The following is a 72,089-nucleotide window of genomic DNA, read 5'->3' as shown; positions in this document are numbered from 1 at the left end:
ATTCTCCCCTACCATGGGGAGAATTCACAATTGCACTCCTATTCCATTCCAGCTCCAGCACCATCTTGCTAAATCTTTTTTAGAGTGAGACATTTGCTCTTATGACTTAGCTATTGAAATTTTAATCATAAGACCGATTTGCTTCTTAACCACTTTAGACTTCTATCTCTTAAATATTGCTCTTCCCATTTCACCCAGATCTCCCAGGATTTGACTTTCTTACTTTTTTCCAGTGAACTCTTAAGATCTAGTGACCTTATTCTCTGAATTGATAATTCCCACTGTAGCTTAGTTGTAGGTATAGGTAGTACCCATTTAATGCAGATCTCTCTCCTTGCCAACAATATTAATATAAACAGCAGAGATTTTTGATTTCTGTATAGTTTAATCCCCCAATATTCTACCCCAAAAATTTCCGTCTGGAGGCTTAACTTGATGTCTTGACTTATATCCTCTTTAACCATCTTACCCACTTCCAGCCAGGAGGGTTTTATCAGAGGGCACAGCCAGAACATATGGACATCATCCGCCCTTTCTTCTCCACATTTCGGGCACCTCTTCGGTTCTTGTTTACATAGTTTGGAAGCTTCTGTGGTGTCCAATACGCCCTGTGCACTGTAAAGAGATGGTCTTTCTTGAGGGGTTCAGATTTCACAGTAGACCAAATTGTAGTCATCGATACTTGTCTTATGTCTTTTAGTTTTGAGCTAAGGAGGTCTCCTTTCCAGATCTCTTCCAGCTTTGAGTATGGTTCTTCTCTTGCCTCAATTATTACCCAATACCATTTTGCAACCTAATTTTTTTGAGGGAATATTAGTTGGCGTTCCTTTTCAAAGTCCCCATTATAATCTCCTGTTTTCTTCAGACTGTTCGCCCAGCTCAGCAGTTGATATTACTAGTATCTTGCAGGGGACTAATCCATTTTCTTCCAAAAGTTGACTCCATTTGTTTATTCCAGCTTGTCTTATCTAAATTGTCATTTTGTCTGCAAAGCATGCAGGATTCCCCGGGGAGTCCCATATTGGGGCAGAAGCACAATAATAGGGAATCACCAGTAAATTTCTGATTTAGTACCATAGACTACTCGCGTCCGTCAACACCTTTAGTCTCACTTTTTTATAGTATTTAGGATGGCCACATTTTTATAGAAAAAAGTTTGCAATTTCTCCCTCCTCCGTTGTTAATACTTTTAGATATGGGGTATAGTGTGCATTTTCCAAAGATCTGAAGGTTTAAAATTGAAAGGCACGACAGTAAGCTATCAGGTCAGGACTAGCAATCCCCCAATACATTTTTCTCCTACGTATCTTTTTCCATGCTATCCTGACCCCTTTATTTGCCCAAATAAAACTACTCAGTGTCTCTTGTAGTATTTTATCAGCATCCAAATCAAACCCCATCGGAATTGTGTCAAAAATAAATGTGAACTTTGGTAGAATGAACATTTTCAATATATTGGATACCCCTAGAAAAGATAGTGGGAGACAATTCCAAATCTTCAAAAGATTTACTGATTCTTTTTTGACCTTTATGAAATTCGTGTGGGCCAGGTCGTTAAGGTTATGAACCATGTCTATCCCCAAATACCTGATTTCTTTTTCCACCTGGGGGCTATAACAATTAGCAACAATTTACGTTCCACTCCATTCTTTCCGTTTTTTGCTGATTAACTAAATATCCTGAAACTTTACCAAAATCTTCTCAAGTTTAATAATCTCGGGGTACGATGTCTCCATTTCACTGGTAAAAATCATCATTAATCTGCCTAAAGACCCACCTTTTTTCCCAATATTTATATTTGAAAGGAGTAATATTGGAGTTTGCTCAAATTTTCTCTGTCAAGGGATCGATGTATATATTAAAAAGTAAGGGGCAGAGCGGGCATCCCTGACGGGTCTCTCTTTTAACTTGTATCTGGTCTGTGAGATTCTCATCTACTAAGATTCTTGCTGTGGGATTTTTACATATCATTAATACTGGTCTTAAAAAGTTCTCCCCTATGGTGTGATTCCTTATTAGCCACTGTAAAAAAGGCCAGCTGACCTGATCGAAAGCTTTGGCAGCATCAAAAGTTAGGATCGTCAGGGTCATATTGTTAGTTCTTACTAGGTCTATTGTGCCAATCAGCTCTTGGGTTAAATAATGCAGTTGTCGCCCCCTTATAAAAACCCTTTGGTCCAAGTGTATTAATTGATCAATCACCCTCTCAAAATGTTTTGTCAAGATCTGGGTATATATTTTGTAGTCTTAGTTTAAAAGAGAAAAGGTCTAAATGACTCACATAATTTGGGATTTTTATTTGGTTTTAAAATCATTGCCTCTTTCCATGAGAGTGGCAATTCCTCTCCTTCTAGAAAGACACCATTTATAAGTTCTGTGAGCCATGGGGCCAGATCCTCTTCAAGAACTTCAAATAGCTCATTTGGGAGGCCAACTTGGCCTGCGGCTTTCCCTTTTTTCGTTCCTCCCATTACTAATCTCACTTTTTCTAGGTTAATCTTTGCATAACGGTTCTGAGATGTGGAGTTCAGACGGGTAAAATGTATCCCCTATAAATAGCTTTTATCCGCTCTCCTGATACCACAGTATCTTCATTGTTTAAATAACAAAGCAAAAAACCCCTTATTTCCTTATCTTCTTTGTAAGACCGGCCTATTCTAGCATCAAAGATTTCAGAGATATTATTCCTATTTACTTCTGCTACGCCCCCAACCCTCCCCATATTCGTAATGAGAGATCTTACTTGCTTCCCATTTCTTTTCAATTTCTTCTAAGAAACTAGATAATCTATACTTTGCTTCCTGTAGATGTTCTTGATTTTGTTTCTGAGTTTGTATATTCAGAGGATTATCTATTTTCTTAAATAACTTGGTCATATTAACTTCCAATTCCTTAATTTTAGCCTTCCGCTCTCTGTTTTAATTAATGGAAAGGCTAGTTAGTCTTCCCCTCATAAAAACTTTGTATGTGTCCCATACTATGTGCATCAGGGCTGTGTGCCTATTGATTTGAGAATTCATTTGTATCTTTCTTTAAGATTTCAACCAAATTGATATTCATTAAGAATTCCCGATTTAAAGTCCATCTTTTTTGTGTCAATGGTTGATTTAATATAAGTACTAGGCTGACCTCTGAGTGGTCCGATAAGTGGTCTCCACTAACGACTTTGTTGCCAATCCTATTATTTACTGAAATAAATCAATCCTTGAAGAGTGTCTGTACTTTTTATTTTTATATGTGTATCTAATATTCTTACATGCTTTTTACTTCCAAATATCTATTAGCCCTAAATCTTCCACCATATATTTCAGGAAAGTTCTCATTTTTGGGGTACTAATTGTGTTCCTGGGGGATGATTCATCTAGAATTGGATCAATCAAAACGTTTAAATCACTCCCCATTATAATGGGGACATTTATAGCTAGAAGGGTGTTATATAGGTCCTGGAGTGGTCCCATATCAATAGTGTTAGGGCCATAATATCCGACAATTGCGTCCCAGTTGTCGTACAGTTTAACCGTGGCTATGATCCATCTCCCCTTTAAATCTACCGTACATTTCCCCATGCATGCGCTGATGGATTTTTTAAGAAGAATTGTCACCCATTTTATGCAGCACTCCTGCTCTGTACATACATGGTGTTCTATCCATCTTTGATTTATTAATATTTTACGTCATTCTTCTCTTAACAGGTGTGTTTCTTATATTATAAGTATTTCACTCTTTGACAACTTCCAGTACTCCTGAATTTTTCTTTGTCTGCTAGCAACCCTAAGCCCATGGATATGGCAACTTATGATGCCCACAGTCCTCTTTTTGGATTCTTCAGCCATTACCTAAACTAAAAAAGGCTCTGTCTCTTTAGATTCAAGCATATTTTTGTTAAATGAGGACTTTTTTCCCCCCACATGCTCCCCCACCCTCTGCAAGATATATATAAATGTACCTGTGAAACTGTGCCCACCCCCCATTCCCTCCCTGGGCAACCCTCCCATTTATCTTCTTGTGACCTTGAATCGGGCACCATGTATTATTTGAGCTCTCTCACCATTTTCACGGTTCATAAAAGAAACCAAGAAAAGTTATTTTTTGGGTGTGCTTTTATCTTTTCGATTAATTCTTCAGCCTCCCTTGAGTCTTTAATGTTGTGCATCCTATTGCCCCACATTACCCTTAGAGTGGCTGGGAAGCGTATTTGAACAGTGGCACCTAAAAATCTCAACTCTTGCATGTAGTTTCCCTTTGCATATCCTGGGTTGTCCTAGAAATGTCTGATCTAATTCTGAAACACCAATCTCCTTTAGCATATGTGCCTACTTTAATGGCTGCTAATAGTATTTTTCCTTCAACATGCATGTTTTAAAATTTACTAGGAATTAGCCAGGGGTTTTCCTGGCTGTCGGTTTACGGAAAGGGTCTTGATGAATGCGTTGTATATCCTTTTCCAAAGTACTACTGTCAAGATTTGGTATAAATTCCTTTAGTATGGATATCACTTCTGGAACATTTAAAATCCTTATGTTATTTTGCCACATGTTATTTTCAAGCGTATCGATCTTATCTCTCAAATCTTTTCCCCTGCCCAAAAGGAAAAGATTTCTTTTTGGTTTGTTTCCACCTCCTTGTTTAGTTTCTCTACGGTTGTTTCCATGTTTTCCAGTCTTTCTAGAATTCACCTTACATTCTAGATTTTCGCATATTTCATGCATCTTTCCTTGATTTCTTTCGGATGAGTCGAATCTCTTTTATTTCACTTAAAAGTGATGTTATCATCCTTTCCATCTCTAGGTGTGTCTCCTTCCCAGCTCGCATTTCGCAAGTAGCCTGTACTACACGCTCAGAGCATGGAATTGAACTAATTTCTTGCAATGACTCCTCTGTTCCTTTATCTGCCCAAGCTTGATATCTGATTGAAATCTCTAACCTATCGGCAAGGCCAATGCAGTACTAATAGCTTTGTTTTTTTATCAGACTCTGCCATTCCAGGGCATAGTTGATCTTTACTAGGTTTACTAGGTATGTGTGTTAAGGGAGGGTGCTTTAACTGCCCCTTTCCCTGGGCTTGGATTTTAAAATGAGAACGCAGGGAGGGAGTTATTTTACCTTCCATAAAAGATTTTGGCTCTTTTCTCCCTACTTCTTTCACTGCTGTATGATCTTCAAGTGTGCTTTCCTGATCCTCTTGGGACGGAGGAGAGGTATTAGACCTTTGTACTCTCTACCATTCCTATGTGACCCTTAGAGTATATCCATTTGTATCCCTTCCTTATGTATATAGAGATAACTCTAATCACAAGTATATGCAGTAGACCTGTATACTCTCTACCATTCCTATGTGACTCTTAGAGTATATCCATTTGCATCCCTTCCTTGTGTATATAGAGATAACTCTAATCAATAGTATATGCAGTAGACCTGTATACTCTCTACCATTCCTATGTGACTCTTAGAGTATATCCATTTGTATCCCATCCTTAGGTATTTAGAGATAACTTTAATCACTAGTATATGCAGTAGACCTTTGTACTCTACCATTCCTATGTGACTCTTAGAGTATATCCATTTGTTTCTCTTCCTTGAGTGACTTTACTACTTGTACATTTGCAATGTTGCTTTCTGTTTGTATCTCTTCCTTGTGTGACTTTACATCTTGTACATTTGCAATTTTTTTCTGCTTGTATCTTTTATGTAATGCATGTAATCCTAAGTCCTTATGTTTCGCAACTGGTTCTTATGTAAAGCGCTCTGACACCTTCGGGTAAAGTTCGCGCAATAGAAAATCGCATTAAATAAAAATAAAAATAATTAGTGACCGCTGGTATCTGTCTGTTAGGGGCTAGATCTGGTGTTTTTGTGATTACCAAAATGTGTTTGTTCCTTAGGGCATATCTATTAACCTGCCCTTTTATAACCCTTCCAACCTCCCTACTTCAGTATCAGGATTAGTGCCTAAAATGTTCGTTTTCTTCCCTGGTGTTGAAGAGGAATTTGGGGTTCCTGCTATTCTTCTCCCAATGTTCTTTTTTGCTGGTGACATACCAGTTATTTCATCGCTCTGGAAAGTGTAGTGGCTCCCCAATTGCTCTTCTTTTTGGGCTCATTCCAGCTTCGCCTCAATCAAGACAGTACTGCGTGGGCCTCCTTTGTATGAAATTCTGCCCAAAGCTCTTCAATCCACTGAGAGCCCTGCTGCAGCCTCCGTCTACACTCCGGCTCTGTGTTGCGCGAGATTGCCAGTGGCTGTTCCGACCTCCCCGATTGCCTCCTGCTGCGGTGTTCCCACTCGCTGCATACAGCCGTGCCGGAGAGCAAGAGGTCCGCCATACACACTCTAGCGCCAGGTAAGAGTCCCCGTGATGTGCCGCACACCAGCATACACACTGATCTTCCCCCATGGTGAGAGAGCTGCACAAACGCCTAACTGCCAGCCGCCATTTTTCCATTTGATTCATCATAAATGGAAGAAAAAAAATTATCGACTTTTGAGGTTCACCCTGACAGGGAATTCAGCTGTTGCTTAACCAGGGTTCACCTCCCATTCAACTAACAACCCAGTTTCTCACACACACCATCTGTTCTCCAAAGCCCTTGGACAAATTGGCATTAGCATCAACATCTCCTGACCTTCCTGGCACCCAATCAGCATAGGATTCTGGTCTAACCAGTCCTTCTTTAGTGCATAGCTAGCCTTAAGGTTTTTCTTTGCTGGACTCAAGTAATACACAATCCATTTCCTCAGTCCAATCACATAGTCCACCACATCCTTCGGTAGAGACTCTGAGGCTCTTTTCCACTCTTCTCTAACTAAGGTGAGTGGTGAGTGGACCCTGCACTGGGTGTCCATACAGACGTTCAAAGGGACTGCACCCTTTAGCGCTGGGATGCCTCCGGGTAGCCATGCGCTCTAGAAATGTCTTTTCATTCATTCATTCACCCTACTCCTTTCTGCAGACTCTCTCAGCGTGGCAGCATATGATCCTTATTTTTCCTGAAGGTCTCTTGCAGAATTCCCATCATGCTAATATTAAACCACTCCACCAAACCATTGGTTTGTGGGTGGTATGCTGTGGAGAAGTTGTATGCCACATAAGGTTGCACCCATATCTCTCGCCTATAAGAAGAGATGAAGATAGTTTACCGGTCAGAATTTATCACCCTTGGAAATCTGACACTAGAAAAGCTCCTTAGGGGAGCTCTTGTTACCAACTTTACAGTCATGCTCCTCAGTGATACAGTTCAGGGTACCTGTTGGAATGATCCACCACAACCAATATATACTTGTTACCTCACTGTGACAGGGGTCAAATGTCATTACTGGCAAGCGATACTCCATGCCACTTCTGCTGACTACCACTCCTGAATTCTTGGTTCCAGGGACTATCTCCTCAGGCTTAAGATACCTAGTCTCAACCATAATACAGAAGGCTCCAGTATTACTAAGGGCAGGTACTTTCCTCTCATTGATATTAACTTACTGAACGAATTCCATCGATTTAGGATAAATGTGCTTCAGAGAATCTGGATTGCTCTACCAAATGTCTATAGGTACTAGGTCAAGCACGACCTCTTCATCGTCTCTTTCAAAGTGTCCCACCTTGTGGCACTTAAAGCAAGTTACCACCTTGGATTTGGAATGGCTTCCTTGCCTTCCCTTCTCATGGTGCTCCTTCCTGGATACACCATTGCCATTCCCATGTTTCCTTGGCCCTACTCAAATCCCATGAGAATTATACTACCCCTTATCCTCCAGTTTGAAACCAGTCTGTGGAGAGTTTTTTTCCCTTTTTGGCTTATGATTGTGCTGCTCAAGACCGTTGTCAATCCTTTTGGCCAACCACTTAAAAGCTAACACTGCACGTTTTGTTGGATCTGTTATGTTTCGTAAACAAGGCCTAGGTAGCAAAGTGACCTTTAACCTATATTTGTCCCACCATGCTCTGCATAACGGTTCTAGCACTAACCTTTTACCCCGTTATGTGCTGAATAATTTTCGATTGATTTCCTTGAAACTAGCCTCATTTATCATACATGAGGATTCTTAGTAAAATCCCCTTCATATGACGTACATAACAAGATTTAAATACTCTGTACAAGAGTCATCACTATCTTTCATCCTAGGGTGACCAGGCTACTTTGCATAATCACAATTATTGATTTAGGCTCATCTACATAATCATACTCACAGCATATCGATTGTGTTAGAACCCCTGAGGCTACCTTTTTGGTATGAAAGAACCACACTTTCACTAGTGAAGGAGAGGAGGCGCTCCCACGCTGACACAGACACTGAGGTCCCAACCTGCTGAAGCTTCAACACGCAGCAGTCTGACATCCCTTACAAGGTGTCGAACTTGTGACCAAGACGGGGTCCTTTATTCCTTCCCATCAGGTAATGGAGATGGCTCTTTCCTAGGGGATTCTTGGCCTTACACCCACATACATGCTAGGTACAATTAGGTACACTTATATAGGGTTCACAAGATATGATATTTATATGCTTGCATATATTCGCTGTTTTAGCACCATGATATAATTTTACCTTCTATTTACTCTGTTGGTGCTTGCAATCTCTTACGTTAGCTTCTGTCTATTTATTGTCGCAGCAAACATGTTTTATACTAGAATGATGCTGGTCCAATAAATGCTTATTGAAAACGTCCCCAACGTTTATTCTGTGTAACTTTCTGAGACTAAGTGAGCACAATTGACCGAGCAAAAAGTACTGTACTGTTTCCACAATCCCTGAAGGATCAAGGGTTGTCATGTTTGATGGTTGCCAGAAACTATTCGCTCCTTGGTACGGTTAGGGAGCTAGTGGTGGCACTGTGAGCTAACTGGTCTATAGGCCGACATATCCTGTAAGGGTATCTTGAGTCAGTCTAGACATCAATCCCGTAGTTCATGTTGTCCAACAAATGCACAGATCCTATGTATTTTTGGGAATTAATTACAGATCACTCTCTTTCAAATCAGATGGGCATTGCCTACGTGGGCTAGGGTACTCATCCCAGAGTCACTCTGTCACCATCAACTGATTAAGGGAATGTAAATCCTTGGCCTCCATTCCTCTTACCCACTCATTTTAATAATGCACTACTCCACAAATCCAACTCTCAAACTGAACACCATCCGATCTCTTGCTCTCAAGGAATCACTGCAGGTGTTGAGCTGGCTTCTGCCTAAACCGCCTAATGAGAGCTTAATTAGACTCTAATAGACTATCGGTCTATCACAGGCATTCTCCCAATGACAGCTGTCCAAGGCAGTGTCAAGTACCCCATTATGGCAGCTGCCTTAGACAACTCATTTTAAGGCTTGCACCTTACAAGCAACCTCAAAGCTTACAAACCATTCCACAAATATTCTGACCATCACCATACCTGTGCACAAGATCTTTTGGAACCTTGGTCACAACCTGGCCTGAACTGAATTTAGAGTCACTTATCCCAGATGGAGTTGCCATTGCTGCCATCCTAAGGTAGTCTCTCTCAAGGGCAATTTTACCCTTTCCAGCTTTTTTCGGTTTCCTTCTGCTTCTCCTCTCAGTGCCTGTTTCTCCTTCCTTTCTCTGTTTTCGGGCTCCTAAAAGATAGACACCCCACCGCGTGCCTCCCATTGTCAGAACACCGTTCAGCAGGCCACATGGCATGGACGGGTTACTTGCCCGAACTGTGGGGGTTGAGGCATTTTTGTCCTGAAGTCCCGGGGCCCCATCGTACTATGGATCCTGAGCAACTGGGCCAAGTACTGCTTATGTACTTGACTCTGACTGGTAGCTATGGTCGTGAAGTCCAAAGCATTCTTGGGAGGAAGTGTTAATACAGATCAGTGAACACGACTCATAACTCAAATGTCTTTCCGAATCTCTCTCTCTATCTATCTGTCTGTCTTTCTTAGCAAATCTATCAGTGTGTTTTGCCAACTTCTCGGTTTGTCTGTAATATAGATTTGTAAAAACATTACAAAAAGAGTTTGAGAGGCAAGAGTCTGGCAACCAACACCAGGCCAGTTGGATTTTTCAGATGTGGTGCTAGCCAAGACCTTATGCGTTTACTGAAATTATGTGTTTAACATAGTTATAGGGTTTTTCAACCAGACTTCCTCCATTACTCTGTTGTTGTGCCATTCATATTTTTCTTCTACCCACTCCAGCATGCATCATGGGCCAGTGGATCAGCCCACTTCAGCCATTTACTACTTTCAATAGGCGGTATCTAATGCTACCTTGTAATAAGAAACAAGAAGCAGATCCACACAAAAAATAGTTCCCTTCAGTGCCTTGGACTTCTATGGCAATGTGTGCTTTTTTGAGGTCAAACAAATGTTTTTGCCTTTACCCAATGATTTATTTTTAGATTGATGACGGCCTGGCAATGCCCCTAACAATAAAGTTTTGCAAAAACCAAGATAAAACAAAGTAAGAATTGTCAAAAAGCCTGCAGTCACACCAGGCCTATTGGTTTTGCCAAATGCATATTTTAAGTTTTGGTGATATTATTTTTGCAGAAAAGCTTTCTTCACAATTGTTGGACTTAATTTCTGTAGAAAACCATAAGTGCTTGAGTTAGAGTTGGGTTACCTCGTTGAGAATTAGGACAATGTCTCTTTAAAAGGGGTGCCTCTAACCACACAGAGCAAAACAATCGGAAGTCAGAGAAGTCTCAAACCTTCAAGCCGCATAGATCTCATACTCTCATGAGATATTTAGCTCTGCGGTGCAGCTGCAGAATGATGCGGATGATGCACAGCTGTAAGTGCTGAGTGGGTCTTTCCTGTTTGTGGGCAACAGAGGTATCCCAGACACCTGTGTTAGTGGGTTGGGTGCTGACTGGAACCTTCGTGAGTTGCCTTGTTTACCTTGTAGAGCCACGGGTGTCGCACTACGCAGCAAACAAAACGTAACCATATGCGAGGACCGCATAAACTATACTTGACTCTTGCAGGTTCAATCTACAGGAAATATTATTTTACGTCCTAGTTCTCTCACACGAGAGAGACACCACACACATGCATTTATTTATTTAGATTTAATTTGTGACAAATCAATGTAAACTCCACTTTTGGCAGTTACAACAAAGTTAGCATCAATTTATCTGAAGACAGAGACGCAGCTATAACACAGAGGGGCATATGTACAAGTCCCTATTACCACCACATCACCTATATTGATGTTGTGGTGGCGATAGGGGCTGCACCTTATGTAGACGGCAGCGTTAAGCAACTTAACGTGGCTTAGGGCTGCCTTGTACATTAGGCCCCCTTTCATGCTATGCTTAGCGTGAAAGTGGTGGGCAGTGGGTGTTGCAGTCGGTGTTCCACCGCAACACCCATTCATTTTGACACTGCCCCCTATGTACAAGGGTGTCGTACATAGGAGGCAGAGCCAAAATTAGGACCAGGTCAAAACTGGTCTTAAGATGGTGAAACGAGGAGAAATGCATTATTTCTCCTCTTTTTTTTGTTTTGCCTGGTGTGCTGGCTTGTGCAGCACATATGGAAAAATCAACATTCCATTGTTTGGTTATGTGTGGGAAGGTGTCCCTTCCTGCACATAAACAAACTTTTTAGAAATTGCATTTTTGTCACTTTCATGTGTGCTGCCTGAAGCAGCATACATGAAAGTGACAGGATGTAATTTCTAGGATTGTTTATGTGCAGGAAGGGACACCTTCCTACACATAAAAAATCCTCCCCTGCACGCAGACACCCTTGCACTCTAGTGCAAGGGTGCCAGCATTAGTGCTAAGTTGCTAAACTTAGCGCCATCGCAGGGGGAAACGCAAGGCTGCACCACATTCTTGTAAATGTGGTGCAGCCTTGTGTTTTAGAAGTGTAGGAGAGAGGCGGTAAGCCAGGAAGGCTAACGCCTCTCTTCTTCACTTCCTTGTACATATCTCCCTGAGTGTTCTTCAAGGAGTAGTGTTCAGGTGTAATCTCATTCGAAGTTTCATTTGCATCACATTTTTTTCTTAATGAGTGTTTTAGCATAATACATTAGAATGCAAAGGCAACATTTGAACCAATGTCATTTTTGTTTGTATAGTGTGTTATTTGACTGTACTGTGCTTTTATCAAGTGTAATGCAAGTCAGTGACATGCTGTAGTTACCATTTTGCTACATGAATTCTAGTTTGCCTTTTCACTTTCGGAGTCGAAATAACTGATCTATTTGGTATATTGTGCTCAGTATATATTTACAGTATGACTGAACAGTACTTGGGTATCCTTTTTTGCATTTATCGTAAAATTCTAATTACATTGTAATCTGAAAACTTCTGGTTCATTCTTTATTCTGAATTGAACACTGTGATAACGTGTGAGATACTCCTTGCTACAATGCAGTGATTGACAATACATATGTGTTAATTGCGCCCGGCTGTAAAATTGAGAGAATATCTTTACAAGGGATGAACCTGAATTAGTCAGTGCAGCATAATGGAAAGGCTTCTCAATTTACTTTTTCAACCTTTATGTTACCGTCTTAAGAATTTTCCAAAATCCACCGAGAACGTGCTGCTAAACCAACTACTTGATCTCTGCATGGTGCAACATGCTTCTATGCTTCTTTTGGTAGGGCATCACTGAACTGACCTTGCTGCTGTTTTATGTCAACTATTCAGAATTTTGTCTGCTGATTGTGGTTTATCCTAATGGGGGACTTTTGCAACCGTCCACCAAACCCATGCAGTGTGATCAGTAGATGATAGTATGGTTTGTCTATGTGATGGTGCCAAAGCACTCTGGCTCTATGTAAAACATTGTTTTTGTTCTGTGTTACTGTCTATGTCTCTGGATTTGTGTATTCCACGTGTCTGAGACATTTGCCTTCTTTAACTGAGTGTCAGTTTAAATTAGTGTGAGGTGTTTTCTTTCTACCTTAGTTGTCAGTGTAGTCCATCTCCCAGTTTTTGCATGTTCTCAGTGTGTAAAGTGTGTGTCACTTCAATCGCTGTGGGCTTGATTCAAAATTGCAAACTTACACTTTCTAAGATGTTTACTACTTTTTAGTATTCACAAAGACATTTACAAGTAGTAGCTTTACAATTGCAGAGTCTCCATACTCGGGTTTGAGATACATTAATCAGCAACATCCATTCTATATGTAAATAGTTTTCTTTTTAGCATTTGTGACTATGAAAGCCACTACATGCTAGTTTTTACCTTTTCGTTTTCTCTATCACACTACAAGTCCCAGAATTCTTTATAAAGTAAAAACCAAAATGTCCTTGTTCATCATGTGCAAACTTTGTCAACGTTTCATTTGTCACTTGATATACCAATGATAAATGGTTCATGGATATGCTCTTGTTTTTGTTTCCATCATTACTGCATTGTGTTGTGTAAAACAAAGATATGTTAATTTTCGAAATAGACGTATTTTGTTGTCACTGTTTTTAATAATCCATTTTAATTGTCCACATACAGCCTGAGGGAATGTTTCTGCTGGGACAGAAGTCCATGCACCTGCATAACTTTGACAGCAAGTGCCAGTTCAACAACGTCCACCGGCAAGAACATGTAAGAGCATATTTTAACAAGAAGTGTTTTTCATGTTGTAGTGAAATTTCAATCATTTATTAGAAATGTTTTGACATGTTCAATGCTTGTTTCTAAACACTACAGTTGCTGATATATGTGTGTTCGACATGTTAAATGTATTTAATTAGAAATGCACTCATATCCCTATAGGGTCTGCAATGTTCTACCTTCCCCTATCTCAGGCAAGAGTGACTGTTGCTTCTCAAAATGGCATTGCAACTAGTCAGTCAAAAGTCGATCAAAAGTACTTTTATTTGATTTCATTAAAATCATAAAAGGGTGGGAATACCACCATGACACATAAGACATTGGCTCAACATTTTAAAATCTGGTATTTAAAAAAAGGAGAAAGAAAAAAGAAAAACGCAACAAAATCATGTCCTCGGGCGATAAGCAGCTAAGGAATTTAAAAAGTATAATCAAATACAATTAAGAGGTCTATAAACAAGTTATTTTGGAACAACTCGGATTGATTAATTATTTTTTGACTAGTTCTTTTGCCGCATTTTTTCAAGAGTTTAAGCATGTAGTGCCAGGAGAGATTGTTTTAGGACTGTAGTAATAGAATTATTTAGCCTGGCTTTATTTTCGATCTCCACCCAGCAGTGGTGGGCTAAGGTGTTATCTTCGGCTGCCCTCATCCTCCAGTACTATTTGACTAGTGCTGGTTTCTGATTTTTTAGTCCATATTTTAGTCCATATTCCAATTGGATTTGAGCTTGTGAAATGTGTTGGGGAATTACAAACAAGCACTTGAAGAGGATGGATTGTGCTGTGTTTAGAACTGTTGCATCTTTGGTAGTCAGTATTTCTGAGCCCTATTATATGAAGGGTAGGAATTTAGCTGCAATTACTTTGAGCAAATGACCTGTTGAGCAACCTAAAAGCTTTTTCTGTAAGCTTTTAAATGCGAAAAGCAGTTGTTTGGTTTTCGTTGCTTAAAGTTAAGATGGCAATCCATTTGAAAGCCTTTGTATGAAGCCACCCGGGTCAACGGTTTATCATCTAATTTTCAGATGAATTTGCATTTTTTCGTTATTGAATGATGTTTGGAGAAGCACATCACCTTCGTTTTTTGATGGTTGATTGTTAATTGAACAAAGGTGATGTAAGTTCTTAGTTTAGAAATGAGTCGCTGCAGAACTACTGGTGTTTGTGCTAATAAGATGATATCATCCGCTTATTGGAGTTTTGGTATTGGGGTTTTGCCCAGTTTTGGGGGTCAGCTTGGGTAAGCCGGAGATGCTTATCAAGGTCTGCGGTGTAAATTTTGAATAGGCGACACACCCCTATTTAACCAGTTGAGTGTTGGAATCTTGTTGGTTATACTACGCCTGTCTCCTTTCCTTATTTGGACCCACGTGTGTGAGTACATGTTTATAATAGCCACCAAAAGTTTGGTTGTATTGTGTTTTTATCTAGGAACCTAAATCGATATTTCTATTTTATGCCCTTGTACGGTTATAATAAATAATATCCCGATAAAGACATAAGAATCATATCCATATTTAGTCGTAGCCCATGCAGTCACATTAAGCAAGGCTACTTCCCCGGACTCCTAGAAAGCACAACGAGTTCTCTAAACAAACCAAACCTCCAGCAACCTGGGAAATTCCCATTGCTTTTGTTTTGATTTCGTCCTAGAACTCCTGTGAAGCACTGTAAGAACGGCCAGTTCTTAGTGACATCTTTATTGACGTCTTATGTCCAACCTTACGTCAAACCCGGCACCTTTCAGGTATAAATATACCAACGTTGCCTTAAGCAAACACACGGTGGTGGTTTTGGAGCAGAGCAGCTATCTACTTGCCTGAGAGCCCAGCTGATGCGAGAGCCCACGGACGCTGCCCCTCCCCTTTGACGCACTGAGAGAGACGCTGTCTTTTCTCCTGCCGAGAAATCCAGCTCCGGTGTTTCCAGATACCTTCGCGGGTTACTGGGATATCGAGTCCTGAGAGAGAGATACAAGACCTCCTGCTTTCTATTACCCAGGTACGGAGCTGACTAAACCCTTGAAGAGAATTCTTGAGTCAGATTCTTGGCAAAACCAACTTAAACTGCTACTTACTTACTCCTTCCCACGTATTAGGCTTAGGTCAGGTACACCGGGGTAGGCGTATTTAGAAGCACCAGTTGAGTACGTTAGTCAATGTATATATGTATGTATATATTTTATCTATTTTAAAGTATCATATGGCTAAGAAACCATATCAATGCTTTTACAGTATTATTTTATAATCCTCCTTTTACTGTACACACTTTACTTTACTATGAGTATTGCAATTGTGGCAATTCATTTCTCTTGCATGAGAAAGAAGACTGCTCAATAAATAACACCTTTTATTGAAAACGCCCATCTCTCTTTTCTCTGCACTCTGGTGAAACTAAGTATCCACACTTGACTGAGTGAAAGAGCTGTCTATTGTTTTCACACGACTCTAGAGATACACTCTTATTCTGAGGGAGCAAAGTTGTCATGTTTTATGGTTGTCGGAAGCTAATCCCTTCTTGTCTATCCAGGGAGGTTAAACTCCTCCTCGTTTATTAGAGAAAGTTTCTAGTGACCTCTGAGCTAGCTGGCAAACCTTAAGTCTAATATAGTCAGTAGAGACCTAGTTGACCTCAGTCCTACGTCTACACTACTGAATATATTATTCCAATGCGCAGAGCCTATTGGGAATATAGGAACTACACTACATGGCGCCCAACGTTTGGTAAGGCAATAAATCTAACGCAAGACGTTAGAGTAACTCAGTCGTGCTTTTTCACACAGACCCTTTTTCCCGTAAATACTCCAAAAGACGTCTGGAGTGGGTAAAAGGTTAAAATCCGCCGGAACTTAGTAGGAAGAGATTCCTATGTATCTTTTTTGGTTTATTCAACGTTGAAGGATACAGTGTTCCAAAATATTGTGCACCTAATCTTTGTTTCCTTGAAACTTGATCTGCAACAAAAAGCTTTCTGCCAGTAAAATGGGGGAAAGTGAAGACGAAAGGGAGACAGCTAGAATAGCAGCTCAACTCCTAGCGGATGACACAAGTCTCCGAGACAATGACCCGGATGTTATACTCATCCCGATCAACATAAGAAAAACTATAACTCTTAAACTTATAGAAAATGGACTGACATCACGAGGTGGTACAGTCATATTCGTGGTAGAGGCCCATGAATATCGGCAGACAGAGGTATTCTATTCATGGATTTTTAGGTCTTTTTTAACCAATATAGTAATTTATGTCTTTTAATCTTATATTGCTCATGCTCAGAGTGCCCACTATACCTTCTTTTTATTGTACTGTATTCTGTGTCCTTTATTTGCCACATGAAATGTATTGTTTGGAATTATTTTTTAAAAGTGTACTTATGAAATTGTACTTTTATGATTGTAAGTTTTACAATCGAATAAAGATTTTTGAACTTGAACTATTCATGGATAAACTTTCCAGCAGCAAACGCTGTAACACACGAATTCCACTATTACAAAATAGAGGAACCTCCGGAAGAATACACTCCTTTCGAGGAGGTGGAAATCCCATTAAATTACCAAGAGCACCTGCTCTGGTTTAAAGGCGCCCTAAAACATAATAATCACATCACCAGGCTCGGTCCACTAGGTAGACCAGGAGCAACGTGGCCGGTTCTAGCCAGTTACACACCACATCCAGACATTGATAAAATGTCAAGCGAAGAACTCTTAGTTAAAATAAAAGAATTAACAAAGGCATATAGAGAATTAGTTCAACTGGCGATGGAGGACATAACTTACCTCAAGAAATTGAAAGAAACAGATATAGCAGAACAACCTTTTGAACTTGCCAGAATCATAGAAAAATCCTATGAAGAACTAGGAAGAGATAGTTTGGGTGGGAAACCAGTAAAACCCCAACTAACTGAAAATCCTGAAAAAACCTTTATTAAAAATAATCTAAATACTCCAAAAAAGAGCTGGGATGGACATAAACAATCCACTCCCAAAGAAAAAAGATTCCAGTCCAGAGGAAGATTTCCTCGGCGGAGAGAAAGGTCTCCTGACCAAGGACACAAGTCTCCCCAGAGGGAGCCCTCTGAGAAAAGATACAACCTTAGAAATAGGGATAAATTAAGAAAACCTGATAGATATCAAGATATTGATACACGTCCCTCTCGATCTTTTCAGACTTCCTCGCAGAAATCGGAAAGAAGAGGACGGTCAGAACACAGGGAAGAGCACGTCAAGTCCAAAGACAAGGAACCTGCTCAAAGTAAAAAAATACAATTTCCAAGAAAGAAGGTAGCCAGTATTAAAATAATTAAACATGCCGAGGATACTGAGGACACAGCTGAAAAACGGAGAGTGGGCCCAGACAATGCTAGACAGCGCAGCAGAAGTGACAATAGCTCGCAAGATCCTGATGAATCTTCTGGAGACAGTGGACATGAATGAATATATTCAGGTGGAAACTGCAGATACCAGAGTTAGCAAACCTCATAAAATATACGAAATAACATTACGTATAGAGGGAGATAAGACTAGGAAAGTAAGGGGTCTATTTTGGGATAACCTTTCCAAAGGCTATGACATCCTTTTAGCTGAAAAAGACTGGCCACCAGAGTTTGTCAGGGAGTGCCCTAATGGCGAAGAAATGATTATGCCTGCCTTCTCAGATCATATTTCAATTCATAAAAAAATATACATATGCAAGAAAATGGGCAGTAGTCCAAGCTCCTGCATTATATAAAAATCATGTAGGATGGGATGAGGACTCTCCTCCTCACAAAACCCAGTTAAAATGTCAACCCACTGCACAAAGGCAGTACCCAATTAAGCAAGATGCTAAAAAGCAAGTCAGGGAGATCTTAGATCAACTTAAATACCAGGGGGTGATTGAAACATGCACCTCACAAATGAACAATCCTTTGTTTCCTGTCTCCAAGCCAGACGATTCATATCGTCTAGTTTTGGACTACAGACACCTTAACTCATGTTGCAAGACATTTGCAGTACGAAACTCACACAGTGCAGCACTAATGAATAACATCGTGCGCAAAAAATACAAAACGACATTAGACATCTCTAATGGATTCTTTTGTCAAAACATTGCACCTGAAAGCAGGTATTTGAGCGCTTTCTCAATAATGGGGTCATAGAAAAATTTCTGTCGACTCCCACAGGGATTAAAGAATAGCCCAGGATTATTCTCAGCAAGGGTAACAGAGTTACTACAGATATATGATGATGAGGCATTATCTTATGTCGATGACATCTATCTAACAGATGATGACTTGGATACTCACTTGAAAAGAGTAAACACCATAATACCTGGGTTTGCAACAGAGGGTTACAAATTCAACTTTAAAAAGTCACGAATTGCCCATCTAACTGTCCTGTTTTTAGGATATGAATTATTAAGTGAAGGCAAAAGCCTAGCAGACAATTTCTTAGAGAAATGCGCTGTACTCCAAGCACCTAAAACGCAGAAGAACTTACAATCAATACTAGGTTTCCTGAATTTCGGAAGAACTTACATTCTAAATTATGCAGAGAGGGTTAAACCTCTCTATGAACTAATAAAACCTGATTTTAAACCAATCAATTGGACTAAAAAACACACAGAAATTTTGAGATCATTGCAAACAGACATGTTAGCTAAAACAAAATTGCAAACTCGCGAAAACACACGCAACCTTGAAATCCGAGTCATCCCAGGAAGATGCGGATTCACGTACCTGACCTCTAATGAGGGAGAAACGGTACCAATAGCTTACAAATCACATTTCTACACACAAGCTGAAAAAATATTCAGTCTTGCGGAAAATATTGTAAATGCGGTTCAAACATCTGTAGCAAAAGAAAGAGCCCAAGCCCAAGGCAGACAGATTACTGTTTTAACAGCAGAATCAGCCTTTGAGGCATTAACAAGCCCACGCAATTTGACTACCGTGGCATTAGATCCAAAATGGATACAATGGGAAAATTCTCTTGCTGCAGAAAAAGTAAAATACTATTTTGACCCGGAAATTAAAAAATTTAAAAATCTAAAACATGAAGAAGAATATCCTCTGCCAATCGAAATTCTACCTCTCCAACAGTACACATATGTAATCTACATGGACAGATTTGCACAACATTACGATGTAGAGAAAAAATCCTACAACGCAGCGTGCGCGATTGTTAAAGGTCACTGGCGCTCGGGTAAATTCAGACCAATAGTCACCAAAACTGAATCACTAAGGAAGTGTTCAGCTCAGCGAGCTGAAATAAGATCTTTAAAGATGGCGCTTGAAAATGCCGATCGCGAATTCCCCACACTGATCGTGTGCGATTCGCATTACTGCGTCAAGTCTTACAATAATGACATGCAGAACTGGGTTCAAAACGATTACAAAGATGACACAGGTGCCACAATAAAGCATAAAAGGCTTTGGGAACAGGTAGTTCTTTTACGGAAAGAACTACAAAAGACTCGCGTGATACATACACGGAGTCATCAGCGTGATGGCGTTCACGTTGCAGGGAATTCATTGGCTGACACAGCCACAGCGGAAGCAACTAATCCGGCTTCCGTAGCCATAAAAAAGCGTTCAGAAAAATACATAGATGGGGAAACCATGCTGGCGTTAAAAACGTCTTCAAAAGGCGACTGTGCAGCACTACCCGTGAACTATCCACTCAATTATACATACATAATTGATGCAAACTCCGTTCCTTTTGCTCGAATCCCTGGAGTGGGGGTTAGAGTGATTCCAAACACGAACAGGAGAATCTTCTTGATTCAAGAAGCACATATGGGATTAGGTCTAAGGCACCAGGAGATCATGAAATCTCTGAAAGAATTACAATCAGAATACTGGTGGCCGGGGATGAGCCTGCACAACTACAAATTCGCAATAAACTGTCCAAACTGCAACAGAGATCGCAGTGGCGAACCGGCCGAAGTATTGCCATGGCTCTTCGTTTAGAAAGCATAAGGCTATCTATACGCAAAAATACAATAGGAGAAACGCGTCCCATTTATGTTTAAGACTAGATTCACTTAAAATGTAGACACCAGCACTCGGCTGACGCCAGAACTGTTATAAAAGATTTGCGAGTCCATATCGGCACATACACAATTGGAATGCTACATTCTGACCAGGGTCCTGCTTTTAGCTCTCAAGCTTATAAAGAGGCCATGACCAGCATGGGCATTGCTTTGTGGTACTCTTGTCCCTTCCATCCTGAGGGAAATGGGATTGTGGAAAGAAAAAACCGGGACATAAAGCAATCTATAACAGCGAGGGTATTAGGTTCAGGTGATGGGTGGGTCCAACATTTAACAAGTGTCCAACATAGTCTTAATAATCTGCCAAGAAATTCTCTAAAAGGTTTCAGTTCGTACGAACTATTGTTCGGGACTAGAATGCATATTCAGGACCTTGATAGTCAGACTTCAGTGGTAGAAGAAAAATGCTTTGATATCAAAGATCGTTTGGCTATTTTACAGGACTTAAATGAAACAAGAAAAGACCTGAGCAACGTAAAGTTAAAACAGCAGCCAACAGCCACTGAAGATAAACCAGCAAGGCCTGTCTGGATTCCAAAGATTGGGGATCTGGTCAGAGAGAAGATCGCGGTGAAGAAGGAATTTGGGCCTTCTTACAGAAAAGCAGTACCTGTCTTAGCTGTGAGCGGAACAAGATCAGTTGTACTACCGCCCCTTGCTGGTAAAAAGGAGAACCGAGTTGTATCCATCGACTTGGTAAAACCACAATCATGTGGCCAATAATAAGTAGTAGGCCCAGTGGACTCCCAAGAAATAGCAGAACACCAACGTTTGCTACAATAAAAGAGGTTCAAACTGAGAGACTAATCACATTTGATAAACCTGCAGTAAATGAAAAAGGACTATGCAACAAAGCCATGGAACTTGTGCCTCTAAAGACCCAAATTGCAACAGTTCGTCAAGAAACACCAGTCTACAACGATGTAGCCTCAGCATATGCTAATGAAACAAAAAATGCAAAAGCAACTGAAAATCCAGAAGCAATTCCAACAATTGACAGAACTGCATCTGGCTACTTCATCAATTTCGATAACTTTTCTGAAGATCCAAGCGAACCTGAAGAAACGCCAGCAACAAAAACTTTTAAAGACAAAATAACTGAACTCTCTCATCAACTCAAAGAAACCTATCTGATTTCTCCATGGATTGAATTTTGGATTGTGTTAGGTGTACTTTTCCTCCTGCTTTGGCTCATCTTGGTTCTTTGTTTGGGAAAATTCATTGAGGGGAAATACAGTACAATGGACACAGCAAGTCAGAACATCAACTTGGTCCTAAAGCCACACAAGTCATCTCACATCGACAAAAGAGAACTATCATCAGTGAATGTCACAGCCAATCCAATACCCGATGGGGTAGCTGGGGACAAAACGGATTACGAAATCTATGGCCCGGTCGAGCTCTTGAAATATCCACACCAGTTCAAGGTTTCGTTAAGTGACTTTGTAAAACCGAGTACATTCTCTGATGATTGGGACTTTAAAAGCATTAATGATATGATGTCAGATCTAGTTATGTCAGCAAAATTTACAGAACATGATTACTTACAGGGTTCATCTAAATATGAAGAAATGTACTGCTACAACCACTTTGCACATCACTATTTGCATAAATCTGCTCAACCTAGAAATGTTTTTAATTATAATCAATGGGAACATTGTGCAACTCCACCAAAAGGCAGTTCGAAAACATTTTACCAGAAATTCCCATACTTCTCAGGGTTTAACACAAGTGATGCAGAAACGTTTTACTTCAAACTGTTAAATAGGACAGGGGTGAAAACAATGCTGACAAACACTAAATTAATCTATTCAGAAACATTTTATGAAAAAATAACTACATTTGGTTTTGATTTTTGGAAAAAAAACATTGAAACAAAAACCATCTGGGGTACCAAATATTGGCAGGTCCAAGGTTTAGAAGCATTATTTAGAGCCTGCATGATCCCAGAACAAATTATATTCTTGAATGACACCATTCAACAGACATCCTGTCTTGGCCTAGCTAAGATAGAAGACTTAAACAAACCGTCTATTCCAAAGCCAACACCTGACAGTAATAGCACTACAGATGTTGAGATAGACGTATCCCATATTTTTAACCAAAACAGAACACATCCTGATTGGAAAAAATGGTTGATCTGGCCCACAGACACAAATAACTGTCAAGATAGATTCCTGAACAAAATACAGGGGTTCAAATTGACCAGGCCAGACCCAAGATACTCCCAGAGACAACATCCAGGGATAGTTACAACATACAGTGTAGGGAAACTCTGCCTCGAATGGCTACAGAAATCCACACTGGCAGAAATGAAGCAACACTTGACTTCACTTAAAGACGGTGCTGACTTGCGTGATTTCATAATGGGACCACGCAAACAGCGTCAAAAACGTTTCATAGCGGCCGGTATATACGCTGCATACAACGAAGCTTGGAAAGAAACGCAAATTGAAACAGCAGAAAAAATACGGGAAAAAGACCGTATTAATTTGGAAAAATCACTTTCTGTTGTGGACAATGGGTTAATGACTCTGTCCACCAGAATATACACACTGGACAGTATTGTATCTTCTGCTATTGATATAATAGAGCAGGACTTACTAATGTTACAACACGGTCAGTCCCAATTACGTTGTATTGTACAGCTTGGCTGGACGTTGCAAAATCTGCGTTCAGGCTACGTACCATGGCGTTTAATCAACACAACGTCATTATTTTCTATCTTTAACCTTACTGATAAACAAATCAGTTTGGCACAAAAAGGAGCAGACTATACGATTCTGAGCATTGAAAAACTTGAGAGATTACCATTGACAATGTCAGAAAGACCTGTCATTGAATGGATAATACACGGAATAATAACAATTCCGATAACAACTTTCCAATTTAAATACTGCCAAGAGTATATACCAGCGGGCCAGTATGAAAGGTTGGGTAAAGGGTACATTAAGTCATCATGGAAATTGCCTTACACACACACATGTTATAGTGAAAAGAAACAGAATGTATTTCTTAGTGGTAACAATTGTAAACGATCACTAAGCGGTATACTTCTGTGTCAAGGTATTAACTTTCATGGGGCCTGTGAGGGGACTTCACATAACCTTTCATGTCACCAGCACGGCACACCTGCAACACAAATAGAGCCATTCTGTAGACGGCTTTCTAACGGGAGCTATATTCTAATAGTGGATCACAGCTGTTGTGGCTTGGTGCCAGGAAAAGACTATCTCGTAAGCGTTAGTTCCATGGTCACTTGCTGTATGCAAGTATTGTATCCAAACAGCACTCCAGATACGGAGGCAACAATTTGGCCTTCTTTGAATAGCTCTTCTATTCGATTGATACTTTAAGCAGAATGAAGTCTGTTCTGTTACAGACAACTGTGCCCTTAACGTCATCAAAAGAAACGTATGATCTGCAAGTTGCAAGGACAACGGCAGAGATACATACCCTTTTATCAACAAATTGCCCCATGCATTTCGCAGAAATGCTAAGCCAAATCCTAAATATGTCAGATACCAATGGTATCCCACATGTATTTAAGACAATTTTTTCGGGACTGTTAATACCTTTCAAAACAGTTCTGGGCATTTTTACTAATTTTGTTCATTCTGTCTTTGGCGGCCTACCACTTCTGTTGGGTCTCGTAGCAGGAATTTTATTTTTGATACTTCTGCTCCGATATGGCAAGCCAAGTCGCAGACAAGACTCCAGCAACGATGGAAGAAACGATCCTAGCTATACGCTATCGGGACCGCATAACTAAAGTCCTTGGACTAGCCCGGCTAAGAGATCTGAATATGACCTGGTTTCTTTCATTCAGACCCATCTGGCAGAATTGCATCTTACCTGTGCTTCGATGTATGCTATGCGGAGAAGAATGCGTGTTGGACGTCTGTCTTACACTACCATCAGCAGTACCATTGGATACAGGTACTTTGCTAAGTCCTGTAACGGCTCATGCATCGTGTTGTCCCCAGCGGCTACCCATTCTGATGACGGCATTCGTTGAGACTTCATCACTACGATTATGTGGCAATGAAGTACGAGATGAGAGCAACATCAACCAGGTACGACCTTCTGTGAGCATTGCTGATCCTGACATCGACAATAGCAATCATGCTCAAGACTGCACTGTTGCGGCATTTTCAAACTTGGTCGAACTTTCACCTGAAGCGGTAGACCACTTTTTTGAAAGTCTGTCTGAAATGAAGTTCTCCCCTGAACAAAAAGAATGACTTTTTAAGCAACAAGCACACAGCGTTCCCTGAACTCTGAATTCGGCCTTCGGCTTTGATAAACAAAAGCTACTGAAAATATTTGGAGCTATTTTTTTCTTCCCCTGAAAGCAAAATTATTTTTTTCCAATTCCAAAATATTTACCTTTTTTCTGGCACTTGTTCTCTGCTTAAAGTAGAACTATTCTTAAAGAACAGAGCTTCTATTTTTAGGAACTCTAGAGACAATCTATTACCTCAGCCTCTAGCACATTTACAGCAACTGTATTTATATGTGATGGAATGGTCTCGACCTTCTTTTCTGTATTAAGAGCCATTTCATGTGTAAATTTCGCAAATCATTCAGCTGATATATATATGCACCTTTTTAACTGAATGATTACACTGCTTGAATAACGTACAGTACCAATAATCATTTTTCGTGTATTTCGCATACACCATTTCAAATGCAAAAAAAAAAAAGAAGTATTTTGGGGTGGGTTGGAATACACATGCACCTTTAAAATGTTTACTATTGCTTAGTTTTTAGTAATGATGGACATTAGATCGTGGAGTGGGCATTGTGTTTTTATCTAGGAACCTAAATCGATATTTCTATTTTATGCCCTTGTACGGTTATAATAAATAATATCCCTATAAAGGCATAAGAATCATATCCATATTTAGTCGTAGCCCATGCAGTCACATTAAGCAAGGCTTCTTCCCCGGACTCCTAGAAAGCACAACGAGTTCTCTAAACAAACTAAATCTCCAGCAACCTGGGAAATCCCCATTGCTTTTGTTTTGATTTCGTCCTAGAACTCCTGTGAAGCACTGTAAGAACGGCCAGTTCTTAGTGACATCTTTATTGACGTCTTATGTCCAACCTTACGTCAAACCCGGCACCTTTCAGGTATAAATATACCAACGTTGCCTTAAGCAAACACACGGTGGTGGTTTTGGAGCAGAGCAGCTATCTACTTGCCCGAGAGCCCAGCTGATGCGAGAGCCCACGGACGCTGCCCCTCCCCTTTGACGCACTGTGAGAGACGCTGTCTTTTCTCCTAACGAGAAATCCAGCTCCGGTGTTTCCAGATACCTTCGCGGGTTACTGGGATATCGAGTCCTGAGAGAGAGATACAAGACCTCCTGCTTTCTATTACCCAGGTACGGAGCTGACTAAACCCTTGAAGAGAATTCTTGAGTAAGATTCTTGGCAAAACCAACTTAACTTAAACTGCTACTTACTTACTCCTTCCCACGTATTAGGCTTAGGTCAGGTACACCGGGGTAGGCGTATTTAGAAGCACCAGTTGAGTACGTTAGTCAATGTATATATGTATGTATATATTTTATCTATTTTAAAGTATCATATGGCTAAGAAACCATATCAATACAGTATTATTTTATAATCCTCCTTTTACTGTACGCCCTTTACTTTACTATGAGTATTGCAATTGTGGCAATTCATTTCTCTTGCATGAGAAAGAAGACTGCTCAATAAATTAAACCTTTTATTGAAAACGCCCGTCTCTCTTTTCTATGCACTCTGGTGAAACTAAGTATGCACACTTGACTGAGTGAAATAGCTGTCTATTGTTTTCACACGACTCTAGAGATACACTCTTATTCTGGGGGAGCAAAGTTGTCATGTTTTATGGTTGTCAGAAGCTAATCCCTTCTTGTCTATCCAGGGAGGTTAAACTCCTCCTCGTTTATTAGAGAAAGTTTCTAGTGACCTCTGAGCTAGCTGGCAAACCTTAAGTCTAATATAGTCAGTAGAGACCTAGTTGACCTCAGTCCTACGTCTACACTACTAAATATATTAGTCCAATGCGCAGAGCCTATTGGGAATATAGGAACTACACTACAGTTGGTACCCCCCAACTTAGCATTTTAGCCCATAGCTTGGCTCTCAATACTTTATTGAAAGCCGCTTTAAGATCGATGAAGCACGCGTACAAGGTGCTGGATTTTGCAATGGCTTTATTGGCTAGAGAGTGTCTGCAGAGATAATTATGAGGGTGCCCATCCCTGCCCGGAATGCATTTTGCGTATGAGATTTGTTCGGTGAGCCCAATCCTCTAGGTCTACCAATAGGTTCGATGCGAACATTTTTGCCTCCACATCGATTAGTGCTGTCAACCTGTAGTTAGTTGGGTCAGAGCGAGCTCCCGACTTATATATTGGGTTTAGGATACTTCCTCGCCAGGAGTCGGGAAGCGTTCTAGACGCCAAGGCATGACTAAAAAGAGGGGTAAGGAAACGAGACCAGAATGGAAGATCATGTCAATACTGGGCATTTGGAACGCCATCGGGCTCTGGCGCTCCCTCCGGTCTTAATTTTTTGATGGTTTTAGGGACTTGCTCTTGTGTAATCCGCGGGGAGAATTCAGGTGTTTCAGGATTTTGGGGGTCATGGACTGGGCCTTCACTGGAATCCCCGTATCCCTATTGGTGCTCCTTGGTTTGGGGTACCTGGGGATGGATTTACATTGTACAGGAGTTCAATGTGAGCTCTCCAGGTGTCCTCCATTATGTCCGAGTTGTGATGTCGGTACCTGCCATTTGTTAGCTGGTTGATGTTTTCCCAGAAGAGTTTAGAATCTCTTTGTTTGCTGGCGTGGAGGAGTTTCGCCCAGGTGTGTCCAATGAACGTTTTCTTGGCCACCCTAATGTCCCGTTTTAAATATTTTCTTGTTCTAGATATTAACAGAATTTCCTGGGAGGATTATGGACCCCAGGTTTGTAATTGTCTTAGGTATTTATTCAATTATTTCTTTCGTTTCCTCAAGCTGTTAGTAAACCAAGCTGTCCCTGTTTGTCCTCCGACTTTGCGGCCGTTGGTCTGATTCAGAAATTTGTTGTTTAGTTAATGAATAAAAGACTCCCAGGCTTTTATGCACAGTGGTTCTGATATAAGTCTCTCCAGGAGACTAATACATGTCCTCATAATGTCGTCAATGCATTCACTTTTCCAGATGAGTCGTTTAAGATTGTAGCTTTGAGTTGGTAGGGATATCGCGTTGTCTTTTACTTATTAGGCAGTATTTCTTTGCAGCATGACGGTTTGTGGTTGATGGTCGATTACCACCCTGTCAATTATTTGAAAATTCGAAATGTGGGGAAGAAGATCCTTATCCGTGAATGTGTAGTCTATGGTTGATCCTGTTTTATGGGTTACCATTGTGAATGCTGCAGGGCAATCTGTCTGGCCTCATCTGTTAAGCACGCACATTGAAAGGTCGTCTAGACGGGCTGCACATCTCTTGCCATCTGCATCGCGTTGATTGGGGCTAGTGAGTGGCCTGTTGTACTTTTGTTAGTGTCATACAGTAAATTCATGTTAAAATCTCCAGACAGAAGATGTTAGCATCTGGGTAGGCAAGTTTAAGTGTTACCAATGTAGCTATTAATTTCTCATTCTTGACATCTTTTGTTTAGATGCGGGATGAATATAGATGTTTAGTATTAACAAACTGTTAATAGGCGGATACTTAAGTTAAATGCATAGCATCCAGAAAGAGTCAAGATCTATGGCGGAAGCCTGCCATGAGATGTGTGCTGAACTAAAAGTAGAAAGGCCACCTTTTGCTCTCCCGTATTTTGTGGCTCTCTTAGCCAGATTCAAAAATTCTTTGTAGCCTACAATCGGTAAAGGATTTATCTGCCATGTTTCTTGGAAGAGAAGGATGTTATACTTGATAAATTCCATGAAATCTGGTTCTTATAATTTTGTGCAGAGACGTACACCTTCCATGAGCAGATGTTACTACCTGGTTTGATTTAAGGGTTATTGATGAATTTCTTCATCAATCAATCAATCAATACATTTGTAGAGTGCACAATTCACCCGTGGGGGTCTCAAGGCGCTAGAGGGGGGCGGGGATGCTGCTACTGCTCGAACAGCCAGGTCTTGAGGAGTCTCCTGAAGGCCAGCAGGTCCTGGGTCTGTCGTAGGCAGATGGGGAGGATGTTCCAGGTTTTTGCGGCAACGGATGCGGGGGGTGGTGGGGAGGTTGGCGGAGTGAAGTTGGCGGTTTGGGGTGTAGAAGGTGAGTTGTACATTAAGGTACGCTGGTCCGGTGTTGTGGAGAGCTTTGTGGGCGTGGGTGAGGAGCTTGAAGGTGATCCTCTTGTTGACGGGTAGCCAGTGTAGGTCTTTCTGGTGGGCTGTGGTGTGGTTGTGGCGAGGGATGTCGAGGATGAGGCATGCAGAGGCGTTCTGTGTGTGTTGTAGTCGTTTCTGGAGTTTGGCTGATGTTCCTGCGTAGAGAGCGTGGCCGTAGTCCAGTCTGCTGGTGACGAGGGCCTGGGTGACTGTCCTTCTGGTACCGGTGGGGATCCATCTGTAGATCTTGCAGGGCATGTGGAGGGTGTTGAAGCAGGAGGAGGAGGCGGCATTCACTTGCTGGGTCATGGACAATGTGGAGTCCAGGATGACTCCCAGGTTGCGTGCGTAGTTAGTGGGGGTCTGTGCAGCTCCAAGTGCGGTCGGCCACCATGAGTCGTCCCAGGCGGAGGGGGTGGATCCGATGATGAGGACCTCCATCTTGTCCAAGTTCAGTTTTAGGCGGCTGATCATCATCCATTCGGCGATGGCCTTCATTCCTTCGTGGAGGTTGAATTTGGCGGTGGTGGGGGCCTTGGTGAGGGAGAGGAACAGCAGGGTGTCGGCATATGAGACGATGTTAATATCGTGCGATCTAGCGATGTTGGCGAGCGGTGCCATGTAGATGTTGAATAGTGTCGGGCTGAGGGATGATCCTTGGGTTACGCTGCTGATGACCTTGGTGTCTTTAGAGCGGAATGGGGAGGCAGACACTCTGGGTTCTGCCGGTGAGGAAGGAGGTGGTCCAGCCCAGTGCTTTGTCGTGGATCCCTGCGTTGTGGAGGCGTGTGTGGAGGGTGTGGTGGAAGACAGTGTCGAAGGCCGCTGAGTGGTCCAGGAGGATGAGGGCTGTTTCAGTGCTGTGGTTGCTGTGGAATCTGGATTGGGACGGGTCCAGGATGTTGTTCTTTTTGAGGAAGGAGGTCAGTTGCCTGTTGACGATCTTCTCGATTACTTTAGCCGGGAACGGGAGGAGGAAGATGAGCTGGAAGTTCTTGAGGTCTCTGGGGTCAGCTTTGGGTTTCTTTATTAGGGCGTTGATCTCGGCGTGCTTCCAGCTCTCCGGGAAGGTGGCGGTCTTGAAGGAGCTGTTGATGATTTTACGGAGATGGGGTGCAATGGTGGAGCTTGCTTTGTTGAAGATGTGGTGCGGGCAGGGGTCGGATGGTGAACCGGAGTGGATGGTGTTCATGATTTTGATGGTGTTTTCGTCGTTGATGTGGGTCCAGGAAAGCAGTGGGTCAATGTTGTGGTGGCTGGGGGGAGGTGAATCTGAGGTTTCTGTGTCTGTCTGGGGGTGCCTGGTCGCTGAAGCTGTCGTGGATATCTGCGATCTTGCGGTGGCTAGGGAGTCGCAGAGGTCTTGTGATGGCGGGATGTCGTTGGAGTTGAAGCTGGGGTTAGAGAGTTCCTTCACGATGTTGAAGAACTCTTTGCTGTTGTGTGCGTTTTTGTCAATGCGCTCTTTGAAGGAGGTTTGTTTGGCGGTACAGATGAGTTGGTGGTGTCTGCGGATGGTGCTCTTGTAGACTGTGTTGCTGTTCGATGTCTGTTTGTGGTGCCTCTTCTTCTCGAGCCTACGGCAGGCCTGCTTGGATGCCTGGAGGTTGGCGGAGAACCAGATGGCTTTTCTTTCGGTGCGTCTGTTCAAGGGTTTCTTGATCGGGCGAGAGTGTTGGCAAAGTCGTCGATCCGTTGCCTGAGTTTGAGGGCGGCGGAGTCGGTGTTGGTAATGTCCGTTGTTGGGTTTCGGGCAAGGGTGGTGACTAGCTGGTCTTTGATGACTTTGCTCCAGCTGCGGTGGGGGGCCCGTTGTGTGCGGTGGTGTGTGGTGGGCTTCTTGAAGGTGAAGTGGATGCAGCGGTGGTCGGTCCAGTGGAGTTCATTGGTGTGGCTGATGGTGACGTGGTTGCTAGCTGAGAAGATGGGGTAGAGCATGTGTCCGGCGGAGTGGGTGGGAGTCGTGTAGAGCTGTTAGAGTCTGAGGTTGGCCAGGTTGTCGAGTAGGGTGGTAGAGTTGCTGTTGTTGGTGTTCTCTAGGTGGAAGTTCAGGTCTCAGAGGAGGATGTAGTCCGTGGTTGCAAGGGCGTGCATGCTGATGAAGACGGCGATGGTGGTGTTGGGGTCGGTGTGGATCTGGAAGTGCAGGTGTTTGGCGGTGAGAAGCGTGCCGTCAGTGCTGGTCGAGATTCTGAGGGTGTTTCTGTGGACCATGACGATTCCTCCTCCTGTTCTGTTGGTGCAGTCCCTGCGGGTGATCTTGTAGCCGTCAGGGATGGCTATGGCGATGTCGGGTGCCGAAGGGGGTTTCATCCAGGTCTCCGTCAGGAAGGTGACGTCTGGGGAGGTGGAGTCGAGTAGGTCCCAGAGTTCGATGGCGTGTTTGTGGGCGGAGTAGGTGTTGAGTAGAAGGCAGCAGAGGCTGCTGCGACCTACCCCGGTGGGCGTGGTGGTGTTTTGGAGGCTGGTTTGGCGGCAGTTCCGGCAGGAGAAGGGTCCATGGGTCTGCTTCGGGGTGGACTGGAAGCAGGTGTGTGATCGGCCAGTGTTGAGTGCGTGGAGGGGGCTGGCATCGTAGCGGCATCAGGCGTTGTGGCGTTCGCGGGGGTAAGGGGGGCTGGGGCTGGGTGCGGTCCAGGTACCGACGAGCGCAGACGGGATTGCCTTAGGCACGCCTTTGGCATGACCACTGCGCGCGGCCGCACAGCAGCTGCCATAAGAAAGGGAGGTAGGAGGGAGGAGCAACTAAGAGGCGGGAGCAATTGGGCGAGCGAGGGGGGGCGGGCCACAGGGGACACAGCTTTGGGAGAGGAGACGGCTGAAAAACACAAGAAAGGGCTGAGGGGAAAATGGACAGAGAACAAATACAGGGGCAGTAGAAAGACTACAGCGCAGATACAATACAATTACAAATGCAACACAGTACAATTATAGCTAAGAGAAAAGGAAATTAAGACATACAGACAAGGGACAGAGCTGGCAGAGAGATACTTACGGCTCACCACTGGCCACCAGGGATGAGGCCCAGGCAGGAGCCTGCGGGTGGAGGAGGGTCTCGAACTCGCAGCAGGAGCAAGAGATAAGGAGCAAGGGACATATGCACAACTGGTGAAGCTGTGCAGCGTGGGGAGCGACCTGCCTTCAACAGGGTCAAGGGTAGCTCCCCATGCTGTTTCGAGGATTATTCTGGCTGTGTTTGACTGTCGGGAACCCTGAGGCTTGATTGCCTCTGATGAGCAATGGTGATGGTGGTTTTCATTGCTGTATAATCTGTGCCCTTCACTGAACTAGGATGATCCGGACCTTTGGCTACCTTTAACAGGCCCTCTGTATGCTTTGGCGGATGCAGCGGGCTTGGATAACGGTGAGGAGTGATCTTTTTTAACTCAATACCCCATTTTGCAAATGAGTACTACTCCTGCCAGATCTGCTCAATGAAGGAGTTATCAAAAAATTTAACTGTGGTGAATTTTTGACCGGTGAGGTAAGAGTTTTATTTGAACTCTATGCTTTCTAGGTTGCTTGTGTTAATATGGCTCAAGGAGGGAAAGGCTTTAAATAGTTTTAAATACACTTCTGTTAAGGATATCGTGGGTTCCCCTTGAGATGTAGTTGGGGATGAAATACAGTTTGTTGTTATTATTAGGAAGGACATGCTGCGACTCATAACCTGAGCTTCTTACAGTGACTTTATCCACTGCTATGCACTCCTAGTTGGTCAGAGGTGGGTTCAGAAGAACATGTAAGTTGTTTTGTGAGTATGTTTCGTTGTTCCTAACGTGGGGAACTTCATTGCCTCCTAACCCGTAACTATGAGTTGTTTCTGAGTTACGTCAGTCTTCGCTATCATTTGTCATGAACAAAGTGGCCTCTGGTATGCGAGTAGTACTGGTTTCTAGTGTAATGCGCCCTAATGTCAGTATGGGTATCGCAATTTGTGTAACCTGGGATTTTTAGCTATTTTTCCATTTCCTTGCGGAAGGCTTGAATAGCCTGTGAACATTTTCTGGCGGAGATTGCTCCCTTTTTTCTTGATTCTGTCTACTTGAGATTGCATCCGAGTTGATTAGTGGAGTCAATAGCTCATAAATACTTACTGCTTCCAGGATATTTTGAGTTGCGTTATCTTCACTTTGGTTCCTGTCCTGCCGGTCGTGAAGGTGATTGAGTTGGATGCCTGTCTGGTTTGTTTGCTTTTTCTGGCCTTTCTCTGGCATTTTCTTTCCCGCTTTGTTAGTGGCTTTAGTACTTTAGATTGCCTGCAGGTGATGTCTTGTATTGGCCTGTGAGTGGAGTGTTCAGAACTCCTGAATTCCCAAATACAATAGGTGGGTTTGGTGAAGATGAACTTGCCTGTGCTTGAGCTGAGTTTGCCTCCATTTCATTTGTATTTTGTCCCCTAGAAGGGCTGGGGCATACCACATCCACTTCTCTTAATACTTCGTTTTCTTTCTCAGCTGGTGTTGCAGGCTTGATTAGGGCATCCCTGGTTGTCCCCAGTATTTGTGTCAGTAAGGTTGGAACTGTTGCTAATTTGTCAATTATTTGAGTACAATGGCAGTGGCAGATTTGGTATGTTGTTTCCCGATGTCGATGCACCTTCATAATCTTCTCGTTAAAGTTGTGCAACTTTTGTTCAACCCACTGAACATGAATTGCTAAGATATTTAATAGATCAACTTGCGTATCTTACTTATCTGCATGATAGTTCATTGCTTTGCCAATGGTGTCCATGGTGTTTAACAGGTACAGCCAAACTGAAGATGATGGGGAGGTGCTTGGTTCTGCTAAGGACGCACAAACAAATTGTTCCCGGTGGGATGAAAACTCTGGTGATAAGTCGCCCAAGGAACCCTGAATCCTGCTGGGTTGATCGTATTTTCGTTAGGGTGACATCATAGTTTCAAAGTTTTTAAATTTCATGTGGGTCTCAGCTTGTGATTTGGACTGACAGAGTTCCTGGCCGAGTTGATGATCCATTTCCAAGGAACAGAATTATGAGTCGAACTTATCTTGATTGTTAGTGTTCAGTTTGGTGAACCCCTGAACTTCGAGGGATGGAGCTCCCAACGGCCTGTGTGGCTCACCAAAAAGACTTAGGATATTTGTATTCATCTGCTGTATTGAGTTTCCTTCCTTTTCTCTCTTGTATCCATTATTTCAGGGTGAAATTTGTTGTTGCTGTTGGAATTGGGAGTCTAAAGAGGGCAAATGGCAATTAATTAGTGCCTCGATGACTTGGGGGTTAAAACTTTGACAGGTTTCCTGCGGGTAAAGAACTTTGGTTGGTAAAAGTTGGAGGCTTGGGACTTCTCTGATTGGGTCATGTAGAGCATCCAATCCCGTAACCTGGGATACTTTTCTTTTGTTTTCGCGGCTATTAGAACCTCTATCACAAGGAGGAAACATATCGGCTTCACTTTGGAGGTCTGTGATGTTGTTGGATAGATATTTATTTTTAGAGGACTTAGGATCATTGCGGCCCCGGTTTTCCTCACTAGTTTTGATGGCTACTTTTAAGAAATCAGTAATCAACACCCGTTTGCTGCTTTTTAGGCATGAGTAGTGCCTAGTTGGGGCTAAGAGAGTAGCTTTCTTGCTTCCTTCACTGTTGACGTGTGGAGCAGACTCTGTACCTCTTTTTGTAGTGGTTGACTTAGCACTTGCCGTTACTAAGGTTGCTCCTGTTGGCTCTTGCCATTCTTTTTATCTTCTTTGTTTGTTACACCATGGGCTGAGAGGTTCATTGCGGGAGAATTACTAATACGGTCCTTATCGGAGGGCGGGAGGCCCTCCTTTGCCTTTTTGGGCATTGGTTGAGGTTTTTTATCTTTTTTCTCCTCTCCTCTTTGTTCTTCCTGACCTCATACACAATTAGTGCTCTCCAACCTGGGGGTTTGGACTTCTGGGCGACAGGCAGTGAGGACCCGCAGTTCTCGTTTGAAATATTGCATTCTGGTTGGCACTTTTACAGAACACTTGAATTTAGCAGGTGTTGTGTGCTGTTCAACTAGTCGGTAACTAGTGGCGGCAGGGGAGGGTCCTGGAGTAAAGAGTTGACAGTTGGCGGGCAGCAGTTGGAGCGAGTAATAGAATAAATTGACAAGTGATCCGACTAATGAATCAGGAATAACACAAGAATGTACTCTGGCCCGCGGTCCATGCACTCCAACCACTCCCGTTAGCGGAGAAAAAAAACTAGAACAGATGAAGCAGCAGGAAGAGGAGATGGCAGGGTGACTGAGGAACGGCAGCAGGGACGGTGTGTAGGGTGTGTTTAATTTCCAGTTGAAGGCACCAAGACCCCTTAAGGGGGTGACGTCTGGCTACTGCAGGGGCCCGGGAACCTGGGGGGTCTGGCAATAAAGCGCAACAACTGTGGCGTGGGGTGGGCCATGGCACTACGAAGTACGTGGGAGCAGAAGAGCAGGGCACACTGGGGTGCCGCAAGCTGCACCCAACCTAGTTGGGCAGCCTCGGCGGACACACCCGGGGACTTCACTCTGGAGCCGCCGCCGCCACTCTCTCGCGCTCAAAGGTACCCCACTTGCCACTTCTTCACTTGCCTACTGACTCGCATTGCTCCGAGCCTCCTTTCTGGTGTTTCTGATTTCTGTTTTTTTTTTTGCTCAAACCTTCGTGTATCTGTGCTGTCAGCCCCAGAGCCTAATTGTCTCCGGGTCCAGGTCCCAGTCTGGGTGGCGTCCTGCTCCAATGCTCCAAGGCCGTTACCAGACCTCGCCGGACCTCTTGCTTGCTTGCCCGCTGCATGTCACCACGGGTGCGCCGGGGCTCGGCGGGGCAGGGCTTAGCTGGACTACTCAGGATGACCTGGTACCGCCGGCGACGGCATGCAGACCTCTCTGCGCTCCGCGCTCTCAGCAGCAACAGCCACAGCACTTCCACGCCCACCATGGCTCTCTGGGTAATCAGCACTTCTACCTAACAGCCTTCTGGTATCATCTGCAACTAGTCAGGCACCACATAGCAAGCAAATGCAAGACAATGGTAAGTACACTTACTTGTTACTTCACAAATGACAAATCTTCTGTTGCAATGTGTGACAGGTTAGCAGTATGTGTTTTGTACTACATCACTGTTTTTCCCAAGCTTGCTCTACATGATTTTGATTAAAAAGGTTTGAAGTCTTCATAGCAAGTTCTTCAATGTGAGTGTATCACCCAGCTTTTCAATTATAATTTTAAATCTGTTTTCAAAGTGATTTATATTGCTGGTTTCTAAAGAGGAATAGCTCAAACTTTTTCAGAGTGCCTTCTATTAACAATTAGACTTTAATCAACATTTAAACTTATTTGCTCTAATATGTATGCATTGACTTCCAGCTGCTGTCAGCACCAAGTCTCTCATCATAAGCACTGAAAATACCACATCTCAGGTATGAGGAGATATTCTAGCAGCAGAAATTGGAGCCTCTAGCATCTCCCTGTAAGATACCTTTTTTAATTTTTGTATGTGATAAAAAAAGTTGCATACTTTACACAATAACTAATTTGCGTGGAAATGCGTTTTACAGTCAATGCAAAATGTTCCAATCATGCTATGGTGGTTTGTAATTTCCAATAATACTTTGTGTAATGTCTCGGCTTTGCTTTCATGTTGACTTATTAATTAATCATAAATATAATAAAGGTAAAACTTGATTCTAAGCTGCTGGATCAAGGAACTCTTCTTTGATTCCAAACTCAAGGAGCCAGGTTCAGATGCTGCTTACCTCATCGAGGATATCCAAATGACACAGATTTGCAACTGGAGTTGTTGAATTAGAGGTTGCATTTCACATGCTTTTTACATCATTGCTAATCTCTGGTCTTTCATATGTTGTTTTTCACAAATCCTATATCACATGAAACTTAAAACACAACTGAAGAAGTATTCCATTAACGTGTACTATTGATGCATTTAAACCAGTATATGGTGTATTTCTTCTATTGCAATCTTTTTCTTTCAGGTTCTGGGAAGTTGTTTGATGATGCTAAACCATTTTCAAGCAGAGGGTGGTGGACAATTCGAGGAGGGAGCCCGCTCCCCGTCCAAGCAGCAATGTCTGCTGCTAGCACAACTCAACAAGAAGAGGATGAGGTGGAAGCAGTAGTTGATGGAAAAGGAGGACATGGATGAAGAGGGGGGACTTTTTGACCCTATGCCTAGAAGACTAAACGCCACTCCACGTCCGACCAGCATTGTTGTTCCTACTTCATTTCTGAGGATTGCTAAAACCCAGCATTTAGCCACGTAACCACAGAGTCTACCGACCCCTACACAACCATCACTCCTCACAGCCCTTAGGTCCCAGGTTGATGTGTTGATTCTCCTACCCACTTCTCCCGTGAAGTTGTATCTCAGGAGAGAACACAACTGTTGAGGTACATGTATCTCAAATGCATAAATCTCCTCAGAACCTTCCAGGCCACCCCCCTCCATCATGGTTGACCTGCTGGTCATATGAGAGGGCAACCCATGTGGAGGGGGTGGCATGCACTCATGTTGGTCACTTGGAGGAAGAATATTTACTACAGCAGACTGATGTGGGGCAGGATATTCATGCACTAGGAGCTACCCAGTCTGAGATTTCAGACACCCTTCAAGGACTCTCTCAGATGTTTGATGGGCAGAACTGTGCCTTGGATAATGTTATGAAAAGCTGCCAAGACATGAAGAGGATGCACCAAGATCAAATCAAAATATATAGGGAAGAGAGTGCAAGGCATTGTGCCTTCGCCATGAAGACGATGGAGGGAATAATGAAAACTTTCCAAAGTTTACCCTCACAGTCAACACACAGAGAGAAAAAACAAGTTACTTACCTGTGTACTAAGGTTCACCAGCATGATATCTTTCATAGGTTCACAAGCTTGACTCTTCCCTGTCGTCGAAGTGGGAGTCCCATGGTACTTATAATAAGTAGTGCAAAGCATTATACAATAAAGCTTAAACCAGTGACATTGTATAGCAATTCACATTATTTTAGGCAGAACCAATCTTCAGCCAATCAGAAAGCAGCCTCTGGATCATCTTTGCACTCAAGAGCCACCACACCTCAGATTTATTTCAGACCACAAGTGTATAGAATATAATTGTATAAATATATAAGTTAATCAATGTGCTAAGCATCTGTAAAGGGGAGGTTGGAGGGTCACATTTATATCTATAAAAGCAATCAATACTGGAGAACCACAGTGTACAGGTAAAAAACGTGTTTTTTCTCCAGTACTGTATCTTTCATAGATACTTGAATCTGAATAGTAAGCACTAACAAACTTGTTCCAATATATACATAACCTGTGAAGGTGGGAAATACGTCATGTGAGTTGTAATTTATATACGATAATAATAATAATAATAATAATAATCTGAATGTTAACAAGGTATAAGGATAGCTCACCTCATTGAACTAAGTTGGATAAGACTGCTTGACTCACTGCCTCATTTTGGTTGGTAGTGGCATCTAGACAGTAGTGTCCAGTGAAAGTATGCCTGTTTGTCTATGTGTAGAGTTTGGCACACTTCTCATGGAACGAGGACGTACTTTAGCTGTGAGCGGTCTTCCTGCTTTCTGTGTCATAAAGTTATGGCTGCTGATACCCATCTGGCGATGCTACCTCTTGACAAGGCTTGACCCTTTCTTGGTGGTGCAAAGGCAACTAGAAGTTCCTATTTTCTAAAGGTTTTAAGCACCTTTTAACATCCAGAGAATGAAGTTCTCTTTCGGCTTCATTTGATGGATTTTGGATCCATCAAAACATTGATTTTACTAAGGTGGAAATCCTTTGGTATCTTAGCAATGAAAAGAGGATTAGTCTTCCAAATAACCCTCCTCTTTTTGAAGTGCAAGTATGGCTTTTGGATTGAAAAAAACTGTATTTTGCTAATTATCATTGCCAATGTAAGGGCTATTAGAAGAGCTGTCTTCGTGAAAGATGTTCCATTTCTACCTTGTGTATAGTTCAAACAGCTGTCACTATACCTTTGCCAGAACTGTGTGCCATGCATTTGATGTTTTCTTTAGCAGAGCGTAAGCTCTAAAAAGCTTTTAAAAAATGATTATATGAGCCTGTCTGACCATAAAGATTTTTGATTCTAAAATCTCTTGAATCTTGATATTGCTGTGAAATGAACTCTGATTGAAATATGCAATAGGCCGGAGTGAGCTAAGTTGAGTAGGTATAGTAATATCTGTGCTAATGTTGAGGACAAAGCATGACAATTATTTGAAGAACACCACATAGAAAATGTTAACCATTTCACCTTATATGATCTATTTGTAGATTCATCGCTCACTTTCGCCAGTATGTCTCTGCACTGTTGTGATATATTCAATTGGTGGAACATTTTCCGGCGGAGATTGCTCCCTTTTTTCTTGATTCTGTCTACTTGAGATTGTATCCGAGTTGATTAGTGGAGTCAATGGCTCATTAATGCTTACTGCTTCCAGGATATTTTGAGTTGCGGTATCTTCACTTTGGTTCCTGTCCTGCCGGTCGTGATGAGGTACTGGGTTTTTCAGAACCGGTACCGAACCGGTAACCCAGCGGTGTCAGGGTACACCCAAAGACCTCGAGTACTTTCCTGATTCAGACCACAGAAACTCAGAGTCTTCTAGGTGAAGTCAAGGATCGATTTTATTGGCTGCAACCAAGTAACAGGCGTCCTAGAAGTACAACAAAACCGGATGTATATTCTCAGGAGACTGCTCAATCTTACAAAACCAGGCTTCTCTTTTTATACAAAATATTGTGCTTCAGGCAAACATTCTTGGATTTACAGTATACCATTCACATATTTTCACTACAAAGGAAAAGCAGAGTCATGATGACAAGACCACATTTCTGTTTGTCCAGCCCACAATAAATCATCCGGCAAGGCCCAGCATTTCCATCAGATACCGGTGGATCCCCAATAAAAACGGGCACCTCCCCATCATAAAGCAAGTGAGAGAGAAAAGAGCAGGGACAGGTGTGAGCAAGATTCGGCAGGGTGTGTGTGCGATGAAAAGGGTTTATGGCCTGTTGTGCCTTGATGTTATCTCGTTCGGCCACTGGGAGAGGAACTGACCAAACAGGTTTGGCCTCGGGCAATGGTTCCAGCTTGCCCAGGTCAGAGAAAAGTCAATTAAGGTGTACGTGTCCTTTGGAATCAAATTTGGGTTAATTCGTCTGCCTATGTGAGGGCAACTCACAAAATGGCTGCCGTACACAAAATGGAAGCCAAGGGTTCAGAACGAAAATGACGATTTCGAGGTGAAATCGTCACTCGAATATGACGAAAATTCTTGTACATAGTGTACTAGCCATTCTCGGTCTTTTGATATAAAAATCGTCATGCTATGATGAAGTAAAATTCTCGAGTCCAGAATTTTCAGAACTACAGTGACGGTGATTGAGTTGGATGCCTGTCTGGTTTGTTGGCTTTTTCTGGCCTTTCTCTGGCATTTTCTTTCTGCTTTGTTAGTGGCTGTAGTACTTTAGATTGCCCTGCAGGTGATGCCTTGTATTGGCCTGTGAGTGGAGTGTTGCAGAACTCCTGAATTCCCAAATACAATAGGTGGGTTTGGTGAAGATGAGCTTGTCTGTGCTTGAGCTGAGTTTGCCTCCATTTCACTTGTATTTTGTCCCCTAGAAGGGCTGGGGCATACCATATCCACTTCTCTTAATACTTGGTTTTCTTTCTCAGCTGGTGTTGCAGGCTTGATTAGGGCATCCCTGGTTGTCCCCAGTATTTGTGTCAGTAAGGTTGGAACTGTTGCTAATTTGTCAATTATTTGAGTACAATGGCAGTGGCAGATTTGGTATGTTGTTTCCCGATCTCGATGCACCTTCATAATCATCTTGTTAAAGTTGTGCAACTTTTGTTCAACCCACTGAACATGAATTGCTAAGATATTTAATAGATCAACTTGCGTATCTTACTTATCTGCGTGATAGTTCATTGCTTTGCCAATGGTGTCCATGGTGTTTAACAGGTGCAGCCAAACTGAAGATGTTGGGGAGGTGCTTGGTTCTGCTAAGGACGAACGAACAAATTGTTCCCGGTGGGATGAAAACTCTGGTGATAAGTCGCCCAAGGAACCATGAATCCTGCTGGGTTGATCGTATTTTTGTGAGGGTAACATCATAGTTTCAAAGTTTTTAAATTTCATGTGGGTCTCAGCTTGTGATTTGGACTGACAGAGTTCCTGGCCGAGTTGATGATCCATTTCCAAGGAACAGAATGATGAGTCGAACTTATCTTGATTGTTAGCGTTCAGTTTGGTGAACCCCTGAACATCGGGGGATGGAGCTCCCGACGGCCTGTGTGGCCCACCAAAAAGACTTAGGATATTTGTATTCATCTGCTGTATTGAGTTTCCTTCCTTGTCTCTCTTGTATCCATTATTTCAGGGTGAAATTTGTTGTTGCTGTTGGAATTGGGAGTCTAAAGAGGGCAAATGGCAATTAATTAGTGCCTCGATGACTTGGGGGTTAAAACTTTGACAGGTTTCCTGCGGGTAAAGAACTTTGGTTGTTAAAAGGTGGAGGCTTGGTACTTCTCTGATTGGGTCATGTAGAGCATCCAATCCCGTAACCTGGGATACTTTTCTTTTGTTTTCGCGGCTATTAGAACCTCTATCACAAGGAGGAAACATATCGGCTTCACTTTGGAGGTCTGTGATGTTGTTGGATAGATTTTTACTTTTAGAGGACTTAGGATCATTGCGGCCCCAGTTTTCCTCACTAGTTTTGATGGCTACTTTTAAGAAATCAGTAATCAACACCCGTTTGCTGCTTTTTGGGCATGAGTAGTGCCTAGTTGGGGCTAAGAGAGTAGCTTTCTTGCTTCCTTCACTGTTGACGTGTGGAGCAGACTCTGTACCTCTTTTTGTAGTGGTTGACTTAGCACTTGCCGTTACTAAGGTTGCTCCTGTTGGCTCTTGCCATTCTTTTTATCTTCTTTGTTTGTTACACCATGGGCTGAGAGGTTCATTGCGGGAGAATTACTAATACGGTCCTTATCGAGGGCGGGAGGCCCTCCTTTGCCTTTTTGGGTATTGGTTGAGGTTTTTTATCTTTTTTCTCCCCTCCTCTTTGTTCTTCCTGACCTCATACACAATTAGTGCTCTCCAACCTGGGGGTTTGGACTTCTGGGAGACACGCGGTGAAGATCCGCAGTCCTCGTTTGAAATATTGCATTCTGGTTGGCACTTTTACAGAACACTTGGATTTAGCAGGGGTTGTGTGCTGTTCAACTAGTCGGTAACTAGTGGCGGCAGGGGAGGGTCCTGGATTAAAGAGTTGACAGTTGGCGGGCAGCAGTTGGAGCGAGTAATAGAATAAATTGACAAGTGATCCGACTAATGAATCAGGAATAAATCAGGAATGTACTCTGGCCCGCGGTCCATGCACTCCAACCACTCCCGTTAGCGGAGAAAAAAAACTAGAACAGATGAAGCAGCAGGAAGAGGAGACGGCAGGGTGACTGAGGAACGGCAGCGGGGACGGTGTGTTGGGTGTGTTTAGTTTCCAGTTGAAGGCAGCGAGACCCCTTAAGGGGGTGACGTTTGGCTACTGCAGGGGCCCGGGAACCTGGGGGGTCTGGCAATAAAGCGCGACAACTGTGGAGTGGCGTCGGCCATGGCAGGACGAAGTACGTGGGAGCAGGAGAGCAGGGCACACTGGGGTGCCGCAAGCCGCACCCAATCTAGGGCCCTATTAGGATGGTGGACGGACCTGCGTCCGTCCCCACCCCAGAGGTGGAGGGACCGTCCGCAGGGGCAGCGGCGGTCCCTCCGTGCAAATTAAGATGTGACCACCACCCTGGCGGTCACATCCTGTATTTTTAACATTGCGGCAGGTGCTGCAGCAGCACCCGCCGCAATGTTAAAAATGAAAGCAGTGCATTTGCATGCACAAAGCGGCAGGCACCGTGCGGTGCCTGCCGCTTCGTGCACGCAAAGGCAGGGGGGTACCATAGGTACCCACCATGTGCACCCCCCACCCCCCTTCGCCCCTGGGGGCCCGCAATGGGCCCCCAAACAAAAGTCCGTATGCCTTTCCACGGCGGAAATGCCGCCGTAAAAAGGCATAGAAATGCAGACATCCTAATATGCCTGCCGGTGTCTGATAGACACCGACAGACATGTTAGAGCTTTTCCGTCGCGGTCGGAAGGCGACCGCGGCGGAAAAGCTGCGGACGGTCTTCCTGACCCCCCAGCCATCCTAATCTGGCGGGGGGGTCTTTGAACGCTCCGCAGCGGTTTTTCTGCATCCTCCGAGCCGGCGGACACTTCCGCCGGCCCGGAGGATGCGGAAAAAACGCAATCCTAATGACCCCCTTAGTTGGAAAGCTTTGGCGGACACATCCGGGCACTTCACTCTGGAACCGCCGCCACCACTCTCTCGCGCTCAAAGGTACCCCACTTGCCACTTCCTCACTTGCTTACTGACTCGCATTGCTCCGATCCTCCTTTCTGGTGTTTCTGATTTCTTTTTTTTTTTTTGCTCAGCCCTTCATGTATCTGCGCTGTCAGCCCCAGAGCCTAATTGTCTCCGGGTCCAGGTCCCAGTCTGGGTGGCGTCCTGCTCCAATGACCGAGCACCCCTGGCCCTCACCAGACCTCGCCGGACCTCTTGCTTGCTTGCCCGCTGCATGTCACCACGGGTGCTGCGGGGCTCGGCGGGGCAGGGCTTTGCTGGATTACTCAGGATGACCCGGTACCACCGGCGACGGCATGCAGACCTCTCTGCGCTCCGCGCTCTCAGCAGGCAACAGCCACAGCACTTCCACGCCCACCACGGCTCTCTGGGTAATCAGCACTTCTACCTAACAGCCTTCTGGTAGCATCTGCAACTAGTCAGGCACCACATAGCAAGCAAATGCAAGACAATGATAAGTACACTTACTTGTTACTTCACAAATGACAAATCTTCTGTTGCAATGTGTGACAGGTTAGCAGTATGTGTTTTGTACTACATCACTGTTTTTCCCAAGCTTGCTATACATGATTTTGATTAAAAGGGTTTGAAGTCTTCATAGCAAGTTCTTCAATGTGAGTGTATCACCCAGCTTTTCAATTATAATTTTAAATCTGTTTTCAAAGTGATTTATATGGCTGGTTTCTAAAGAGGAATAGCTCAAACTTTTTCAGAGTGCCTTCTATTAACAATTAGACTTTAATCAACATTTAAACGTATTTGCTCTAATATGTATGCATTGACTTTCAGCTGCTGTCAGCACCAAGTCTCTCATCATAAGCACTGAAAATACCACATCTCGGGTGTGAGGAGATATTCTAGCAGCAGAAATTGGAGCCTCTAGCATCTCCCTGTAAGATACATTTTCAAATTTTTGTATGTGATAAAAAAATTGCATACTTTACACAATAACTAATTTGCGTGGAAATGTGTTTTACAGTCTATGCAAAATGTTCTAATCATGCTATGGTGGTTTGTAATTTCCAATAATACTTTGTGTAATGTCTCTGCTTTGGTTTTCATGTTGACTTATTAATTAATCATAAATATAATAAAGGTAAAACTTGATTTCTAAGCTGCTGGATCAAGGAACTCTTCTTCGATTACAAACACAAGGAGCTTAGTTCAGATGCTTACCTCATCAAGGATATCCAAATGACACAGATTTGCAACTGAAGTTGTTGAATTAGAGGTTGCATTTCACATGCTTTTTACATCATTGCTAATCTCTGGTCTTTCATATGTTGGTTTTCACAAATCCTATATCACATGTAACTTAAAACACAACTGAAGAAGTATTCCATTAACGTGTACTATTGTAGCATTTAAACCAGTATATGGTGTATTTCTTCTGTTGCAATCTTTTTCTTTCAGGTTCTGGGAAGTTATTTGATGATGCTAAACCATTTTCAAGCAGAGGGTGGTGGACAATTCGAGGAGGGAGCCCGCTCCCCGTCCAAGCAGCAATGTCTGCTGCTAGCACAACTCAACAAGAAGAGGATGAGGTGGAAGCAGTAGTTGATGGAAAAGGAAGGCATGGATGAAGAGGGGGGGCTTTTTGACCCTATGCCTAGAAGACTAAACGCCACTCCACGTCCGACCAGCATTGTTGTTCCTACTTCATTTCTGAGGATTGCTAGAACCCAGCATTTAGCCACGTAACCACAGAGTCTACCGACCCCTACACAACCATCACTCCTCACAGCCCTTAGGTCCCAGGTTGATGTGTTGATTCTCCTACACACTTTTCCCATGAAGGTGCATCTCAGGCCTACTCTCAAACATCTGAAGGAGAGAACACCACTGTAGAGGTACATGTATCTCAAATGCATAAATCTCCTCAGAACCTTCCACGGCCACCCCCCTCCATCATGGTTGACCTGCTGGTCATATGAGAGGGCAACCCATGTGGAGGGGGTGGCATGCACTCATGTTGGTCACTTGGAGGAAGAATATTTACTACAGCAGACTGATGTGGGGCAGGATATTCATGCACTAGGGGCTACCCAGTCTGAGATTTCAGACACCCTTCACGGACGCTCTCAGATGTTTGATGGGCAGACCTGTGCCTTGGATAATGTTGTAAAAAGCTGCCAAGATATGAAGAGGATGCACCACGATCAAATCAAAATATATAGGGAAGAGAGTGCAAGGGATTGTGCCTTGGCCATGAAGACGATGGAGGGAATAATGAAAACTTTCCAAAGTTTACCTTCACAGTCAACACACAGAGAGAAAAAACAAGTTACTTACCTGTGTACTAAGGTTCACCAGCATGATATCTTTCATAGATTCACAAGCTTGACTCTTCCCTGTCGTCGAAGTGGGAGTCCCATGGTACTTATAATAAGTAGTGCAAAGCATTATACAGTAAAGCTTAAACCAGTGACATTATATAGCAATTCACATTATTTTAGGCAGAACCAAACTTCAGCCAATCAGAAAGCAGCCTCTGGATCATCTTTGCACTCAAGAGCCATCACACCTCAGATTTCAGACCACAAGTTTATAGAATATAATCGTATAAATATATAAGTTAATCAATGTGCTGAGCATCTGTAAAGGGGAGGTTGGAGGGTCACATTTATATCTATAAAAGCAATCAATACTTGAGAACCACAGTGTACAGGTAAAAAACGTGTTTTTTCTCCAGTACTGTATCTTTCATAGATACATATGCTTGAATCTGAATAGTAAGCACTAACAAACTTGTTCCAATATATACATAACCTGTGAAGGTGGGAAATACGTCATGTGAGTTGTAATTTATATACGAAAATAATAACAATAATAATAATAATCTGAATGTTAACAAGGTATAAGGATAGCTCACCTCATTGAAATAAGTTGGATACGACAGCTTGACTCACTGCCTCATTTTGGTTGGTAGTGGCATCTAGACAGTAGTGTCCAGTGAAAGTATGCCTGTTTGTCTATGTGTAGAGTTTGGCACACTTCTCATGGAACGAGGACGTACTTTAGCTGTGAGCGGTCTTCCTGTGACAAAAAGTTATGGCTGCTGATACCCATCTGGCGATGCTACCTCTTGACAAGGCTTGACCCTTTCTTGGTGGTGTAAAGGCAACTAGAAGTTCCTATTTTCTAAATGTTTTAGCACCTTTTAACATCCAGAGAATGAAGTTCTCTTTCTGCTTCATTTGATGGATTTTGGATCCATCAAAACATTGATTTTACTAAGGTGGAAATCGTTTCGTATCTTAGCAATGAAAAGAGGATTAGTCTTCCAAATAACCCTCCACTTTTTGAAGTGCAAGTATGGCTTTTGGATTGAAAACGCCTGTATTTTGCTAATTCTCCTTGCCAATGTAAGGGCTATTAGAAGAGCTGTCTTCATGAAAGATGTTTCATGTCTACCTTGTGTATAGGTTCAAACAGCTGTCACATTACCTTTGCCAGAAATGTGTGCCATGCATTTGATGTTTTCTTTAGCAGAGGGTAAGCTCTAAAGAGCTTTTTAAAAATGATTTTATGAGCCTGTCTGACCATAAAGGTTGTTGATTCTAAAATCTCCTGAATCTGGATATTGCTGTAAAATGAACTCTGATTGAAATATGCAATAGGCCGGAGTGAGCTAAGTTGAGTAGGTATAGTAATATCTGTGCTAATGTTGAGGACAAAACATGGCAGTTATTTGAAGAACACCACATAGAAAATGTTAACCATTTCACCTTATATGATCTATTTGTAAATTCATCTCTCACTTTCGCCAGTATGTCTCTGCACTGTTGTGATATATTCAATTGGTGGAACTCATTGTGTTCAGAAGCCAGGCAACTAAATTGAGCGATTCTGGATTTGGGTGAATCACCTAGCCATTTTTAATTGAAAACATTTTTTTATTTATTTATTTAATTGCTTATATCGCGCAAGAATCGACCCATGAGGTATCTCCGCGCTTTGCTCGCAAAAGTTCTAAAATATATTGTCTTTGCGGAGCCACATGGAGAATTATGCCATCTGAAACAGGAAAGTTTTTAAGGCCTTCCTAAAACACAAGTGGTTGTCATTGTGTCTTAGGTCAGATGGAAGTTTATTCCACATGGTTGGGCCTATAAATGATAGGGCACGTCCACCTTGTCTGACTTTTTTTACATTGGGGGTTTCCAGTAGGCATTGGTTGCTGGAGCGTAATAAACGTTCAGGTTTATATATCTGAAATGTTTGTGCCAGATATCTGGGGCCTTGCCCATAGAGACATTTGTGCACTAAGCAACAGATTTTAAATGTGACACGTTGTCGTATGGGCAGCCAATGAAGATGACTTAACAGAGGTTTGGACGGGGTCCTTGCGGGAGCATTTAGAATTAATCTCGCTGCCGTATTTTGGACCACCTGCAAACGATTTAACGCCTCCTCATTTGCTGATATGAGGAGGCCGTTGCAGTAGTCTAGGCGACTTATCACCAGTGCCTGTACAAGGGTCCTCTTGTGATTGTCAGGCAGCATAGGGAAGATTCGCCTTAACTGGCCAATTGTTCTAAAACAAGCTCCTGTAACATAGTTAGCATGTTCCTTTAAACTCAAGGTCTGATCTAGTTTTACCCCCAAGTTCTTAACAATTGGCTTTGGGCATGGGACGGGGCCAAGATCTAGAGGCCACCAGTCGGGAGACCAGAGCATGCTAGCTTTCCCAAATAGCATTACCTCGGTCTTCCCGACGTTACACTGGAGGCAGTTGGTGGCCATCCAGTGGGACACTGCTCTCATGCCCTAGGCAAATTTGTTCTTCACATCGGGCGTAAGAGAGTTGAAAGGGAAAAGCAGCTGTGTGTCATCAGCATATGACACTGGTGTGAACCCAAACCTTCTCACAATCGCTGCAAGGGGGGCCACATACACATTAAATAATGTGGGGCTTAGACATGAGCCCTGTGGCACCCCCTTAGTGAGTACCCTCGAGGTGGAACGATAGGGTCCCACGCTAACAGATTGTGAGCGGCCGGAGAGAAAGCTCTCCAACCAGGACAGTGCCAATCCTCCAATACCCACTCTCTGCAATCGGCCGAGAAGAATCTCATGAGACACAGTATCAAAGGCTGCCGACAGGTCTAGCAGCACCAGAATCATCGATCCTCCTCTATCCTGTGACATCTTGATGTTATCAGTCACGGAGAGGAGCGCTGATTCTGTGCTGTAGTTGGGCCTGAACCCGGATTGTGATGGGTCCAGGCCCCCTGTCTCCTCTATGAACCTGGAAACATGGATGTTTACGTGCTTCTCGGCCAATTTACCTAAAAAAGGTAGGAGAGAGATGGGACGGAGGTTGGAGAGTTCTGTCCATGGTAAGGCCGTGTTCTTCCGTATTGGGTTCACAACTGCCTCCTTCCACTGCCGAGGGAGCTGGCCTTCTTTAAAAGATAGGTTTAGAATCTTTTGAATTGTCGGGCAAACAATTTTATTCAAGGTGGCAATAAGTTTAGCTGGTATCAAATCAAGAGGGGATCCTGTTTTCATATTATTAATTAGTGTTTGGGTATCACTATAGCTAATCTCAGGGAAGGTGAGTAGAACACCTCTAGATGTATCAGGAAAATGATTTATACTGGAATACTCCGAATCACTGGGGTATTGGGCAGTGATAATTTTTTTATAAATTATCTCAATTTTGTCCTCAAAAAATTGGGAGATGTTATTGCACAAAAGTTGTGAGAATTCGTCTGGACTTTCACATACAGTTGGTTTAGTGAAAGTGTCTAAGATTTTATACAACTCTCTGGAGGAATTACCAGCCCCCTCTAACTGTGCATTAATGCTATTCTTTCTTGCCTGCTTAATGTTTTTATAGTAAGCAGACATTGCTTTTTGATAATTGATCTTATTTTCACTGGTATGAGTTTTCCTCCAGAGTTTTTCCAGCCTCCTACATCTTTGCTTTTCCAATTTTAAGGATTCAGTATACCATATATCCCTCTTGGCCACAGACGGTTGTTTAACTGTTCTTAAAGGGGCCAGATGGTTCACCATGTCAGATAAGGTGGAATCAAATTTAGACACAGCTGATCCAATCTTATCGGAGTCCAGTATTACGGGCTCAATCCAGACTTCCTTCACTGTTTCTACCGTGATTTTATACCAAGGCCTTCGTTTAATGGTCGGTATGCTAGAGGGCTTGTTTAGTTTATTTAAACCTTTAAGAGTAAATTCCAGCATACTATGATCTGACCACGTAACTGCTTTAAGATGATGAAAATATACCGAGGTGCAATTAGTGAATATTAGGTCCAATGTATGGCCACCCCTGTGGGTGGGCCCGCTATTCTGTAGCTCAAGACCCAATAAGGCCAAGTCGGATATTAAGGTTTTCGTCTCTGGATGGTCCACTTTGTCCACATGAAAGTTGAAGTCTCCCAATAAGATAAACTTTTCTCCAACCTTCATGTGTTGGGCCAGTAATTCCATCAACGCTAAGGTAAAACCAGCATTAGGTCCAGGGGGACGGTAAACTAAGGCTCCCTTCCAGCACTCCTTAGGTCCCAGTACAATTGAGAATATCATGACTTCCATAGTAAGCTGGGTAATCTGTTCTAGAACAATGACTTTAAGATGTTCTTTATGTATAATAGCAATACCACCCCCAATTTTGTCCAGACGATCCTGCCGTAGGATTTTATATCCAGCAGGGATCCCCAATGTAATAGAAGGGGTAGTATGCGGTTTTAGCCATGTTTCAGTGAGAAAGCTTACCTCAGGCTTAAGGGTGTGGATAAGGTCCCATATTTGTAAATGATGTCGTGGAAAGGAGCGAACATTTAACAGGAAGCATTTCCAGCCTTCTATCATAGCGTTATTCTTCCTAACGTGACCCCTGATAATTGATGTGTGTGTAGCCTGAAACTTACACTTGACACATGAAAAAGGTCCTTCAGGACTTGGCCAACAGTCGTTAATACAACTATCCAGCCCCTGAGGCTGCAGATTTAATAAATCGTAAGAGGAATACCTAAAACGTGAGTCTTGTGTGGAATCCATGACGATAGGGACAGAGTGACAGGCCCCAGGCCCAGTCTGGCACGGACGGGCACAGACGGGCCACTCTTTGGCTACTTTTCGGCTCCGCTGCGCGCTCCCGCTGCGCGTACACAGGGAGGCGAGGGCTAAATAGCCCCGAGCTAGTAACCGCTAGAGCGCTGACCGCTGAGCGGTGTGCAACCAGGAAGTGGTGTCCTCCCACCCTTTCCAATCAGGGCTCAGGGGGAAGCGCGAATAACGGGCTGCAAAGCGGCTCGAAGGTACCACTAAGCCCCCAGCAGTAAGTGTACAATTAAATGTGTGCAATGTAGAGTGTCACCAATCAATTTAAAAAGTGTCACAATCAATTTTTAAAATTTCATACTTTCAAATCAGTATCATTAAAATTGTTTCAGGCATAAGCGCACTCAGCACAACATAGGTTTTTTCACTTAGAAGCTTAGGCGAGCGAGCGGGTCGGGGTGATGCTGCCACAATCACCTTTACCGCGTCGCGCCGATGTGAGGCTCCGCCTAAATAGCCCCGAGCTAGTAACCGCTAGAGCGCTGACCGCTGAGCGGTGTGCAACCAGGAAGTGGTGTCCTCCCACCCTTTCCAATCAGGGCTCAGGGGGAAGCGCGAATAACGGGCTGCAAAGCGGCTCGAAGGTACCACTAAGCCCCCAGCAGTAAGTGTACAATTAAATGTGTGCAATGTAGAGTGTCACCAATCAATTTAAAAAGTGTCACAATCAATTTTTAAAATTTCATACTTTCAAATCAGTATCATTAAAATTGTTTCAGGCATAAGCGCACTCAGCACAACATAGGTTTTTTCACTTAGAAGCTTAGGCGAGCGAGCGGGTCGGGGTGATGCTGCCACAATCACCTTTACCGCCAACATTCATAGGACTGGTTTGAGTGGAATGTGTTCCTGTTCCGACCTTAGAATAATTTCTGTGTACCAATATTGTCTTGGCCATGCTGGTCCTTTTAGAATAAGTCAACAAGGTTCCCTTTTCAATTTGTTGGGTATCTGAAGAATCAGAGGCAGTGGCAGAAAGGCGTTTGTGAATATTCCTGTCCATGCAATCTGATAGGTATTCCACCAGGAACTGCTGTGTAGAAACCTGCTTGCAAAGTATTGGCATTTCCGATTGAGTTGAGTAGCAAATAGTCTAAGTTCAGATTTTCCCATGTGTTGAATTATCTTTGAAAGTTGTACTTGTGATGCCTCCTATACATGGCATTTCTTTAAAGATCTGCTGGCATTTCTTTAAAGATCTGTGGTGTATCTTAGCTACAGTGTTGTTCATGTTATCCACTGCTCTACCAATGGAACCCTGTAGAGATGATGTAATATGGAATGTTGGTCTCAGGAAACCACAGTTGGCGAAGGGCTGAGCGCCTTGCTTGCTGCTCCTGGTGGGGATGTACTACTACTGTATTACTGATGTACTATTGATCTACAATAAATACTCCTGAAATATATCATTGAGGATATCGTGGATTCTCCTTGAGACGTAGTGGGGAATGAAATACAGTTTTCATGCTGCAACTCATAACCTGAGCTCCTTACAGTGTCTTTATCCACTGCTATGCACTCCGAGTTGGTCGGAGGCGGATTCAGATATTTTCAACAGCAAAGCGCTTCACCATTATTAGCGTGTCACTCACAACATCAGTGTAGAAATACTCCCAGGGACAGTGACTGTAAGCTCAGTACAAGGAAAGTGCAGTACAGTGGAAAATAATCCAGAACTAGGGTGGATAATCCTGAACCAGGACAAAAGTCCCAGAACCTGCAGGGGACAAACGTCCAAGAACCAGCGGTGGACAGAACCAGCAGGGGACAAATGTTCTCTCAGAAATAGTAGGGGACAATGGTTGTCCCAGAACAAGAAGTGGTCAAAGGTCGTCCGTATTCTAGTGTGCCATTACCCCACGTATGGTGTACAGTCTGGGTTATAGTCCCATCATTCCAGCAGACAACATTTTTACCTCCACACGAGGATGTTTTGCTCTAAATTTTGTATTTACCCCTCACAGTGTGCAACGCTTTTACCTCCACACGAGGTGTGTCACGTAGATTTTTTAACTTTTGTAATGGTGCACATTCTTTTTGCTTCCTCACGAGGGCCGTGGCGTGGGTCTTCGTCCCACTGCTACAGCGTACAATGTTTTTACCTCTTCACGTGGTGTTTCACGTGGGTTTTAGTCCCACTACTCTAGTGTACAACATCGACCTCTCCACAAGGTATGTCTCTTTTGTTACTGTGCACAATGTTTTACCTCAAAGTACATGAGGTGTTGCGCGGACTGTTGTTCTGTACTTCCTTGGATAGTAGTTTTGTTCCCCCTTGCTTATTTAAGGTAAAAATTGTGATTTTGTGGTTTGGTTGAACCGACATTGCAAATCCTTTTATCCTTTGAAGAAACACATGGAGCCCTAAGGCCACCACCATTGTTCCAGGAAGTTTATATGTCCCTTCTTTTCTTGGCTCAGCCATTTGCAACTTACTTCTAGGTCCTGTAGATATGCTGCCCAGCCCTCCATAGACACATCCATTGTCATCACGTAGTTTGGTGGCTGGTGAGAAATATCAACCCCATAGAGATGTCTTTTTTCCTCCAATATTTTGCTGTTACCATTTATAGTATTGTCTTGCTGACATCGTTTAAAGATTCCCTTTTTTGTTTCCATTGTCTGTCTATTGGTTCTTGCAGTTGTCTCATAAATAGATTCTGATTGAAATTGACTTTTGTCCTGAGAGGGTAGGAGCTAGTGTTATCATCTTGGCAACCCTCTCCATTGTGGGAAAAGCATACAGACACTTGTGGCTACCATTGCCTCTAGGGATGCACTTTGTTTGCTTGGAGTAAGGTGGGATTTCTCTTTGTTTAATTTAAGATGTAAGTTCTCGAAAGTATGAAAACAGTTTTTTGTTGAGCACCACACGGGTCAGAATAAAGTTGCTTTTACTAGCCTGTCGTCTTATGGGAATATTTGACACTCTCTTCTTCTCAACTGCACTGCTACTGCTGCCATACATCTGGTAACAATTCTCAGGCACATTTAAATCTTCCCTGGATTTCTTAATTTCAGATTATCCTGCAATGTAACTATCCTGAATGATTGATTTTTGAAGTATTTGTTGCGCTGTGTCTGATCTAATATGTTTCTCCTCTTCCATTCTTTTTATTTAGTAGAAAGAAGTTGGAGAAGAAACCTGTTTTTCTGTGCACCTGTGGAATTTCTTTGATTGCTCCCTTGAGTAAAGCCTCTATTAACAGACAAATATTTCGATTTTCCCTTCTGGGAGGTGGAATTCAAGGAGGTTTTTGGGTAAATTCTAGGGTGTGACCCTGCCTCATAATGTCTAAAACCCATGGATCCAAAGAAAAGGCTCTCCAATTGTTGTACAAAGTGTAAAGAGTGTATCTTACAATAAAGGGCACTGTCTTTAATGAGGTGACTGGAGTCAGAGTGGTGTCACTGTCTTCTGAAGGACTCATGACCCTATTCTATTCCTGCTGATTGGCTGTCTGGAGCAAGCTGCAGCTGGTGGTGTTCTATATTGCTGTGGAGGTTGCAGTTGATATTCCTATTTGGCCCACCATAAGGTTGTTAGCTGTTGGATTGAAAACCTCCTCTAAATGGGCATTGACTTCTGCCTCTGGCACCACAAAATGCCTGATACTGGCATTGTTGTAGTACTTGTTGTAGATCTTGCAGTCTCTTTATTAGCTTTAATTGATTGGAGTGCATCCTCTATAGAGAACTTCTCCATTATAAGGTATGTCCACTATCCTTGACTGCACCTCTGGGCGAAAAGAAGATGCCTTCAGCCAGCCTTGTCCTCTTAAGACTGCTGCTCCAGTCATTTGTCTGAATCCAGTCAAAGCTGTGCCCATTGCTGTGCCAATCATTTCAGAGGAGGTTTTTTCTCCCTTCTGAGAAATGGACTTTGCTTCCTTCTTTTTATCTTCAGGCAGGTAGTCAATAAATGCTCTTAGATCTTGCCACATTTGGCAATCACATCTGCCAATTATTGCTAATGTGTTGGACGCTCCTATGGTCATAGTGAACATAGCTGAAAAACGCCTCCCTATGTTGATCATCCTCCTACCCTCTTTATCTGGAGGAGCTAAGCATGGTGTAGTAGGATTTTTAGATCTTGATTGCACTGCCTGCATCACTACTGAATCCGGCATCAGATGCCCTCTTTAGCACATTGGAGAGTTGTCAGGGGCCTTACGGTGAACTGGCTGCTTGAAGCATTTGAGTGGCTGATATTGGTGTGACATAATTGTCCCATTCACTCCCCGTACTTGCAGACTTATCCTGAGAAATGTCACCTTTCTCTGGTTCATCATAATCATCAGCACTTTGATTCACATAATCATTGTGAATGGGAATTAGATTTAACTGTCTTGGTAGGGGAATAAGTCTTTGCTGCGTAGCAGGACTTTTTTCTTGGATCAATAATCTAGGAGAACGTGATGGATAACCAGCGTAGGACGCCGATGCTTGGTGCTGTTGTTCTGGTGGAGTTCCCCTTTCTGGGAACCTTTTATATAGAAATCATTATGAATTTGGCAGAGGTCTGAGACTAGAACGATAGAGACATGCATCATTGGTTCTTGAAATCACTACTCCTCAAATACTTCTTCATGAGCATAATTTTCATGGAACTCCTAATAGTACCTTTCTTTAGCTTGCTGCCTGTAGAAAAAAGAGAAATCCCAAGTCAAGCAGGATGTTTCGTCTTGTTCATATTACTCATATGCGTCCTAGCATTTTACCTACACCTGTAATGGGATACTTGCGGCCCCAAAGGGTCCATCATCCTCCTCCTAGTCAGTAGCTTCCATTTCCAAAAGACAGACACGTGGTAAAGGTGAACCTCACATGGTCAGGTTTGCTCTTGTCTGATTTGATCATCAGAAATAGCTATTGACGAACCCACCCACGGTGCTGACCTTGCTGGGGCAAGCAAAACTTTAAATGTCATCGGAGTAGCCGTCGACGAAGCTGTCAATGGAACGGCTGCCGACAATCGAACTGGCGGAGTAGTTGTCAATGGTGAAGAGGATCGAACAGCCTTCGTCATTTTGCTGTTGTCAATATTCTCGTTGATGACAAAGATGTTGTCAATACAGGTCTCGATGATGAAAATGCTATGGACTTTGTGGTGGTAGTTGTCATTGTTGACAATGCTGCTGTCTTAGGGGATGTTGTTGACATTCTCGTTGACAGTTTGTCGTTGATGCATGAGTTCTGTGAGGAGGATCTGAGGTTGTTTTTTTGTATCAGCAGAAGCTAAGGCAGGTTCAAAAGGAGTAAAGGTTCTGACCTTGTTTTCTTCCCTTTGGATGAGCTTGAGGAGTTGAATGTCTTGTCTGGAACTAGTCCATTCTCTTGTCAGCCATTCTATTTTCTTTTAATATACCCTTTGGTGGCTCCTCGCCTAACGTTTTTTTTAGATATTTTCCTCTTAAGGGTTTTTTGATTGGAGTTAGTGAGCCCTCTTATCCAGAGACTGGAGTTTCTGTGTATTTTTTTCTTTTTAAGCCACAGAAGGAGCCTTGCTTCTCTGTCCTTGAGTTTCTTTGCAAAGAAAGTTATCCAGTATTTACAATCCTTAGTCTTATGCTCAAGATATAAATAATAAAGATACTCCTTGAGAGGTTCTTCAGAAACGAGCCTCAGCTTACCACAAGACTTGCATTCTTGGATCCCTATGGCATGGTGGATTTCTGTCAAAATTAGATTCAAACAGTGATCTGTTCTGTAACGGTAGAGTTCAAATGCAGGTCAACTAATATCAAGGTAACAGTATCGAGGGGGCGTGGTCTCGCTACACATGGAGTGAGACGCGCGCCTTTGGAGCTCCAGGCCGCCGCCACTGTCATTAGCGATTTAAAGCATTACATTAGCGCTGAAAGTGGCTCTATCGGAAGCGCTACAGCTACAGGACAAATTGTGCCCCTTTTTGTGGGACAGCAATGTGTTGGATGAACCTGACTAAGCAGACCCCGGCAAAGCGAGACAAGAAGCCTGATAACGGCCGGGGCGCCCGCCATCTTAACTGCCGGACTCAGCAATATTGTACCTGTTACCCTCTCCGAGGATTGGGGAGGCCGGGACCTTCTGCCACTCCGGGAGGGCTCCTGCTGAGGGGGTCCCGACGCTGCAAGGTCTCCGGTGGTCCCCCCACCTGCTGCAGAGCCGGTGATCTGAGGAGTGAGGCGGGACGTCGGATGTTGTGCCCGCCATCTTAAGTGCCTGGACATTGTGCAATTACTCCTTCCCCTCTGCGGACTTGAGGACCCAGGGGCCTGCTGCGATTCCCTGTGGGGCACTCACGGAGCTCACAGCTGATCTGCTGAGGTGAGGTGCTTGGCTGTTCCCCTATTGGAGAGGAGAGGGCCCGGGAGCGGAAAACCGAGATTCTACGACAGGCAGGGTGCCCGCCATCAACGCTGCCCTGGCCCTGTACTGCAGTATCTGGTCCCACCGCGACGGCCTGGGAGAACTGGAGACCTCCTGCGACCCCTGGGGGTCTCTATGGGAACATTAGGGCCCTCGTCTGCCATAGGAATCCAGCTTCTCCCCCCAACTTGGCTGTGGCCCGTTAGGAGTCACAAGAGACATCAGATATCATTGCTGCCTGAACTGCCGAGGGTTGCAGCTGCCTGTGCGCATCGTGAAGGGGAGCACTTTTCCAGAGGAGAGCGAAAAGCTGCGTACACGGTGATCGACTGGCGTAGCAGGGCCTGACGCAAGTGAAGCGGTGTACGGCGGGGAGAGCCTGAGTGTTGTGCTGGCCCTGCCTGACCTTTGGTGGCTAGATTACGACGGCGGGGGCCAAGGAGAGCGGGCCCTGTAGAGGTACGGGGGTAGGGGGTGTCGTCGTCGCTGCTGGGGGGGGCAACCTTTTGGCTTACACTGTGTGAGTCCCCTGCGCCCCCAATGTCCCCCCCAGGCCTAGAGTTGTATGCCAGTGGTGTGACACCCCCCCCGCCGAACGCGCCAGTCCCTGCTACTGCAAGCTGCCCCAGCTTACTTATTGTCCTGACGGGACGCTTGGCCACTGGCGCCTCGCCTGCGGTCCTAGATGACTTTATGCGTTCCCTTCTGATCCCCGGATGTTAGCCCTGTTCAGCGCTGGTTACTGGCTGTGGGGATACAGCGCCGCAGGCAGAGGCCCTGCTTCCCCCTGATGGATCTGGCTAATCTTTATGGGGCTGGGAGCCATCGCACAACTCTATTGAACACTTGCTCGTGCAAGCGGGGTGGTTACTTGGGGCCTATCTCTTTGCTGACACTATTGCCTCACTACCTACGCAGTTAAGTTTCAGGGCACGAGGGTGCCAGTTCCTCTATTGCTAAAGGGGCCAGCCATTGGCTTGACACTCCCGCGATTCTCTGTCAGCCTCTTTCCCCTCGAGTGGGGCCCTGTTACCTGCTGGCTGTTACATCTGGGCTACGTCTATCCTGAGGCAGTGGAGAGGTGGTCTTGCTGTGCGGCAGGTCGTATCCCTGCCCTGCTGGCTGCCTTTTAACTCCTGGGGCCCACGTCCACCCCACAGTCTTAGGAAACCATACCCCGCACTAACATGCTACTGGACCTGACTATTAGTTTCTCTCCGTGCAGGCGGGTGCTGGGGCCGCATAGTGGGGTATGCTGATTTAGTGGATTGGTAGCTGCTTCTGTCGAGGTGGTGTCTCCGGAGGGGTCCACAGCGCGCGAGACAATGCTTGTATATGAACATGACGCGGTCAAAGTCTGGGAAAGACACTTTTGCAGCCCCTAAAGAGTCTACATCTACAACCGCGGCCACAGGGGGCAAATCGGATCCAATCCCTGCTCTTGAAGTAATTCTGGCGACTGGGCGCCCTTCTGAGCCGGTCACACAGGCTTTCATGTCGCTCTTCATGCAGGAACTCAAATCTAAAATAGGGTCCTTGCGAAATGAGGTCCAGGCCTGCGTCAAAGATCTTCGGATAGAAGTGGGGGAGTTGGGCTACCGGATAGATGACATTGAAAGAACCCTGGACGCTCGTTCAGAGGAACAGGAGCACCTATAGCAGCGGTTGGCCACTCTGGAGTAACAGCACATTGAGTTGCAGATCAAACAGGAGGATTTGGAAAATAGGGGGCGCCGAAACAACATACGCATCCGGGGGGTTCTGATCGGAGCAGAAGGTGCTGATATCATGACTTTTGTGGCGGACCTGCTCCGCGATATCAGAGGAGACGATTACGCCACTTCGACGGCCTTAGGCCGTGCACACCGAGTGAATGGACCCCCGGGGAGGCCTGGTCTTGTTCCTGACATTCTAACTTGGGTCAATTTTTTTACCAAGAAGGAAGCAATCCTCAAGGCAGCTCTGGACGAACCTGAGATCCGGTTAAATGGTGTGCCCATCCAGTTATACCAAGAATTGGCCCCACACGATGCTTCGACGCCGCAGAGACTTTAGACCCATCATTGATAAGCTTCGGGAGCTTAACTTCTGCTACCAATGGGGGCATCCCTTTGCCCTCATATTCCAATGGGAGTCCAAGCGGCGAGTGCTGAGGTCATACAGAGAGGCGGCCCAACTGCTCCATATCCCGGAATCTCCCCTGGCAAGCCCCTCCCGACTGCCTACTAAGACTTGGAACCCACTAAAGCCACAGTGGAACTTGGTTCGCCGCCCATGTTCTAGGCAAGGTTGCCTGACTTCCTGTTCGCGGCTTGGCCCACAGAGGTGATCTCCACAGATGGCAAAGTATGCAGGGTGGGCACCCAACATAAAACGCATGCATGAGGGGGGTCGGCACCCACAAAGGCAGACAACGTGGGGTGGGCTCCCACTATTTAAATATAAAAATAAGCAGGGTGGGCACCCGCCACTCTCCCCTCCATTAGGGGGAATCCCCGCCCTGGGATTCCTTCCGGGACGATTGCAGCTCAGCACTGTGGAGCCCTCGTGCTCCTTTTCTCCCAATCAAGAGCTCACAAGGGGCTAGAAGTAGACAAAGGTCCTGCAGCAAAAATAATAAGTCCTTAGAGGGGCAATGCAGGGCCCAGGGAGGCAAGCCCTCCTGGCAGCCCTTCGGGCCCCAGCAGCAGCACACCCCAGCAAGATCATCGCACCAGAACTGAACCACTTCATCGGGTCACAGCCCCTTTACTTATATCACCAAAGGTCTTGGTTCTCAACAGGCACAAGTCACTGAATCCAGCCAGAACCAGTTCGGTGTGGTCCTGGAGCACTTTGTTTACTGGGCTGCAACCTGCCTTTCAGGAAGAGGGGGACTGCCATCAGACGCACAGTGGGAGGTGGAGCCATCATTCACCTTGCCAGGCACAGCCCTGCTCAGATCAAGTGGGTCACCCCTCCCCATACTCCAACTGCAGATCTCTCTATTCAACCCATGTCTGGCTCAGGGTGCCTTGTCCCTCCAAAACCAGGCATGCAATTCACATCAGGCAGGCAGACACATAGCACACAGAAATGCCAATAAAAGTGAAATTTATTCTCACAATTTCATACATACTAGACTTGACCATACTGCTCCTCTCATAACAGGAATTACTACTGACACACACTGAGCAGGGAATCCCCCATGCATTCCTATGGGAGGGCAGGCCACTCTCACTAAATGTAACACAGAGCGCACTCACTTTACACTGGACTACAGTGCTAAAGTGCCCAGAGGCCTAAAACCACTAACACTACACAGAGAAAAAGGCTGGGAGAAATACAAAACGTTTAGGGGCGAACCTGCAAAAAGGGCCAAGTCCAACACAACCCCCTTCCAGCCAAAATGCAGGGTAGACTAATCACTACCTTGATGGGCTTCCCTGCTTCGGGCAATAGAACACGGACGCCGGCCCACACTACGCCACTCTGAACCCACGTGGTTCCCTTAAAAAAAACTGTCAGGCCCTACTAGACTACCTTCATGGTACTCCTAGTTGTCCAGGACCAGGCCGTAGGCCATCCAGATGTCGTTGCCAAAGCACAAAACACTGTACTCAGCATCATCCTGTAACACAAACCATATTATGCACAGTGTAAGAAATGGGGTTACCCAAATCTCCAAGGGGGTAGCATGGAACCAAGCGGGCAGGCCAAACTTCGAGGACATGTGAAGCACTCACGCAGTACCCACAGACGACGCACCAGGCACACCACAAAAGAGGCAGGACACCAGTTTGAGTTGGAAAAAGATAAGTAGTTTAGTAATGTTTCCAACCTGCAAGGCAAAATAAAATGCAAAACAGTAGTGTCACAACAGGGCGCCAATTGGCGCCAGAGCCAAGTGTATAAAGGGGGGATTATTTACATGGGAAGTAAGGGCTGAGTCTATAAGTCCATGCTGCAAATAAAGAAGGATGTTTAAAATGACATTAGATCTGGGGCCAATCTGGGGGGCCAACTCAGACTCTCATCCTTAGGGGTAGGCTGTAATTGCAAAATACCACATTAGCATAGTTATACATAATGCACAATAACGCCAACCCAACCCCTGTAAGGGAAAAAAAACATCAGGGCTTCACAGTACATCTTAAATAGGAGCACCTGTAATAAATCAGCACAGCTGGCCCATTAACCTGGGACATAACCAAGGGCCTGGAATAACACGTCAGGCCAACCTATTGACCAAAATTAGGCAGAACATACCTCACCCAGCAGTAATATCAGGTAGGGGCCCTCCTCATAGACCAGGAACACCTGTAAGGAAACAGCTAGGCTCCCTCTACCATCAAACTAGGGATATCAAACATCAGGGTGTACACAGCAGCCAACCCTCCGCATGAACATTTAGGCGTACACATTATTGAGCAATGTTAGGCATTAAACCATGAGCATGAGCCTAATCCTCCCCACTGGTGCATCATCTAATGAAGGCTCCCTAGGCATCTGTTCCCTCCTGGCCCACTCAAGCCAACCTCTATTGGGGCGTGCCCTTAGGCCCACTTGATCAGGTGAGCCCGATGGCCAAGCTCTGGGATATATCTCTGCAACAGGGGATGAGGCTCTAGACAAGAAAGAACTAATACTGTCCCCTCTCCGATGCAGGGATGCAACAGCTCACAACAGAGTCCTAGCCCTGGGGCCGGGCACCGGCAATGTGCCCCGGTGCAGCCCCACCAAGTCCCGTCAGGGCCCCCACTCACCGGCAGTCCAGGGCCTCCATCGGGGTAGGGCAGGCACCGACAATGTGCCTCGAGGCCCGGGCTTTGCTGTCCCCCACGGGGCTCCCTCGTGGCTGCAGTCCTTCTCCCCTCCGGGATTCACCCGGACTTTTAGGGACACTGCAGGCAGGGTAGCAGACACAGAGCTCTCCCTCCTCACGTGGGCGAGCGCGGATCTCCACAGCGGAGGGGCCAGGCACCGACAGAGTGCCTCGCGGCCCCCTCCCTTCGGTCTCCTCGGACCGGCACGGCGCTAGGGGCTCTCTTCTGTGGAGGGGGGCAGGCATCGACAGAGTGCCTTGATGCCCCCTCCTCTCTCACGACAACCGGGCCCCTCCTTCCTCACGGGGGCCTGGGACTCACAGGCAGCCTCCGCGAGGCTTTAGGCGCAGTCGGGGCTCTCTCCGGAGCACAGAGGGCCCCACACCGGTACTTCACCTGGGTCCCTCCTTTCCTCACGAGGACCCAGGGCTTCCGGACGCTCCTCTTTCCGGGCTGCCGGTCGGCAGCCAATCCCTGCGCGGCCTTCAGGGGGCACGGCCGCGCAGGCCAATCCGTTCGCGGCGGTGGCGGGGGCGGGCCGATGACGCGGTCAGGCCCCCGTCACGTGATGCGGTAGACGGCGGCCTCAGGGCCTAGCGCGGCCCTTCCTTCACTTCGGCGGCCCTCTCCTGGCACCGGGGGCCGCCGCGACGATGCCGAACACGGCGGGGGTCTCCTTGGCGGCGCCGGGCCACGGCGCTGACGACGGCCACAATAAGGGGTAGGCTCCCTTTATTTAATTATTTACTTGACGGTATTCACAACGCGCCGAAACGAGGGTTGGCTCCTCAGTAAATGGCGCTATCCTCAGAGCACAGCTCCTCCTTCGGCCCACTCAGCTTCCAGGGCCAACAGTAATCCGGGGGCCACACCAGCCCCAGCGCTTCCAGACACAGCGCTATGCAGGCAGGCTTTACTGTACTAGGGGGCTACAACAGTCCCAGGGCCCTGCGCTTCGGGGCCTCACAGCACTTCAGCCAGCAACAGTCATGGGGCACAGTGCTTTAACAGGTTGCAGTCCCTCGGGGGCACAATCCTCCCCGGGCAGCTCCTCACGACTCAGCACTTCCACAGGGGCCACAGCTTCACCCTGGGGGGGCAGACAGTCCCACACCTGCTCCTCAGGGGCACACTCCTCACCTCCTGGGCGCTTCTTCCTCGCAGCACTGGCGTAATTCCCGGTCCCCACAGTGTCAGGGACCTGGGTAGGGGCCCTCCCTTGTCAGGGGCCCAGGGGACAGTAGAGTAGGGGTTTTTAGGGGTGCAGGGCCCAGCTCACAGGCCCATGTGGCGGTAGCTCCTCGCAGCAGGTCCCCTCTCTTTCTTGTCCCAGCGCTGACTGACTCTCTGGTGGCACATCCCCCTTACTTATACCCTCCTCCCTGGCAGTGCCAGAACCTTCTAGAATGTTGGCATAACTGGCCTAAACTGGCTCAAGGGGAGGGGGTGAGCACCCTGGGTGCCAGGCTTTCCCTCCAAATGCTAGGGGTAGATGGGTAATAATAGCTAGACTGCTGACCTATGGCAGTACAGTGGCAAAACCCATGGCCATGGCATACATTTTAAATACAGTACATTTTAGTCAGGTGCATTTTTAAAATGGGGAAATTTACAAGTGCTCACACCATTACATGACATTACATTTTTAACAAGGTGTCTCACACCACTCATGGCCTATACAGGTTTAATCCCATGGGGGAGACATTTCAAATTGGAGGGGCAAAAGCGAAACATTTGGGGGGAAAAGGCCAAGTCCAAAACACAGTATCACATTTAGGCATGAAATACATTCTGCGCCAACCTCACCAGCATAAACACATTATGCAATCTTTCTCATAAGTCTAAACACATTAGATCATAACCCCATAAGCATAATCACATTAGGGGTATACCTCACGGTAGGGAATAATCTCACTAGCATAAACCACAGAATTCAAATAACCTCCTACCTACTCCATATTTAGAGGCATATCTCACATGATAGAATAACTCCGACATAAACACAGTATGCACAACTTCATAATCATAAAACCATATTAGAGGCATGAATAAGGATGCATAAATCATAATACATGCATCACATTTCCTAGCACCACATACATCACACTAGGGCCTGGCACCTGTAGGAAAGTGGCTCTATGTATCCTGGACCAAAGTAAGGTAGAGTGTGTATAGAGTCCCCAGTCCCCAGAGATTTGGCAGAGGCTAAAGTTAGATATAACCTTACTCTCTAAAGTGGTAGCTTGGTAGAGCAGTACGGCAGTATCAGAGGACAGTGTAAAGCATTTGTTGTACACACTCAGTCAGCAAATGGTCTCACACACTCAGGAACTGAACTCTAGGCCAATTGTTTTGTATCAAAAGATATAGTTGTTTTATTTTAGAACTAACAAGGTATCAAAATATACCTTCTCAGAATGAGTTACTTTAGTTAAATAATTTTCAAATAGGCATTAGACTTTTTGAATGCAATAGTTACGGTGTGTTGTAATAGGCAACACAATTTCAAACACAATGCAACATTGAGCTCAATGGGAATTTTTAGTTAAATGCAATTAATTACTTTGTAGATTACTTTTCTAACCACTAGACTGGATCCTATATTCAGTCCGGTGACATGTCCTGTAAACAGTTAAGTAAAAGCGTTTTGGTTACAGTAGTGATTTTTAAGGAATATTATTGTATTTTAAAAGTTGACACTTTTTCAGTTGTAATTTCCAATGTTATCCTATGGAAGGAAATTCAATTTGCAGGTAAAGTATGTTCACGTTACTTTTGTAATCCAGTACTGGACTCCTAGGTTCAGAGCTGGGACATCTATCTAAGACAGGTAAGTAATTAGGTTTTGGTACTTAGTATGATTTTTAAAGAATATTTGTAGTTTGCAAAAATCGACACAAAAGAAATTTCACAGAAAAACCGTCAATGGTTGTGAGAAGTTAGCCTGGCATATGATGTCCACTAGTTCTAGTGGGCACCTTGCACCAGTCTAATCGACCCTTATTGATGGTGGTTGTAAAGTCAACCTTACAGAAAGCTATCCTAGTGGTAGCATGGACCAGCAGTCATTAGGCTAAGACTTCAGAGAGCATGTGAAGCAAGTTGTTTTACCAATTATAATCCCTTGAATACCAAATGAAAGGACACTACACAAGGTATATATCAAATATATATGTATTTTTTCTAAACACAACCCCTCTGCACTCTTTATGAGGTCAGAGGCAAAAGTACAATACAAGTTATTTATTAGCATACGATAAGTTGCACAGTATACGTTTTGCCCTAGAGTCCTCACAAACCATATACTAAAGTAGTGGAATAAGAACCACGTCTGGAATAGAAAGTAGGCCTAGGGCCTAGGGAATCGCTGGGGCTACACTAAACAACCAAAGGTTAGGAAGTAGGAGGCCCATGGGAGACGCATGCAGTATCTAAACACAGCCGCGAGTTACCATTGACTTTCTATGGGAAACGAAGAAGTTACAAAGTTACTGTTTAAGGGCACTTCCAGATGGACTAGGACAAAACCCCTTTAGACTAGGACACTTCCAGAGTCAAGACCCACTGGAGCACCGGAGTACTCGTGTTACCTCACCCAGGGAAGCCGAGTGCATAGGTGCCTTTTGGTGTCGGGTTTCGTTGTCGTTTTCTATGGAGATCTGCAAAGAAGTGCTGCAGGCGACCAGAGGAAAAGTGTCTGGGTGGATCCAAGGGTGGATCAAAGATCTGAAGAACCTGAAAGCAGAGGGGACAGAGTCTGGTTCTCTAGCCAGTGACCATGAAGGAACCAGGCGATGTCGCATTGATCTCAGGTGAAGAGGTAAAGCTTGTCTCTGCAGTCACGAGGTCCAGGAGGTGTCGATGACAACCAGGAGCTGGATTCGAGCTGTCCCACAAAGGATCTAGTAGACTGCAGTATCGGTATCCGGATTGTAACCAACAAGACTTGGCAACCGCAATCCATGCAGGAGATGAAGATTGGCTTTGGTGCAGACCAGCAAGATTTGTGGCTCTTATCCTTTGTAGGGAAGCTGGAACAAGCCTGGAGCAACCAGGAAAGCAAGTTAGATTCAAGATGGAGTCCTCCGGGGGCTCACTACTCAATGGACTAGGAACCGGAAAGACGTGTCAAGCTGAAATGCAAGAGCGGGCCCAACAGCACACTCTAGGAGTGTGGAGGGCTGAGATTCAGTGCAAATGGTGCTCGGGTCTAGGGCTTCTCGTACCCCAATTCACAACTGCCAGTTACCTCGGGAGTCGATGCAGTTAGCAAAATGCAGGATGGCCAGGAGTTCCGGTCCCACGTCTCTCGTGTCCGCCACGGGTCTCAGCTTTGCTGGGATCATCAAGCAGGGTCAGAGATGTCTGGAAGTCTATGTCCTGATTTGCAGAGTCTTCGAGTTCCGGCGGGAGCCTCAACAATGCAGACCGGCAAGTTACTGGTGGTGCCTGTTTGCACAGGGTGGTCACTCCTTGACCACAAGGGAGATGTCTTCTGTCTTCCAGTCGAAATGGAATGTAGAAGGTCCAGGATATATCTTGCAAAGATTCGTCCAGGTTAATCTGAAGTCCTAGGGACACAGCTCCTATACTCATACTAAGGTTAGGGGCTGGACTACCTGGTAGGTCCCTCCTATGGGTAGACCTGGGAAGGGGGTGGTTACACCCCTTTCCCTTTGTCCAGTTTCACACCAGAGCAGGTCTGGAGTGCCCCAGCAACTAGTTTGAACCGGGCTATGCATGGAGCACCTTGTGTGCCCCAGCCAGTGTCTGGAAAAGCATCTGCTGATGCAGCCCTCCCTGCCCCAATACACAAAACCCTGTCTGGGGAGGTGCTGGCACCTCCCTGGACAGGAAACCTATTGTCCAAGCCTTCCCTGCCGGAGTTTCGTCCAGCAGTAGGAGGTAAGACTCGTGTCTGTGGCAGCAGCATCCATTTTGTGATGCTGAGGCTCTGTTTAACTTTAACCGGGTAAACCAGTACCTACATGTCTTCTCCCTCTAGAAGGGTGGAATGCTACCCCCGCCACCAGGACTGGTGGGGGGGGGGTAGTATTCAAAAGTGTTTGACACCTTACACAACATGTTTTGATAAAGCCAAACCAAAGTTAGCATTAACCACAATGATTATAATGCACTTAAGAGTATATGGCATGGCTATATCATAGAACAGCTAAACGGAGATAGTTCTGAAAGCTGCGGAGGGGCTCAGCTCATGCTAGAGCACCCTCTCACATAAAACCAAGCACTCTGCCTCCAGTATTGTTAAGGCCTGCCATAGGAGTGACTTATAGGTTACTACGTGTCCATATATAAGGTAGATATAGATATACTATATCTAAGTAAGGGGTGATTACACCACCTTACCCAGGCTGTGTGAACAGACCTGTGGTGTCAGCTTGGAGGGCCAGCCAGGGTTGGCATAATACATGCTGCAGCCCCTGGTAGGCCTTGGATGCACCTATGCCCTGGGTACCTATGGTACACTATACAGGGGCTCACAAAGGTGACCCAATACCCAATCTGGTATGTACCTAAAGTACATGGTATCAATTTAAAGAGAGAACAACTGGGCTGTGGGCCTGATTAGCAGGGCCACAGCCAGTCTAAAGTCGAAAATCCAGAAAATGAAAGCAAAAAGTGGGGTTGACCATAGGATGCAGACCCTACTCTCCTATAATGGTTTCCTATGGAAGAAAATTCAGGTTAAGGGTAAATACGGTAAAAATTACTTTTCAGGGTTTGTGCTGGGCTAAAAGATGCAGCACTGAGGTCTCTCCTGATAACAGGTGAGTAAATCGAAATTAGTTGTTCTGCTGATTTTAGGTGAATATTTTAAAGTTCCAAAACTCCACACTTGAAATAATTTCTAAGTGAAACCAGTCAATGTTAGCCTATAAAAGAAAAGTGAGTTATCAGCTTTTAGGCAAGTACTCGACTGGAAGAGTTAAGGTTCTGGGCATAGACCCAGGGGTCTCCCAGGGTCAGGTAGGTGCAGTTGATACACCCTCAGCAGCACAGGGACAGCTGCGTGCAGAGGTAGTTAGGTCCAATGTTATCCAATGAGAGGCAGGGGGCCTTCGGTTGGTGGCTGCTGGCTAGCAGGCCACACCGCTGTGGGAGCTGGGCTCCTGATCACTTGCTCAGGGCAAATGGGGAAGTAGGATAGGACAAAGGTTGCACTGCCAGGGGCAATCGGGCGGCTGGGTGCAGGGTGCTTTTGAGCCGTCGGGCGCTCAATGTTATTCCATGGAGATCTTGAAAAGGAAACAAAGGCTGTAGGCTTGGGGACGGAGGATATTCTGGAGCAACCAACACTTAGAGGGGTAAGTTGGGATCTTGGAGGGTAAGTAGGCCCCCCGGTGTTGGGCAGAAGGGGCCAGGGGGCGCCAGGTGCAGGGGTGTCTTTTGGCATTGGGAAATCTTACCCTCTACTGGTCGCGTTTAGGGGGGGTCCCAGGTTCTGAGGCTGCAGGCGTCATCTGGGTCATCAAAGATGCTTATTGGGCACTAGATTCCAGGTCAGAATTGCCGGGGGGACATCCTCAGGAACTTTGTCCACTTGGGCACTGTGAGAAGTTGGCCTGGTGTATGATGTTCACTATTCTAGTGAGCACCTTGTACCAGTCCAAACAACCCTTATGGTGAGTGGTTGTAAGTCAACCTTATAGACAAGCTATCCTAGGGGTAGCATTGACCTAAGCAGTCTTAGGCTTAACTCAAGAGGGCATGTGAAGCCAGCTGTTTTACCATATGCAATCCTTTTACCACCAAATGAAAGGACACCACACGAGTTATATATTATGAAATATATGTATTTATTACTATAATAAACCCCCGTACACTTTATGAGGACAGAAGCACAAGCTTTAAACAAAGAACTTCATATAACATACAAAAGTTGCACAAATATGGATAGGCCCTGGTGGCCCCTAAAACCATATACTAAAATAGTGGTATAAGAACCACGTCACGAACAATGGTAAGGCCTAGGGCCTTGAGAATCACTGGGGCTACACTGGACTAAATGAAGTTAGGACGGGAGCGGCCCACAGGATGCGGGTGCAGTGTCTAAAGCACACGCGTGCACCAATGCAAAGTCAATGGCGCGTAAAAGTTACAAAGTTGCAGATTTAGGAGTCTTCCGACTGGACTAGAACTTAACCAATTAAAACTAGGACACTAGAGGTGTAACCCACTACAGGAGCACCGGAGTACTCGTGTACCTCACCCACAGGAAGCGGGTACATAGGTGTCAAAGTGCGTTGGGTTTCTTCGTGGAGTTCTATGGAGCCTGGAGGTAAAGATGCTACAGGCGGCCAGGAGAGAAGAGTCCGGTTGGATCCAAGGGTGGATCGAAGATGTAGAGTACCTGAAAGCAGAGGGGACAGAGTCTGGGTCACTAGCCAGTGACCAGGATGGAATAAGGAAGGAACCAGGCGATGTCGGGCGCAATCAGGCGGTTGTTGTGAAGCTTGTCTCTGCTGCCACGTGGACCCAGGGGCATCGACGATGACCAGGAGTCAGACACGGACTGTCCCACAAAGGCTCTCGCTGTCGGTGGTGTCGGCTTCCGGATTGGAGTCAACATGCCTTGGCAAATGCAACCCACGCAGGAATCGAAGATAGCTTCTGGTTCAGATCAGCAATATCTGATGGGTTGCTCCTTTTCAGGGGAGCAAGGGCCATTCTGGAGCAACCAGACCAGTGGTGTCAATTTGAAGGTTCGTCGTCACAGAGGCCACTAGCCAACGGGCAGGCGACCGGACAGACGCGTGGAGCAGGAAAATGCAAAAGGGCCCCACGCAGCACTCAGTGAGTGTGGAGAGGTGATCTTCGGTGCAAAAGCTGCTCGGGGCTGGGGCTTCTCAGTCTCCAATGCACAGCTTCGAGGGTGCCTCGGGAGCTGCACGGGAAGCACTTCGCAGGCTTTCCAAGATGGCCGGTCCCACGTCTCAAGTCGCCTCCACGGGTCTCAGCTTTGCTGTGGCTGTGGATCGGGCTGTTGGATGTCTGGGAATCTGGTTCTTGTCGATCACTGTCACTCGAGCTCGGCGGGAGCTGCAACAAAGCAAACCATTGGGCGATTGATGGTGCCTGCTTGCACAGGGTGTTCAATCCTTGACCACAAGGGAGATTCTTCAGTCTTCCACGTCGAGTGGGATGTCGAAGGGTCCAGAGTTTCATTTCAAAGTTTCAGTCAGGATTATCTAAAGTCTATGGACACAGCTCCTACCTTTATTCCAAATCAAGGGGCTGGATTACCTGCTAGGTCCCTCCTATGGGTGAGACCCAGGAAGGGGGTGGTTACACCCCTTTCCCTGTGTCCAGTTTCGCACCAGAGCTGGGGCTGGAGTGCCCCAGCACCGGTTCAAACTGGGCTATGCATGGACACCTTGTGTGCCCCAGGCAGTGTCTAGTTTCACTCAGCCCTCCCTGCCTCAATCCACTATCTCCTGTCTGGGGTGGTGGTAACACCTCCCTGTGACAGGAAACCTTTTGTCCAGGCCTCCCCTGCAGAGTTTCGGTCAGCAGCAGGAGGCCAGACTTGTGTCTGTGGCAGCAGCATCCATTTTGTGATGCTGAGGCTCTGGTTAGTTTGAACCGCGTTTAAGTAAAGTAACATGTCTTCTCCCTCTAGAAGGGTGGAATGCTACCCCCGTCGCCAGAACTGGCAAGGGGTTAGTATTCCAAAGTGTATGACACCTTACACGACATGTTTTGATAAAGCCAAACCAAAGTTAGCAATGACCGCGAGGATTATAATGCACTTAAGAGTATATGGTATGGCAATACCCTGGAACAGCTATAAGGACATGGTTCCGAAAGCTGCAGACAGGCTCAGCTCATGCTAGAGCACCATCTCACATGAAACCAAGCACTCTGCCCCCAGGATTGTTAAGGCCTGCCATAGGAGTGACTTATAGGTGCATATGTCTCCAGATATAGGTTTAGACATAGGTATACTATATCTAAGCAAGGGGTGATTACACGACCTTGCCCCAGCTGAGTGATCAGCCAGTTGTGTCAGTTTGGATAGCCAGCCAGGGGTGGCAAAAGATATTCTGCAGCCCCTGGTAGGCCTTGGATGCACCTATGCCCTGGGTACCTATAGTACACTGTACAGGGGCTGATAAGGTGACTCAATGTCCAATTAGTTATGTACCTAGGGTACATGGAGTCCATTTTACAGAGAGAGCAGATATCCTGGGGCCCTGATTAGCAGGGTCCCAGGCCAACTAAGTCGAAAACCAGCTAAACACAAGGCAAAAAAATCTGGGGTAACCATAGTCAGATATCCATCCTCCTACAGGCACAGGCCAGGCTCGCCGGGTGCAGAGTGGGCTTGATTCACGTTTCCTGGCTGGCTCGAGGGGTAATGCAGTTTGAGCAGAACCACTGCTCAAACAGCAGTCCGAGTCTCTAAGAGGGTAAAGGCGGGCAGGTCCTCCGGGGTTCTAGAGGTTGCTGTCTGCAGGAGATGCCAGGATTTAGCAGGAGCAGGTTCAAGGATCAACAGGCCGGTAGAGCTGGGGCCAAGTCAGTTGGTGTCGTCCTCTTGTTAGCAGCTGCACGGCAGGTCTTCTTATTCTTGGTCTTCTTTCTTGTTTCAAAATCGGGATCTGAGGAAGGAAGGTTCAGGGTGCCCCTAATACAAAATTTAGGGACGTTACAGGTAGGGTGAGGGTAGAGACCAATAGGTCCCTTTCCTGGGATGGGAACACCCCCTAACCTGCTCCTCTCCCGTGGGAGGGGGCAGGAGCCTAGCTGTGAGTGGGTAGGGCTCCCCATTCCCAAGATGGCGGTAGCCCGGAGTCGTACTTCACCTCGCCTCTCCCACCTGAGGGGTGAAGTTGGCACAGGCTGGCACACCCCCTTTTCTGACTTAGGGTTTCCCACCAGTCTTCCCGCCAGGTTGGGGGTCAGAACTGGTGGGGGCCAGTTGCTGAATACAGCAAGTGGCCTGAAGAAGTTCACAAAGGTGCCATGCCTATGAAGCTTCCCCCTGCCCATCCTGGGGGAGGAGACCTAGCACCTCGCCCAGGATGTGCATTGTTGCAGGCCCAGGAGAGCGGGGGGCTCTCCACCCAGGGGTTCAGCAACATGTCTGCTGTGTGGCAGTCAAGGCAGCCTCTCAGACAAGACATGGATTGTAGGTTAGGTTTCAGGGAGCATCTCTAAAATGCCCTCTGTAGTGCATTTTACATTAAATCCCACACTGGCATCAGTGTGGGTTTAATGTGCTGAGAAGTTTGGTATCAAACTTGTTAGTCTTCAGTTTAGCCATTTTGGTGCTGTGGAGCTCGTAATGACAACCGCCCAGCAACATATACTCTTAATGGCATTACTGCACTTACAGTGCCCAGGAATGGCCCTGGGTACTGTAGGGGCACAGGGCTCATGCACCTGTGCCCACACCACTGGCATAGGGCACCCAGCTAGGGGGTGACTGATGTATACCAGGGCAGTGGGTTTGTGGGCATGGCACACAGGGATGTGTGCCATGTCGACTCTTT

Source organism: Lissotriton helveticus, chromosome 1_1 (genome assembly GCF_964261635.1).
Source record: "Lissotriton helveticus chromosome 1_1, aLisHel1.1, whole genome shotgun sequence".
Taxonomy (NCBI): domain Eukaryota; kingdom Metazoa; phylum Chordata; class Amphibia; order Caudata; family Salamandridae; genus Lissotriton; species Lissotriton helveticus.
The sequence above is the reverse complement of the archived record's forward strand: the minus strand, read 5'-3'. Positions refer to the sequence as shown.